Source organism: Meles meles, chromosome 4, assembly GCF_922984935.1.
Source record: "Meles meles chromosome 4, mMelMel3.1 paternal haplotype, whole genome shotgun sequence".
NCBI classification, from domain to species: domain Eukaryota; kingdom Metazoa; phylum Chordata; class Mammalia; order Carnivora; family Mustelidae; genus Meles; species Meles meles.
Genome location: NC_060069.1, coordinates 162,823,506 through 162,883,323, shown reverse-complemented (window position 1 = coordinate 162,883,323; position 59,818 = coordinate 162,823,506). Strand labels below are relative to the sequence as shown.

At 60.4% G+C, this 59,818-nt stretch overlaps 2 protein-coding genes and 2 long non-coding RNA genes across 11 annotated transcripts; 2 read left to right on the top strand and 2 right to left on the bottom strand.

Moving 5' to 3' along the window:
- The first annotated feature begins 18,982 nt into the window (after positions 1-18,982).
- Positions 18,983-32,778, top strand: DNMT3L (DNA methyltransferase 3 like). Of its 6 annotated transcripts, none has more exons than XM_046001840.1 (8): positions 18,983-19,608; positions 20,509-20,680; positions 23,029-23,113; positions 24,045-24,244; positions 26,423-26,498; positions 27,086-27,225; positions 30,606-30,698; positions 32,627-32,778. In XM_046001840.1, exons 1-8 carry the CDS (start codon positions 19,400-19,402, stop codon positions 32,651-32,653), a joined length of 1,002 nt encoding a protein of 333 aa, XP_045857796.1. In that variant the 5' UTR covers positions 18,983-19,399; the 3' UTR covers positions 32,654-32,778. The 6 variants fall into 6 exon arrangements, with proteins under 6 accessions (XP_045857796.1, XP_045857793.1, XP_045857795.1 ...); XM_046001837.1 differs by lacking the exons at positions 30,606-30,698; positions 32,627-32,778 and adding exons at positions 27,691-27,976; positions 28,013-28,143; XM_046001839.1 differs by lacking the exon at positions 32,627-32,778 and having other exon boundaries at positions 30,606-31,236.
- LOC123939856 lies at positions 20,734-24,047 on the bottom strand. Its single transcript, XR_006817991.1, has 3 exons — positions 23,500-24,047; positions 22,400-22,979; positions 20,734-22,369 (listed from the first exon to the last, which is right to left on the bottom strand). It is a non-coding gene; the product is annotated as an uncharacterized LOC123939856 (long non-coding RNA).
- On the bottom strand, positions 28,989-37,138 carry LOC123939857. The gene is made up of 3 exons (XR_006817992.1): positions 37,014-37,138; positions 29,337-29,957; positions 28,989-29,071 (listed from the first exon to the last, which is right to left on the bottom strand). It is a non-coding gene; the product is annotated as an uncharacterized LOC123939857 (long non-coding RNA).
- ICOSLG (inducible T cell costimulator ligand) lies at positions 32,794-46,666 on the top strand. Of its 3 annotated transcripts, XM_046001841.1 has the most exons (8): positions 37,890-38,021; positions 40,005-40,045; positions 40,945-41,304; positions 41,756-42,049; positions 42,903-43,037; positions 43,268-43,436; positions 44,034-44,068; positions 44,963-46,666. In XM_046001841.1, the coding sequence occupies exons 1-8, from the start codon at positions 38,008-38,010 to the stop codon at positions 44,971-44,973; spliced, it is 1,059 nt and encodes a 352-aa protein (XP_045857797.1). In that variant the 5' UTR covers positions 37,890-38,007; the 3' UTR covers positions 44,974-46,666. The 3 variants fall into 3 exon arrangements, with proteins under 3 accessions (XP_045857799.1, XP_045857798.1, XP_045857797.1); XM_046001843.1 differs by lacking the exon at positions 42,903-43,037 and having other exon boundaries at positions 32,794-38,021; XM_046001842.1 differs by lacking the exon at positions 42,903-43,037 and having other exon boundaries at positions 32,795-38,021; positions 43,265-43,436.
- Positions 46,667-59,818: the final 13,152 nt, after the last annotated feature.

The following is a 59,818-nucleotide window of genomic DNA, read 5'->3' as shown; positions in this document are numbered from 1 at the left end:
TCGTGTCAGGTCAAAGAGGGGGAAATGCTTCCTATGGGATGGGCCCAGAGATCAGGGCAGGGCAGGGCAGAGACCGGAGGGGGCCTGCTCCTCGACTACTTGGCTTGGCTCCCTCAAAGAAGCCTGGACTCGGTGACCTTCTGTGTTGCTGCAGATGGAGCCTTCAGAATGTGTGGCTCCCAGGAGGGGCTGGGCTCCCAGTGGTAAGGAGGTAGGGACCGCTTCAGGGCACTTGGGCCTCAGCTCCGGGAACAGGGCAGGAGGGGACTTCCCACCTGGGAGGGCATCCGGGGAGACTCCGTCTCCTGGTGACACTTTGCCAGGACCTTAACACCCTATCGGCCCCCAGCGAGCTGCGTGACCCTGTCTGAGCCTCCGCTGGCCCATGAAAGATGCTCAACACTACTAATTATTAGAGAAATGCGAAGGAAAGCCAAATGAGAGGCCACCTCGCACCCACCAGCATGGCTATTATCCAAACCTAGAAAGTAAGATGTTGGCGAAAATATGGAGAAATCGGAACACTCATACCTTGTTGGAGGAATGTAAATGGTGCACCCACTGAGAAAAATGGCGGCTCCCCAGTAATTTCCTTCATAAGTCAAGGTCTTCTTCTTTTTTTTAAGATTTTATTTTAAAGTAATCTCCACACCCAACGTGGGGCTCGAACCCACAAACCCAGGATCAAGAGTCACATGCTCCCCCGACTGAGTCAGCCAAGTACCTCAATATGCTGAATTCTTCTATAAGAATTACCGTACTAGCCATTCCACTCCCAGCCGTACCCCCAAAGGAACTGAAAGAAGGTGTGCAAACAAAAGCCTGTACAAAAATGCTCACAGCAGCGCTATTCAACAGTGGTTATAGGGCGGAAACGACCCAAGTGTTCATCTACGGAAGAATGGATACATCAAACGTAGTGTAGCCACACGATGGAATTGTTCAGCCGTGAAAAAGATGGGATGCAGACCCTGCTGCAGCGTGGAGAGACCTCAAAAACGTAAAAGACCGCTCATTACATGGCTCCATTTCTATGAAATTCCCGGAAGAGGCAAATCTGTAGAGACAGAAAACAGACCAGTAGTTTGCAGAGCTGGGGGAAGCGGAGAGGGGGTGACAGCGAATGAGTATGGAATGTCCATGTAGGGTGACCAAGAAGTTCTGGAAATGGACAGTGATGGTTGCACACCATGACAGTGGACTAATTACTACAGCATTTTGAACTTTCAAATGCTAAAAATGTTAAATTTTATGGTATGTTTATCTTACTATAAATAAAAATTCATTCTAAAAAGCAGGCAGATGTATTTGTGGGGATCTATCTGTTTGTTCTCTGCTCTGTTCCATTGATCTGTGTGTCTGTCCATCCACCAGTAGGGTGCAGTCTCGAATACCACAGCCATCTAATGAATTTTGAAATCCAGTAGGCCTTCTCTATCTGCTCCCGTTTTACTCTCCTTTTTCAAAATTGTCTCTATACTCTAGCTCCTTTGACTTTCCATATAAATTTTAAAATATTCTATTTATAAAAAATCTTGCTAGGATTTTGATAGGAATTACAGTGAACCTTTGTATCAATTTGAGGGAAATTAACATCTTTATTATGTTGAGTGTTGCAATCCATGAACATGGTATGTTTCTCCATTTATTTAGACCTTCACCGATTTCTGTCAGTGTTTTGTGGTTTTCAGTATGTGAGTTCTACACATGTTTTGTTAGACTTACTCCTAACAGTTAATCATTTGAGCAAGGGTAAATAGTTCTGCGATTCTACTTTTGATGTCCACGTGTTTGTGCATTGTTAGTGCATAGAAATACAAATGATTTTTTTTTTTGCACGTTCATCTTACATCCCACAGCATTGCTGAACTCCCTTTATTGGTTCTAGACGTGTTTTTGTTTTGTTATAGAATCTTTGGGATTTTCTACAAACACAGTCATGTCATCTGTAAACAGAAACAGTCTCATCTGTTCCCTCCCAGTCTATACGCCTGTTAATTTCCTTGCCTTGCCTTATTGCACTGCGTAGGACTTCCAGCACTAGGTTGAATAGAAGTGATGAGAGTGGACACCCTTGCTTTGTTCCTGATCTCAGGGGGAAAGCATCCTCTTGCATATTAAGTATAATGTTAGCTGCAGGTTTTTGGTTAAGTTTCTTTATCAATTTTCAAAGGCCTTTCTATTCCTATATTTATGAGAGTTTTTATTATGAACTTGTGTTGAATTTTGTCCAATGCTCTTTCTATCTTGATTAATACGATCAAGTGATTTTTCTTCTTTAGTCTGTTAACATGGTAGATTACAAAGATTGATTTTTGAATATTGAACTGGTCTTGCATCCCTTGAATAAACTCCACTTGGTCATGGTGTATAATTATTTTCATAAATTGTTGCATTTGATTTGCTAATATTTTCTTAAGGATTTTCATGAGATACATTGCCCTGTAGATTTTTGTTGGTTTGTTTTTGTTGTTTTTACAATCTTTGTATGGTTTTGGTATCAGAATTATATTAGCTTCATAAAATGAAGGCAAATTCCCTCCTCTTTCATTTCCTGGAAGAGATTGTGTAGAAATGATGTTAATTATTTTTTAAATGTTTGATAGAATTCCCCAGTGAAATCATCTGAGCCTGGAGAAATCTTTTTGGGGAGTTTTAAAATTAAGAATTCAATTTCCCTGGGGCCTCTGAGTGGCACAGTCTGCTAAGCATCCAACTCTTGGTTTCAGCTGAGGTCCTGATGTCAGGATCTTGAGAGCAAGTCCTGCATCGGGCTCTGAGCTCAGCAAGGAGTCTGCTAAAATTTCTTCTCCCTCTCCCTCCACCCTCTCCCCACCTCTCTCTCTCTCTCTCAAATAAATAAATAAATCTTTTAATAAAATAAAAGTAAGAATTCAATTCCCTAAATAGTCATAGGGTATTCAAATTACCTACTTTATAGGTTAATTGTGCCACTTTGTGGTTTTCAAGGAATTGATCCATTTCAACTAAATTGTCAAATTTATGTGTGTAGAGTTGTTCATAGTTTTCCCTTATTATCCTTTTGATGTCCTCAAGGTCTGTAGTGATATCCCCTGTATTAGTTTCAATATTGGTAATTTTTTTAAAAGATTTTATTTATTTATTTGATAGACAGAGATTACAAGGAGTCAGAGAGGCAGGCAGAGAGAGAGGAAGAAGCAGGCTCCTTGCTGAGCAGAGAACCTGATGTGGGGCTCGGTCCCAGGACCCTGGGATCATGACCTTAGCCAAAGGCAGGCTTTAACCCACTGAGCCACACAGGGGCCCCCAATATTGGTAATTTTTGTTTTCTCTCTTTTTGTCAGTCTTGCTAGATACGTATTGATTTTTCTTTTCTTCTTATTCTTTTTTCTTTTGAAGATTTATTTATTTAAATTGAGAGAGACAGTGAGAGAGAGAGAGAGAAAGACCCAGGACAGGGACAGAGGGAGAGGGGGAGAGAACCTCAAGCAGACTTCCAGCTGAACACAGAGCCTGGAGCCCACCTTGGGACTCAATCCCAGGACCTGGAATCATGACTTGAGCTGAAACCAAGAGTTGGATATTCAACCAGCTGTGCTAACCAGGTGCCCCAATATGTGTTGATTTCTCAAAAAATTTCTCAAAGAACCAGCTTGTTTCATTGATATTCTCTATTATTTTTGTTTTCACTTGTGTTGATTTTTGCTCTTATTTTTATTATTCCTTTCCCCATACTTTTAGGAAAATACTTTTCCTTTTCCCAAAGCCCATTTTGGGCTTATTTTGCTCTTTTTCTATATTAAATTTTATTTTATTTAAATTCAGTTACTTAGGGGGCGCCTGGGTGGCTCAGTTGGTTAAGTGATTGCCTTCAGCTCAGGTCATGACCCTGGAGTCCCGGGATCAAGTCCTGTATCAGGTTCCCTGCTTGGCAGGGAGTCTGCTTCTCCCTCTGACCCTCCCCCTTGTCATGTCTCTCTCTCTCTCAAATAAATAAATAAAATCTTTAAAAAAATAAATTCAATTAATGATCATACAGTATATTACTAGTGTCAGGGGTAGAGGTCAGTGATTCATAAGTAGCATACAACACCCAGTGCTAATTCCATCATGTGTCCTCCCTAATGCCCATCCCTCAGTTATCCCATCCCCCACCCTCTCCCCTCCAGCAACCCTCAGTTTGTTTCTTATGATTAAGAGTCTCATGGTTTGTCTCTCTCTGCTTTCATCTTGTTTTATTTTTCCCTCCCACCCTCTATGATCCTCTGTTTTGTTTCTTAAATTCCACATGAGTGAGATCATATGGTATTTGTCTTTCTCTGATTGACTTATTTCACTTAGCATAATACCCTCTAGTTCCATCCACATCACTGCAAATGGCAAGATTTCATCCTTTCTGATGGCTGTGTAATATTCCATTTTGTAGATGAACCATAACTTCTTTACCCATTCCTCAGTGGATGGACATCTGGGCTCTTTCCAGAGTTTGGCTATTGTGGACATTGCTGCTATAAATATTGGGGTGCAGGTGCCCTTTTGGATCACTACATTTGTATCTTTGGAGTAAATATCTAGTAGTGTGATTGCTGGGTCTTGGGGTATCTCTATTTTCAACATTTTGAGGAACCTCCATGCTGTGTACCAGAGTGGCTGCACGAGCTTGCGTTCTCACCAACAGTGTAGGAGGGCTCCCCTTTCTCCGCATCCTCGCCAGCATCTGTCATTTCCAGACTTGTTAATTTTAGCCATTCTGACTGGTGTGAGGTGGAATCTCATTGTGGTTTTCATTTGTACTTTCCCGATGCCAAGTGACACGGAACATTTTTTCATGTGTCTGTTGGCTGTTTGTATGTCTTCTCTGGAGAAAAGTCTGTTCACGTCTTCTGCCCATTTCTTGACTGGATTATTTGTTCTTTGGGTGTTGAGTTTGATACAAATTTTAGTATTATTTGTCCCATTTCTGTGAAAAATTGTGATGGTATTTTGATAGAGGTTGCATTGAATGTATAGATTGCTCCAGGTAGCATAGACATTTTAACAATATTTGGTCTTCCAATCCATGAGAAAGGAACTTTTTCCATTTTTTGCATCTGCCTCAGTGTTTGATGCATATTCTACAGTTTTCTGAGTACAGATCGTTTGCTTCTTTGGTAGGGTTTATTCCTAAGTATCTTAGGGGGTTTTGGTGCAATTGTAAATGGGATCAATTTCTTAATTTCCCTTTCTTCTGTCTCATTGATAGTATATAGAATTGCACCTGATTTCTGGGCATTGATTTTATATTCTGCCACTTTGCTGAATTCCTGTATGGGTTCTAGCAATTTTGGGATTGAGTCTTTGGGGTTTTCCACATAGTATCATGTCATCTGTGAAGAGCGAGAGTTTGACTTCTTGTTTGCTATTTGGATGACTTTTTTGTTGTTGTTGTTGTTGTTGTCTGATTGCTGAGGTTGGGACTTCCAGCACTGTGCTGGACAGCAGTGGTGACAGTGGGCACCCTGCCATGCTCCTGACCTTAGTGGAGATCTCTTAGTTGTTCCCCATTGAGAAGGATATCACCGTGGGCTTCTCATTCATGGCTTTGATGATATTGAGATATGTTCCTCTACCCCTACACTGTGAAGAGTTTTAAACAAGATAGGATGCTGTACTTCGTCCAGTGTTTTTTCTGAATCTATTGAGAGTATCATATGGTTCTTGTCCTTTCTTTCTTTACTTTAGTGTGTCACATTGGTTGATTTGCAGATTTTGAGCCACCCTTGCAGCCCAGGAATAAATCCCACTTGGTTTTAATGTACTGTTGGATCCTGTTGGCTAGTATCTTGGTAAGAATTTTTGCATCCACGTTCATCAGGGTTATTGGTCTGTAATTCTCCTTTTTGGTGGGGTCTTTGTCTGGTTTTGAGATCAAAGTAATGTAGGCCCCATAGAAACAGTTTGGAAGTTTTCCTTCATTTTCTATTTTTTGAAACAGCTTCAGAAGAATAGGTATTAATTCTTCTTTAAATGTTTGCTAGAATTTCCCCCTGGGAAGGCTTTGGCCCTCAACTCTTCTTTGTTGGGAGATTTCTGATGACTGTTTCAATTTCCTTTTAGGTTATGGGTTTGTTCAGGTTTTCTATTTCTTCCTGTTTCAGTTTTGGTAGTTTATATAGTTCTAGGGATCCATCCATTTCTTCCAGATTGCCTAATTTGTTGGGATATAACCACTCATCACATTTTCTTCTAATTGTATTTCTTTGGTGTTGGTTGTAATCTCTCCTCTTTCATTCATGATTTTATTAATTTGGGTCCTTTCTCTCTTTCCCTCTCTCTTTTTAATAAGTATGGCTAGGGGTTTGTCAATCTTATTAATTCTTTCCAAGAACCAGCTCCTAGTTTTGTTGATCTGTTCTACTGTTCTTTTGGTTTCCATTTCATTGATTTCTGCTCTAATCTTTATTACTCCTCTGCTCCCGGCGGTTTAGGCTTTGTTCTTTGCTATTCTTTCTCCAGCTCCTTTAGGTATACAGTTAGGTTGTGTATTTGAGACTTCTCTTGTTTCTTGAGAAAGGCTTTTATTGTTACGTACTTCCCTCTTATGACCGACTTTGCTGCACCTCAAAAGTTTTGAACAGTTGTGCTTTCTTTTTCATTTGTTTTCATGGTTTTTTCTAATTCTTCTTTAATTTTCTGGTTGACCCAGTCATTCTCTAGTAGGATGCTCTTTAACCTCTTTCTATTTGTCTTCCTTCCAAATTTCCTCTTATGATTAAGTTCAAGTTTTAAAGCATTATGGTCTGAAAATATGCAGGAAGTAATTCCAACTTTGGGTACCAGTTGAGACCTGATTTGTGACCCTCTCCTAGGTTCTTGAGGTGGGCGCATAGATTGTTGCTTAGATGTTTCCTCTTTTCCGATGTCTGCATTAGCACTAGAGCATTCTCTCAGCTCTGCTGTAGCTACAACCCACAATGCTGGGTATGTTGCTTTATTCATTGTCGCTCAACTCAGTGTGCTTCCTGAGATTTCTCTTCAACCCACGGATTATTTAGAAAAGTGATGTTTAGTTTTCCTGTGGTTGGAGACTTTTCTGTTCTCTTTCTGCTCTTATTTTCTAGTTGGACTCCAGTGTGATCAGAAGACACATGTTATATGACTTCACTTCTCTTAAGTTTGTTGGGGTTTGTTTATTGCCCGGGATGCGGTCTATCTTGGTATACAACTATGCACGCTTGAAACAAATGTGCATGGGTTGCTGTTGGGTGGGACACTCTGTAAATGTTGATGAGATGTTGGCTGTTGGCTGATGGTGATGTAGGGTCTCCCTACGTGTTTGCTGATTGTTTTGGCTGTTGCTCAGTGGGGGATGCGGACGTCTCCAGTTGCCTTGTGGATTCGTCTGCTCCTCCTTTCAGATCTATTAGGTTTGCTGTGCATTGTTTTCAGTTTCATTGTTTGTTGCATACAAGTCTAGGTTTCTGTGTCTTCTTGGTGTCAGTTTTCATTGTTCTGGACATTTGGTCATTTGCTTTGCGTTGAACTGTACTTTATTTGGTATTAAGATAGCCGTGCTTGCTTTCTTTCTTTTTTTTAAGACGTTATTTATTTATTTATTTATTTAATTGGTAGAGAAAGACAGCGAGAGAGGGAATGCAAGTAGGGGAGTAGGAGAGGGAGAAGCAAGCTTCCTGCTGAGCAGGGAGCCTGATTCGGGGCTCAATCCCCGGACCCTGGCATCATGACCTGAGTCAAAGGCAGAGGCTTAACAACTGAGTCACCCAGGCACCCGCCATGCTTTCTTTTGGTCAATGTTTGCGTGCCGCATCTTTTCCCATCCACCCTGTTACTTCGCATCTACCTATATTGTTAGAGTTGAAGTGAATTTCTTGTACACAGCCTATAGGCAGTCGTTTTTCAAAATCTACTCCGTGCAACCAGGCTTTTAACCGGTCTACTTAGAAAAAATCTACATTTAATGTAATTACTGATGTGTTATGGCTTAAATCCACCATTTAATTTTGTTCTTTTTGTTTGTTCTCTGTTTTCTTTTTCCTGCTTTCCTATGGGTTACCTAACACCTTACACAATCCTGTTGTGATTTGTCTACAGTATCTTTTTGTATAGGTTTGTGGTGGCTGCTCTGGTATGCTGTTATCTATCTTTTATCTGATATGCATATTATCTATGCTATTATGTGTGTTATCTACATAACTCATCACCATCTGCTGGCATCAACATTTCCCAGTTTGTGTGAAAGTATAGACACCTCGCCTCACGTTACATCCTTTCAGCTTCCTCATTTATAATATGATTTCCTGAAATATTTATTCTAAGTACATTTAAAACTACATCAGAGGGAGCACCTGGGTGGCTCAGTGGGTTAAAGCCTCTGCCTTCGGCTCAGGTCATGATCTCAGGGTCCTGGGATCAAGCCCCACATCAGGCTCTCTGCTCCATGAGGAGCCTGCTTCCTCCTCTCTCTCTGCCTGCCTCTCTGCCTACCTGTGATCTCTGTCTGTCACATAGATAAAATAAAAAAAAAAATCTTAAAACGACATCAGACAGCATTATAATTTTTGCTTCCACTGTCAAACATAAATCTGGAAAACTCAAGAGAAGAAAGGAAATGCATTTACCCACATTTTAACTCTTTTCATTGTTCCTTCCTTCTTGCTGATGTTTTAAAACTCCTTCTTTTTTTTTTTTAAGATTTTATTTATTTATTTATTTGACAGAGAGATCACAAGTAGGCAGAGAGGCAGGCAGAGAGACAGGGGGAGAAGCAGGCTCCCCGCTGAGCAGAGAGCCTGATGCAGGGCTTGATCCCAGGACCCTGAGATTATGATCTGAGCCGAAGGCAGAGGCTTAACCCACTGAGCCACCCAGGTGTCCCATTAGAACTCCTTCTTTAATCATTTCCTTTTGTCCTGATATTCTTTTAGGGTAGGACTGCTCGTGACAAATTCCTTTAGTTTTCTTCTATCGGAGAATTCTCGGTTCTCCCTTCGTTCCTAAAGGACATTGTCACTGGACACAGAATTCTGGGTTGGTAGTTCTCCTTTTTCAACACCTGAAAAGTGTTTCTCTCCTCCATGATTTCTGAAACTTGGTGTCCTTTGAACTGTTTCTCCTGTTATAGGTGTAATGTCGGATCCCCTCTCACTGATTTCCTTGTCCTTGTCCTTGGTTTTCAGAAGTTTTACTATGATGTGTCTCAGAGTGAATTTCTTTGGCTTTATCCTATTTGGGATTTGTTCACATTGTTGAATCTATAGCGCTTTATGACCTCTGCCAAAATTTGAGACTTTTTCAGTCATCATTTCATGTACTTTTTAGCTTCATGCTCTTTCTCGTCTCCGTTTGGGACTCTGGTGAGAAATCCTGTGGCTGTAGTCACCCAGGTCCCTCGGATTTTGTTCACTTTTATCAGTATATTATGTCTGTGTGACCCGGACTGGGAACCTCTGTTCTTTTTTTTTTTTTTTTTTTTGACAGTGCTTTAATTGATAACTCTGAGATCAAAACCCGAGCCGAGATCAGGAGTAGGATGCTTAATCGACTGAGTCACCCAAATGCCTCTGGGTACCTCTGTTCTGTCTTCGAGTTCACCGAGTCTTTCCTCTGATCCCTCCATGGAGTTCTGGTTTTTCTGTTTTTTGTTTTAATTATTTATTTAGTTGTTATTTATTTAGCTATTGTATTTTCACTGGGTTCTTCCCTTCATCTTCTCTTTCTTCGCTGAGACTTTTTCTTGCCTGGGACTTACTATTTTTCCACTTGTTTCTAATGTGTTCATAACTTCTCACGGAAGCATCCTTATAAGAGCTGCCATATAAGATCTCCAGAGAAACATAACCAACAGAATGCATATTTATTATTTAAAAATTGGCTCAGAGGATTATGGAGGCTGAGAAGTTCCAAGATCCACAGCCAGCAAGCTGGAGACCCAGCAGAGTTGATGGTGTAAGCTCCGGTCTGAAAGCCGGCAGGCCTGAGACCCAAGAAAAGCCCATGTTTCAGTCCAGCCTGAAGGCCAGAAAAGACCAATGCCCCAGTTCAGGGTGGTCAGGGAGGAGGACTCCCTTCTTGCTCACAGGAGGGCCAGCCTTTTTATGCCCTTCAGGCCGTCCACTGATTGGGTAGCTTTTTTGGTCTGTGCCTGTTGGTGTTTCTGGGTTGCTGGCTTCTTTGGTAGCAGGCCTGGGATACGAGGCAAAAATTAAAAAAAAAAAAAATCAAACCAGGGAAACAATCACCATGTTAATCCTTGGGTCCGAGGTCCCTTGGGAGGGACCTTGGGAGGGTCTTTGTTCTCTCCACCGTTCAGAGTCTTCTGATATTCATTGTGTGTATAACACCAGGGGTTGTGAGACTTGGCAGTAGGAATAGGGTGAAGACTATCCCTCTTCCCGTACGGAGGCTGCTGCTTTTCTCAGGGTTCAAATTCTCTATTTGCCACTTACTCGCCGTTTATAAACTTGTGCAAGTTAAATTCTTTGTAGAGGGTGAGACTCTATTTTTTAAATCAACTTACAATTTATGTTTGTTTCACAGGTGCAGGTCTGTGAATCATCAGTTACACAGTTCACAGCTCACCATGGCACAAGCCCTCCCCCGTGTCCCCCCCGCCCCCTCCCCTCCAGCAACCCTGTTTGTTTCCTGAGATCAAGAGTCTCTTAGGGTTTGTCTCCCTCTCTGGTTTCATCTTGTTCCATTTTTCCCTCCCTTCCCCTATGGCCCTCTGTCTTGTTTCTCAAATTCTTCATGTCAGGAGATCAAATGATAATTGTCTTTCTCTGATTTGCTTATTTCATCCAGCGTGATACCCTCCAGTTCCATCCACGTCGTCGCAAATGCAAGATTTTAGGGGTTTTGATGGCTGCATAGTATTCCATTGTGTATATGAACCGCATCTTCTTTATCCATTTATCAGTCGGTGGATATCTGGGCTCTTTCCATAGTTTGGCTGCTGTGGACATTGCTGCTATGAACATTCAGGTGTGCGTGCCCCTTCGGATCACTACCTTTGTGTCTTTAGGGTAACATTGTTATTTTAAAAGTATATATTAAATGCACACTTTCGGGTGCCTGGGTGGCTCAGTGGGTTAAAGCCTCTGCCTTCGGCTCAGGTCACGATCCCAGGGTCCTGGGATCGAGCAGCGCATCGGGCTCTCTGCTCCGTGGGGAGCCTGCTTCTCCCTCTCCCTCTGCTGCTCCCCCTGCTTGCGCACGCTCTCTCTCTCTAATAAATGAATAAAATCTTTAGAAAGAAAAAAAAGAACGAAAAAGGGAAATACACCATGTTTCTGGACTTCATTTCTTAATTGTTCTTTTAACAATTGGTTTTTTTCTTCCTTAATCTATGAGGCTCACAGAGTCCAATCCTCAGCACAGGGGCTTCCGAACTTGACCCCACTGTCCTTTGGGACGGCGTTGGCACACGCACAAAACCCTCTTGAAGGCTGCGGCGCTACGAGGACGCGCGCACGGTCATTAGCCCCCGGGAGGAGCGTGGGCGGCTGGAGCCCGGCGGCTGGGAGCGGAGCCGGCACACAGCAGGACCCGGACACACCCGAGGACCGATGACGTCACACACGCATCATTTCAACACACTCGTGTGACTGCGTGGATGGAGTCCTCGCAGCTGGTCTTGAGACGAAGGGCAAATCTTTTGCAAAAATCGTGCCCAACACTAAAAAGTATTCTGAGTAAAGACGTAAGTAGCAAAAATGAAACACAACAGGGAGATCGGGATGAATGTCTTTCTCCTCTTGGGATGGAGAGATTTTAAAGTTCGGTAGGAAAAGTGCAGCTCAGAAGAAGCCACTGGATGTGACTTAACGACGTAGGAGAGTCGCGTATACAAATAGCGCTGAACACGCAGACGCCGGCGACAAGCCCAGGAGAAAGCTGGCGGCCCATACCCGCGGATGACGCGAGAGTCTGCGTCTTTCATGTTCAAGCAGCGCTCAGATCAGTAAGGGAAGGACAGACAGTCGGGAGTGAGACCCCGCACAGCGGAGCCGGGTTCCCTCGGTCCCCCTCCCCCACCCCGCGCCCCCCCAGCACAGTGGGGTGCTGTGGGGAAGGGGCGCCACTCTGGCTCCCTGGGGCCGGTGTCCCTAGGAGGCCATGCAGAGGCAGGGAGGAGGTGACGGTCCCCCGTCCTAGCCAGGAGAGGGGGTTGTCTGGTCATGTTTGCGGGGCGCACCCGCTCACACAGCTGGCAGTGCATCTGGCCTTTTCCACTCGGTCACAGAGTGTCCTCCTCTGGGGTCCTCCGTGTCCACGGGAGCATCGGGGACCCAGCTGGGAGGCTTGGCCGCCTCGTCTCTCCCCTCTGCCTCTGTCGCTGAAGCTCTGAGCCCAGCGTTGTTTGTCCCCGCAGCCCAGGAGCCCAGGCGGGGGCCGGCAGTTCATCCCGTCTTCCGAAACCCGGTCACAGGGAGCCTCGGGGGGTCTGGCGGCCAGACGGGCCCAGGACATGCTGTGTGCCTGTCCTCTGCCTGGGAGATCATCTGGTCTCTGGGACGTCCTGCAGTAAATGTGCTTGGCTCTGTCTCCCTTAACGTGCTTCGCAAAGAGTGTTCCCTCCCAGCGCGTTTACAGACACGGCACGTGAGAGTGAGCTCGCGGAACACCAGTTTGGGAAACCAGCTCCAGACGGAGCAGAGAGAGGCAGCCTCTCTCCCAGGAGCCTGCCGTCCCGGGAGGGCGCCAAGAGTGGCGGCTGTGAGCTCCCGCTGCCCGGGCACCATCTTTCCGTCTGCTCGGCCTGACCCATCTACAGGCAGCCAGGACCCCACCTGATACCTGGAGGAAAAGGAAAGGGGCCGGAACCCCTGCCCCCAGATGGACACTCATGCCCGGTCTCTTCCCAAACGTGCCTCAGGGCAGTGGTGCGGGCGTCTGCCCTTGGTCAGCACACTCTCCAGGGGACAAGCATCTCAGCCGCGCCTGCCAGGCCCCCTCTCCCTGCTCCTTTTGCCCGAGAACCTTCTCCGGTTTCCTGGAGTGGGAGCCCCGAGTCCCTCCTGCTATTTCTGAGGCTGCTGCAGAAACACAGAAGGACAGCACAGTGGGGCTGACTCGGGGTGGGGCTGTCTCTCCCCTGTCCCGGGACACGAGCATCCAGCTTGTTCGGCCCTGGACCGGGCTGGGATTCCCTCCGGCTACACGTGACCCCCCCCCCCTCAGCTGGCCTGGGGCCCCCCTGGAGTGTGGAGGACGCCCGCCGGCCAGAAAGCACCTGAACTTCCCCGTCCTCCACCCCACCCTCCCTGCCAGGATCAAGCTGTGGGTGACCCTGTCAGGCCGGAAGAGGGTGTCGGCAGCCCCCTGAGAGTGACCCCCAGGCATGCGGGACCCTCTCCCGTGCTCTCCGTGGTCTGAGGCTGTGGGGGCTCCTGCACAGGCTGTCGACGTGTTTGACCTGTGCCCGTGCCCACCCCGTGGACGCCCTGGCCGTGGGAAGGCAGGGGGGTCGGGGGCCCGGCCGGGGTTCACCTCCACGAGGCCTGGAGGAGGCCAGGTACACCGCCGGGGCTCAGCCAGTAATGCCCATGGAGGTGGAGAAAGCCTATTTTAGGTTCTGCCCTTTGCTCCCACAAGGGACTCTCCACGTGTGTGATGTTAGGCTTCCTGGGGTTTCCACGGGCGAGAACAGGTGTCCAGAGATCCCCAGAGGCCTGGCACCCACAGCCAGCAGGAGAAGCCCGCGTATCTCATGGTCTGGTCCTGGGGATGGCATTCGGACCTGAGCTGGTCACCAAGAGGCTAGCTCCTCTGGGGTCTGTCTCCAGACCACCAGGGCACCCCCCTCTGTGACCTCCTGCAGAGCGCTGCAACTGGGTGCCAGGGACCCCCAGACTGACAGCAAGGCCCCTGCGGGGAGCATCCTGGGTACGCACCAGCGCTTGTCCCCCACCCCGTGCAGAACGTTCCGTGAGCCTCCGCCCCACACGGAGAGGAACCAGCGGCTCCTGCCCGCCCCCCCCCAGATGCTCTTCCTGCCGCATGAGCCCCACCGCAAGAACACAGTCCCTTCCGTGGGCCCAGAATGGCCCTGGCAGCCCCACAAGGAGCCCGGCATCCTCCAGACTCTAGAACAAGGCGGATGGGCCCGGAGGCTCAGCAGCGGCGCTGGGACGCAGCGTCCCTGTGATGATCTCCCTGGTGTCCTTGCTAAATGACACCCAAACGGAGCTAAACGAGAGGAGGAGAGAGCAACAGAGACGGTTCCGCTGCAAGAGATTAAAGTTAAAGTTAAAAAAATTGGGGGCACTTGGGTGGCACCGTCGGTTAGGGGTCCAACTTTCGGTGTCAGCTCAGGTCACGATCTCAGGGTTGTGGGATCGAGCCCCACGTGGGGCTCCACGCTTGCTGGGGAGTCTGCTCGGGATTCTCGCTCCCTCTCCCTCTGCACTCCTGCCCGTGCTCTCTCTCTCTCTCTAAAATAAATAAGTAAATCTTTTAAAAAATGTTAAAAATCAAAAATACACAATTTTAGAAGAAATACTTTTAACTATTTATAAGGGTATCTGAAATATCCTGTGTTCGCATAACTAATTTTTTTTTTAAAGATTTTATTTATTGATTTGACAGACAGAGATCACAGGTTGGCAGAGAGGCAGGCAGAGAGAGAGGAGGAAGCAGGCTCCCTGCTGAGCAGAGAGCCGGCTTTAACCCACTGAGCCCCCCAGGCGCCCCTAACTAATATTATTGTAATATCCACGTTACCCGAAGCAGTCTACAGACCCCGTGCCGCCCCTGGCAAAACTCCGATGGCATTTTTCACAGAGATAGAACAAACTATCCCAAAACGTGTATGGAAACACAACGGACCCCAGATGGCTAGAGCGATATTGAGGAAGAACAAAGCTGCAGACGTTGTGTTTCCTGATTTCAAACTGTATCACAGAGCCGTGATACTTAAAACAGTGCGAGAGCCTCATAAAGCAGACACGCAGATCGGCAGACACACGCAGAACAGACAGCCCGCAAGTAAACCCGTGGTGTGGGGCCAATTGATTCATGACCAAGGAGCCAAGAATATACAATGGGAAACGGACAGTCTCTCTTCTCAGTGGTGTTGGGGACACTGGAATTAAACCGGGCCACTTTCTCCCACCACGCAGAACGATCAACTCAAAAATGGGCCAAAGACTTGAACGTGAAGAACCGAAAACTCCAAGTTTGTAAATTTCCTATCTGATAAGGTGTCAATGTTCAAAACAGACCAGGGACGCATACAGAGCAACACCCGTGAAACAAGCCGTGCTCCTGAAAGCGGGCGCAGACCCGCACAGGCCTCTTTTCTCCAGAGAAGACCGACAGCGGTCCGACGGGCACATAGAAAGGAGCTCGCTACCACGAACCAGGAAATGCAAATCAAAACCACGACGAGACCACCTCGCACCTGTCAGCGTGGCCGGGACCAAAAAGACAAGGATGCGGAGAAAGGGGAGCCCTCCTCCTGCCGGCGGGAACGCAAGCTGGGCAGCCGCTCTGGAAAACAGTGCGGAGGGTCCTCGAAGAGCTGAGAATAGAGCTGCCCTGCGACCCAGCAACCGCACTTCAGCCATCGAAAGAAAACAAAAACACTGACTCAAAAAGCGACGTGCACCCCTGTGCTCACTGCGGCGTGGTGCGCGACAGCCCAGACCTGGAAACCACCTAAGTGTTGGTGGGAGGATGGAGAGAGACACACGGCGTGCGGACAGGGCCACTGGGTGCCCTAAAAAGAAGGAAATCTTGCCATTTGCAACGTGGAAGGACCTTGAGGACATTATGCCAAGTGAGATAAGTCAGACGGAAAGACAGACCCCATATGACCTCTTTTTTGTTTTATCTAAATTTATTTAAATTCAATTAACACAGAGTGTATTAATTAGTTTCAGAGGTAGAGTCTGGTGACTCATCAGCGGCAAACAACACCCAGCGCTCGTCCCCTCGCGAGCCCTCCTTCCTGCCGTCCCCAGTCACCACTCCCCGCCCCTCCCCTCCGGCGACCTTGCTTATTTCCCAGAGTTTAGCATCTCTTACGAGTTGCCTCTCTCTCGGCTCTGGTCTTAAGTCTATCTCCCCTTCGCTCCTCTTCCCCTGCGTTCCTCTGCTTTGTTTCTTGAATTCTACACAGAAGTGAAATCCTGTAATTTCCTTCCCCGAACGACCTCTCTTAGGTGTGGAATCGAAACATGCACACACACACACACACACGCACACGCACACACACGCCCTGCGCTCAGGGCCGCAGAGAACGGGCTGGTGGTGGCTGGAGGTGGAGGACGAGGGGTCAGGGGACGAGGTGGGTGGAAGTGGCCGAAAGACACACCGTGCCGGTGACAAAACAAGCAAGTCATGAGAAATAACGCACCGCAGGGATGAGAGTTGATGCCGCCGCATCGTGAAACAGCAGTAATAATTCCAGCAGGTTCTGTGCGTTTACCTTCGCAGAGAGCTCCCCGTCCCGGCTTCCCACAGACTGCACAGCGGCCCTGCTCTCCTGTGTCATAGGGCGACAGCCTGGCCGGTGGAGGTCTGTCCCTACGGACGAACGCCGCTAACACACTGTCACCCACGCTAACCCGCCACGGTGCTCTCCTGTTTCCTCCCATTTCCCTCCCGTCCTTTTCCCTCCCGAGTCCCCACGGGACATCCCAGTCGCAGGTCTCCCTGGGCTCTTCTTGGCTGTGACCGACCGCGTTGTGGACACCGTAAGCCTCTGTTGAGGACCTGGGCCGTTTGGAGAACGCCTGGGCGGGACCTTGCAGAAAGTCCCTCTACTGGAATCTTCCGCTGGTGTCCTCGCGGCCGAGAGACTGGAGCTCGTGGGCTGTCGGGAGGAAGACCCCAGAGCGCAAGCGCCCTCCTTGTCACCGAGGAAGTCAAGCCGGGTGGCCCAGCAGAGGCGGGGGTCCGTGCAGAATTACCCCCCCACCACTCTGCACTTTGCGCCAGAAAGTCACTGGGCCACACCCAAGCTGGGGGACAGGGAGTTACTGCCCCTCCCCCGGTATCACCCCAACATCTGCCCAGCCCTGTAACCACTGCGGAGTTCCCAGGAGGGTCCAAAGGTGTCCCCCTCCCAACCACAGCCCGCCACCCGCTGTCCCTGGGCCCATCCCACCCGCAGCAAAGGTCCCCCTTTTTCCTCACCCCCACTCTGGAAGCCACCCCCCAGCTACCCAAGCCAGCACAGAACTCCCTCACCACCCCCTGCCCCTCCTGCCCTCCCCTGCCAAGCCCCGCCTCCACCCCTGCCCAGAGCACTGAGCCCCTAAGCCCCGCCCCCAGCACGCCTCCCCCACCCAGCTCCCTAGCTGGCCCCCAACGCCGCCCCCTCCTCCCACACCAGAAACCTCCTCACAGAAGTGGGCTCTTAACCCCACCCATCCTGAGGGCGGTCCTCCCCCTCCCCCACTGAACCCCCAAACCCCCACCCAGTAGGAGCCCCCTCCCCCCGCATGAGCCCTTCCCCCTTCCACCCAGCACCCCCTGGCAGTGAGGGTTCCCTCGACCTCCGCCGCCCCACCCCCGCCCCCGCACGTCAGGCGTCACGTGGGAACCTGCGCACCCCCACCCCAGTGCTCTCCGGCCGGTCCACACCCCGGCCCCCAGATCTTCGACCGCAGGCGTTTTCTGGGAAGCCCCTTGTCACCGCGTCATGGCTCTGTCTCCCAAGGGGACCCCGAGTGTGGAGGCCCTGGGCCGCTCCGACCCCGAGCCGCCCCCCGAGGAGCCGTGGCAGGCCACCTGCGAAATCCGTGAGCCCTTCCTACCGCTCCCGGCCTCCTGCGCTGGGGGTGTTGTCGGGGGAGGCCACAGGAGGGGGTCTGGGGGACCCTGTGGGAGGAGAGAGCACGGGGATGTCAGAGGGACCCGCAGCCGGCGGGTGGACCGGGGCCTCCAGCCCACCGCAGGTCCCTGCCCTCCCCTTCGTGGAGAGAAGCCCACCGGGCCCTACACGGTGGCGGGGGCCCTGGGCGGGGAGGGACAGGTCACAGGGGACACGGCGAGCCTCGGGGCTTGATTGGTGCTCCCCACAGGTCTTCCTGGCCAGACGCTGGGTCAGGAGGCGCAGGCAGCACCGTGGGGGGGACCGAACTGGGTGATCAGGGGCATCCCCCGTGCTGGGAGCTAGGGTTCTCAGGCAGAGGCCCACCGGCCGTTTCCTCCCTCTGTCCGTGTCCTGTGTCCCGGCGGGGTCTCGCTGTGGTCGTCCCAGTCCTGGAGCCGGACATGGAGCAGAACAACACGGATGTCATCCTGGTGGGCTCCAGCGAGCCCTCCGCGCCGGCTTCCCCCGCGCCGGCTTCCCCCGCGCCCTGCAGAGGTGAGGGCTCATTGGAGGACGGGTCCCTCCCCGAGGATGCCAGCCCCAGGCCTGGGCCATGTCTAAGGTGCCAGGCTTTTGGAATATTCACATGCAGAGGCAGGAGAGGCGGGAGGGCACCTCCCCCCTCCCCCACCGCCCCTTGGTCCTGTGACATCAGGTCACCCTGTGACAGTTGGCCACGGTTACGTGAGAGGAAGGCAGGAAAGGGAACCGTCCCCTTCTTGTTTCCTTTTTCAGAGCTTCTTGCGTATGAAGTCAAGGTGAACCAGAGAGACATAGAAGGTGAGCCCTGGCTGGGGTAGAGGGCAAGGTCAGCCGGCTGCGGCCAGCCTTGCCCAGCGTCATGGAGAAGGCCGTGGCCGTTGTGGGGGTCCTGTTCCTCTTCCTGCACACCCCCCAGGGCCCCAAAGTTTCATTCCAGTGTCTCCCAGTACAGCCCCGGAGTTACGCAACCTTCCTCACAGTGGGGTTTTCAGTTCACTTTTCATTCCCCCAAAAAGAAACCGGGGACCCCACCTGGGGTCCTGCCTCCCCTTTTCAGCATTAGGCAACCATGAATTTCCTTTGTTTTTCTGTGGATTTGCCTATTCTGGATCCCTTGCATTTCCATATGCATTTTCTAAAGATTTAAGGGCGGGCGGGCAGGGAGGAGGGGCAGACAGAAGGAGAGAGAACCTGAAGCCCACCGGTGCCCGGCACAGAGCTGGACTCTGAGTCGTGACCCGACCCAAGCCGAAATCGAGAGTCAGTCGCTGACCCAAGGAGCCGCCCACACCCCCCATATGCATTTTAGGGTCCGTTTATCAATCTTTGCAAACAAAAGAACCCAAACCAGAAAAGCCACGGGGGACTCTGGGGGGTGGTGTGCTCCGGTGGGGGGACCCGGCGCAGTGAGCAGGCTGAGTCCCCGATCCGGGAGCAGGGCTCCTGTCCGTGCGCGGGCCCTGCCTGCTCGTGTTCGCCGTTGCTAAGCCTGTTGCTCGTTCGCCCGTGCCACGCCCCCCCGTGCGACGCCCCCCGTGCCACGTGCGCTCAGACGTCTGCATCTGCTGCGGGAGCTTCCGGGTGCACACGCGGCACCCGCTGTTTGAGGGCGGCATGTGCGCCCCGTGCAAGGTAAGCGGGGAGCCGAGGGGGGCCTTGCTGGGGGCCTCGGGGCCCGGGAGGTGCCAGCCCGGCTCTGCCCTCTCCGAGGACAAGTTTCTGGACTGTCTCTTCCTGTACGACGATGACGGGTACCAGTCCTACTGCTCTATCTGCTGCGCCGGGGAGACCCTGCTCATCTGTGAGAACCCCGACTGCACCCGGTGGGCTGGGGGCGGGGCTCAGTCCTGGGGGGAGGGGAAGGGGGTCTGGGGGGGCAGGACTCAGGGGGGGTGCCTCTGCGGGTGGGCTCAGAGGGGGGTGCTCAGCCCCGGGAGGGTGGCTCCGAGGGTGGCTCAGAGGGTGGCTCCGAGCAGGTGGCTCGGAGCGGGGCGGGGCGGGGCTCAGCCCGTGGGGGGTTGCTGGGAGGGCAGCCGGGAGCTCAGTGCGGTGGGGGGGGGGGCCTCGGCATGGGGGCGCTCAGAGCCGGCAGGAAGGCGGGACGGTGAGCCCCTGCCCAGCATCTAGGGCTCGCCCAGCCTCTGGGCGCCTCAGCCGGAGTGTGGGGGGACGTGCCCTAGACGATTTCCGTCTCCGGCCCCACTGTCCCGTTTGGGGTGGAGCCTTGCCGTGGGGCGGTGGGCGTCAGAAGGCCTGCGTCCCTGATTCTTCTCTTCGCTGTTGTCGGTGCGAAGGCCTGCGGCAGCCTCGGTCACCAGCGGGGAAGTGACGCACAGCCGCTCCCTGGGGACGGGCGGTCAGGCTCGGGGCCAGGCAGGGGCCGCCCGCGCCCCAGCTGTGGTCCTCCCTGGGCCGCTGCACTTCCTTCTCCCTCCCACCTCCAGCTGGTGTCCTCGCCCCCGGGTTGGCTGCGAGACCCCGACTTCCCACGGCCGGAGCGGCTTCTGCGGAATCCGCCAGAAAATCGCAGATCAGCCCCCACACCGCTGTCTTCTGCAGACGCGCGCTCCTGTCGCTCTGGGTCCCTGGGAGGGACTGAGCCCCGTTCCAGGGACCGCGTACCCTCACCCCTGCCCCCCCGGGAGCTCCGAAGCCAGAGCCGGCTCCCGGCTGCCTGGTGGCGAGGGACGGCCGCACCCGTGACCGTGACCGTTTGACCCTAGGTGCTACTGCTTCGAGTGTGTGGACGCGCTGGTGGGTCCCGGGACGTCGGGGCGGGTGCAGGCCACCAGCAACTGGGTGTGCTTCCTCTGCCTGCCCTTCCCCCGCAGCGGGCTCCTGCATCGCCGGCAGAAGTGGCGGGGCAGGCTGAAGGCCTTCTGTGACCGGGAGTCGGTGAGGGGCAGCGAGGGGGCAGCGAGGGGGCGGGCGGGGGGCTGGGGGAGGCCGGGGACTGGGCTTCCAGGACTGATGGCGGAGCGCGGGGACCCGACTGTCAGGTTTCTCTGTTGCCAGTCGCTCTGGGAGCCGATGACGTAACAGGCGAGAAGCAAACGCTCTTGCCTCATTTTCCTCCCCGAGGGCGTGCCCCGCAAGGCGGGGGAGCCCCGGGGTTTGGCGGGCACGCTTCCTGCAAGCCAGAGAGTGAGCATTCGCGGCACGCGGGACTGGGGCTCAGCAGAGGTGCCCCCAAGTCCGGCAAATGGGAGCAAACCCCGAGGCGGCGAGCATAGGCAGGGACAGAGCGCAGTGGGGCACAGATGGGTCACGGACACAGGGCGTGGACGCGGGACCTCTCGAGGGTGGAGGCCAGGAGCCGTGAGGGAGGCAGGAGCCGTGGGTTCATCTGAGTGAGTTGAACTACGTCTTCCGAGTCCTCGCCCTCGGTACCTGGGACAGGGCCGATGTTGGAACTGGGGTCTTTGTGGGTGCGATTTAGCTACAGGTCTCCGGGTGAGGTCATCTTGCTTGGGGAGCACCTGGAAGGCAGTGACAGGTGTCATAGGAGACAGGGATGGAGACACCCAGAGGGAAGCCAGCCACGTGACCATGGGAGAGCGGTGGGAGGGACCGTCTGCCAGCCAAGGAGCTCTTGCCGGCACAGGAACCACAGGGACGCTGGGCAGCAGGACCTGCCTTGGTGTCCCCGGGAGGGAGCCAGACCAGCCACACCCGGACTTGGGGCTTCTGGGTCTCCAGAGCAAACACAGAGGAGTGGTTTTAGGCCACAGCTTGTGTTTCGTGTTAGGGCAGCCCCAGGAAGCTAGGACGGAAGCGTGGTCGCTCTGGGGAAGCAGGCAGGGACAGCAAGCGACCCACACCCAGACCTGCCAAAACCGGGCACCCCCTCCGGCTCCCCCCGGCCTCCGGCTCCCTCTCAGCCTCAGGCTCCCCCCACCCAGCCTCCGGCTCCTTCTGGAGGTTGGGCAGAGTCTTCCCACCCAGCAAGACTCACCCCGGGGACGTGGGAAGAGGGCAGACCCCCAGCTCCGTGGCACGGGCTCTTTCTGGGTGGTGGGAAGCAGGTGGGGTGACGGGGCTGCCCACCGCCCTCCAGGATTTGCCACCGTCTCACGGGCAGGGCTGGGGTGCCAGCAGCCCGGGAGAGAGCGTGGGCCGACCCTGGGGTGCTTCCCTCCCTCCGTGGGCTCCCCTCTGTCCTGGGACCGGCTGCTGGCCCAGGACACCCTTACCCAGTTGCTCGGCCACGACGGTTCTGGGAACACCCGCACCTCCTTGCTGGTCCCCTGGCCACAGGGTGGGCCAGTCAGGCGCCAGGCACTGCCCGGGAGACCGGACAGCTCGTGCTCCGTGCCCGACGGGCCTTACGGTGCTTCCCGGAGACGGAAGCGCACGCGATCCTCATAGAACCTTCTTCCCGCCCCATCAGTGCGGTCCGTCCCCGCGCGGCAGTCACCGCGCTTGCCAGCTGCGGGAGTCCCCTCAGCAAGGAAACGAAGCTGGCGTCAGAAGCTGTCAGGCTGGGTGGGGGCAGGGAGGAAGGAGCTCCCCACCCCCACAGCTGCAGCAGGGGACCAGGACGCCCCCAGGGTCCAGCAGAACCACTGCCCTCCTCACCTGTACCTCACCTGCACCTCACCTGCACCTCCTCACCTGCACCTCCGAGCTCGCCAGCCCCCACCCCTGCCCTCCTCACGCACACCTCTGAGCTCGCCAGCCCCCACCCTCGGCTCCAGCCCCGGCAGACCCCTCCCCACATGGCTCGGGGTCACCTGCTCAGGCCTGGGCTCTGCCAGATGGCAGCTTGATGCCCTGTTCGTGGGAGACCGGGACCCCCCAAGTGCATCCTCCTGGAGGCAGGGGCTCTGGGGTGTTTGACGCACAAGTGGGCGTCCTGGAAGGGGCAGGTGGGTGTCCTCCATGAGCTCCCCTGTCCTTTGTCCTCAGCTGGGAGCTCACAGAGCTCCCCGTGGCTCGGGGACCACATGGAGAGCCCACATGGGGAAGGAGAGGAGTCGGGGAATCCCACGGTTGTACCTACTCAGGATCCCCCGAGAAACCCAGAGGAAGTGCTTCCTCTCAGGATAGACTTTCCTTCCTCCGCCATCAGGAAAAGTCCCTCGCTCCTGCCTCTTCCGCTCGAGATGAGCTGGCGGGGGTCAGGGCTGGAGATCTCATCCTGGGAGGCCACCTGGGGCGGGGCAGGGGTGTCTCCCTCGGTCGGGAAGTGCCTCTGCCGGACCAGAAAGACAACCGTCACCTGAGAATTGTGTTTTTAATAGAATTCGCTGGAGACGTATAAAACGGTGCCCGTGTGGAAGAGAGAGCCAGTCCGGGTGCTGTCCCTCTTTGGGGACATCAGGAGAGGTGAGTGTCGTGAGGCCTGGGGGGCCTGCCCCGGGGACGGGACCCGAGAATGTTCCCTGAGGGTCATGCGGCAGGCGGGTGGGCAGGTGGGTGAGGAGCCCGGGGCTCCCTCCTGGGAGACAACATGCAGGAAGCAGGCATGGGTGTGAAATGGCACGATATGGGGACGTGCGTCCAGCGGTCCTCCGAGAGGGGCTCACCAGCCGCGGCCCACGCACGGCCACCGATCACGAAGTCCCCTCCGGACCTCGCCGGGTGCCTGACCGCCCCACAGGGCTGCCCACCTCTCCCTCTCTACCCAGACCCCAGCTTGCCGGCCATGTGACGCCTTCCGGCCTTGCTGGGGGGTCCTGCCCCCGCCCCCCGGGCCCCGCTCTGACCCCCACCTGCTGGTGCCTTTGGAAATCCTCTGGATTCTTCTGGGCCCCGTAGACATAAGAGGAACCCATGAAAACACGTCTTAGTCTCTGGCCAGATGGAGTCGCGGGATTCATTCATTCCATTCCGGGCCCTGGGCTCTGGGCCTCACGCACCGTGGCCACGGCAGGCTGTGGGCACCACGTTGCGGACCAGGGGCCTGCGGCCAGAGCGGGCAGTGGCCGGCAGAAGGAGCCGGGAGTCACCACCCCGGCCCCGCTGCCCCGAGGCTGCTTCCCTTGGTCTCGCCAGTGGGATCCGTTCTGGACGCCTCTTCCCAGCCGCAGGCCGAGGGCTCCGGCCCCCACGCCCACGTGTCCCCCAGCCTGGCGGACTGACGTCAGCTGGAACACCACGGCCTGGCGGGTTTCCTAACCCAGAGCCTGACGCCACAGCCCCAGGAGGCCTGGTGGTGGACAAATCGCTTGACTTTCTCGATCCGCACGGGGGGGGGGGGGGGTTTGCTGGCTTGGTGTGTGACGTCACACACGGCGTCGTCCCCGGCGCCCCTCAGCTCGTGAGCCAGGGAGCGTTTGCTCGTGTTCTCGGATCAGCCGTTGGCCGTCACGTTCTGCGGGGGTCACGCACCGGCCCTTCCGCGCCCTCCTCGTGTCTCCCCGCGCAGAGCTCGTGAGTCTGGGCTTCCTGGAGAGTGGCTCCGCCCCGGGGGGCCTGAAGCACCTGGACGATGTCACAGAGGTCGTGAGGAAGGACGTAAGTGCTGCCGCGTGCCTCCGGGTGCCAGGACGATCGCGGGTGTGCGGGAGATCCGGGGGACCGGGGGGTCGCAGGGTTGGCGCCCCGAAGGCAGGGGAGAGAGGAGAGGCCCGTGTTGGTGGGCCCCACGCTGCCCACAGCCCACAGCAGAGCTGTGGGCCCGACGTCCCCGCCGAGGTGCGGAGATCCTGGGGGCCACTCCTGGCCCTGGGGACGGCGCGGCCCAGACAGCGGGCTCCAGCCCCGCCCGGGGTCTCAAAGAAAGTCTGGAACCCAGCAGCCCGTGGCTGGGGGCACTCTCCGAACACAGCGACGGGATGTCCTGGCTCCCTCGAAGGCTGTCTCCTGCTGGCGGGCACAGCGGCCTGGGAGGAAGTGCCTCTAGATGACTCAGGAGGCCCCGGCTCGGCCAGCAGCCCGTTGCAGCTGGCGAGAGGGGGCTGGGCAGCCTCCCCTGGTGGCCCTGGGGCAAGAGGACCTGGTCTGTGGGTCTCTGGCACAGGAGAGGGGTCTGAGAGCCACCAACCGTGGGCAGGGCGTCTGGGCCGGGAGTGCCGGCTGCTGAAGGGGGCGGCTGGCCACAAGGAGGGCCCACGTGGGGTTGTGCTCTCCCTGCCCACGGCTCTGCCCCGCCTCAGGCCCGGAGCCGGTGGCCCGAGGGGTTGGCTCTCCTCTCTGGCCGCGCCTGGGGAAGCCGGGCAGCCTCATCGCACCCTGGGCTCCCCTGCCCAAAGCTGGTGCGGTCTGCTCGTGGGGCACACCTGAGCCCCACACCCTTAAACGTCACACCCACAGGGCCTCCTCCAAGACCCTCCGTCTGCCCTCACCCCGTTCCCTTTAGACGACTCCCCGTGGGGCCTTTCGGGAGCCTGTCCCTGCGCGAGGCTTCTCCCAGACCCCAGGGCAGGGTTCTCCCTCAAGGGTCGGACAGGGCGTGAGACAGGCAGGTGACACGAGGCTGCCCCTGCCCAGGGCATCTCCTTGCCCCTCAGCTGAGCTCGCAGACACTTGCCCTCCCTGCGGTTGGGAACGAGGTGGGACACCGGTCTTCTGCGGCTTCAGCCATCGTCCCGTGACGCCTGCGGTCAGTGACGTGTGGCAACGCTTCTGATGTGGGGCTGGAAACCTGTGTTCTCTCCCCAGCCCCGGGGACACCTGTCCTGGCAAGCCCGGCTCAGGGGTGTCCCTCCGCGCCCCACACCACCCCTCCGGCCTCACTTCCTTTTCGTGGACGTCCCCAGCGGCACCTGCTGCGGGTTTCCCAGACGGCGGGCTCTGGTCCGGGCTGGAGGGTGCCGGCAGCTGTGGGGGCCTGGGGGGCCTCGCTTAGACTCGGTTTTCCTCCATGCGAAACTTGGCTGCCCCGGGTTCCGGGGCGAGCGGCTGGCCACCCTCGGCGCCTCCCCTGACGCCCTCTCCTCGGTGCAGACACCCCTGCCGTCCCTGAGTCCAGCGGCCAGACGCCCCCAGGGGCACATTGCGCGTTATTAGCCCTGGGGGGACACGGGGACCGGTGGGAGGGGACGCAGGGATTGGGGACATCCCCGGGATGTGGGCTCTTGGTTAGCAGCTCGGGGCGGTCAGAAAACCAGGCGTCAGGTGTCTGGGTCTCGTGTTAATTTCTTGCCCGTCATCAGCGGGCGTCGCTCAGGCCCGGAGAGGGGTCCTCGATGCCTGTATTTGAAGATTGTCCTTCTGTTGTCTGCCCGGGCATGAGTCGGACTGGATTTTGTCTTCTTCCGTGGGCCTGCAGGGCCAGCTGGCGGCTGCTGACGGCTGGTGGGGAAGGTGGTGGCCTGCGGTCCGCTCCCGGCCACCAGCTGTCACGTCAGGGGCGCACTCAGAATCCGCGTGAATCCCAGCCAGTCACTGTGCCGACCTTCCCGGGGTGGTTCTCAGACCCCACGTGCCCTGCGGGGAGCTGGCCTCTTCTCAGAGGACAGAGGCTGGGCTCTGCGTGTCCCCGAGGCCAGGGCCCACCGAGAACCACCACAGTGGGTCTGACCTGGTGGGCCTCACTGTTCCATCGGGGCCCTGTGGGGGCTCGACCTCATCGTAAGCCACCCAGCTGGACACACGGGGTGCCCGCTGCTGTGGGGGCACTTGGGCTCTGCGAGCCTGTGGCAGGACGGGTCTGTCCCGTGCGGCCATCGGCAGTGTGCCCGTCTCTGGCAGGTGGAAGCGTGGGGCCCGTTTGACCTCGTGTACGGTGCCACGCCCCCCGTCGGCCAGGCCTGCGACCACCCGCCAGGTAAGACACGGCCGCCCGCCCCCCGCACCGCCCTCTTGTCCCCACCCTCATGCACCTGAGCGACGGCAGCGCTCGCCGGCGGCCTGCGTTCCTACAAACAGCCGTCCCTGGGCCTCACCCGCTCGAGCAGCTGACCCCTTGGTGGGTAGGGTCTGGGGGGTTTGAGCCACGGGAAGCCACACGGCACCGGACAGCGGGGGTGGGGGACCTGTCACCCCAGAAGCTGCCCGGCCCCCGCCTGCCGTACGCCATGTCCAGGTCGCACGTGCTCTGTGTGGACGGATTCTTGGGACACAGACAAGCACTTTGCTCGCGGGCACCTCTGGCCCTGCGCTGTTTTAAGTGCCTCAGTCCCTTCCTGATGCGGGAGCACTGGTGGAGGCTAGGGGAGGCGCCCGGGGCCACACGGACCCCAGGGCCCTTGAGGCTCAGTCACTCTGGAGGGGACAGGCCTGCCACGGGGAGCACGTGGGGCCCGGCCAGGCCAGCCACACCAGAGTGGCCCTTCCCACAGTCACCCCTACCTCCCCAACCCTCAGCCGCCCCCCCGTGTCCCCTCACTGCGCTCCCCCCCCCGCACCCCGCAGCGTGGTACCTGTTCCAGTTCCACCGCGTCCTGCAGTACGCCAGGCCCGGCCCAGGCCGCCGGCAGCCCTTCTTCTGGATGTTCGTGGACAATCTGGTGCTGAGCCAAGATGACCGGCGCGTAGCCACGCGCTTCCTGGAGGTACGAGCCGCAGTCCGGGAGGGCGTCAGGCCGGGTCAGGGCGGCCTCCCTGGGGACAGCAGGGCTCATGGCCCCACCCGGAGCCTCCCCTTCTCGGGGCTCAGGAGGGCCGCTGCTCTCTCGAGGCACAGACCCCGCGGTGGCCCTGGAGGGCGTCCCGCAGCACGTGGTTCCTGCATGTCCTTCCGCACACGCCAGCGTGGGGCTCCCCTCCATGCCCAGACACACCTCCACACGCCGTGCACGCGGGCACACGCCACACACGTGCACAGAATCACACGTGCCTTCGGCCTCTGGGCACCAACAGCGTTGGGTGTTCTCTCCGCCCCCTGAATTCTGACCCTGAGAGGAGCCGTCCTGGGCTCCCTTGGCCAGGGCCCTCCCGGCACTGACCCCCTGGGACAGGACACCCTTGGGGCCTGGCGTCCCCTCTCAGGACGACCCCCCCCCCCCCCATGCTCACAGCAGAAAGCTCCTGGCCACCGGGCCCTGTGCCCTCGCCTGGCTACCTCAGGGGTGCTTTACGCAAATGCCGCAGACCTGCGGAGGCTTTCTCCTGACCCAGCCCCTCCGAGCCCCTCTGCTGCGGACCAGCCACCCTCGTTCCTGGCTTCAATGGCGTGTTTTGTGTGGCTTTACTTTGCTCGGTCGCAAAAAAGGACCGATGCAGGGCGTGTGCGGGCGTCTGTGGGACGGAACCGGGGGGCGTGCGCGCACCAAGGAATGTCATCCTCGCGGCCACAACCATCTGCCGGGTGGGGCGGTGCCACCCCCCCCCCCCCCCCCCCCCGCTGGAGACGGGCCCATGGGTTGTGCACTTTCCCTTGCGGTCCTGCTGCGCGGGGGCCTGGATCCCCCCGAGATTTTCCGGACCTTCCGCCTTGCCATCTGGCGGGTTCGGGTGTGTGAGTGACTCACTGTGCTGTCCGTCGGTCCTTGGGCTCCGTGGCCTTATCGCATCACCTTGAGAACCACAGCGGTTTCTAGCCGCCTCGGTTAGACTTTCTGGGTGTCTGGGCCGGTCCTCTGCAGAGAGCAGTCACCTTCTCGTCCGATGTCACACCTGCGGTGCCCTGCCCTCGTCTCGTGGTGCAGGCGCCTGCTGGACGCTGTCGGAGCGTGGCGTTGACGGGACACCCCGTCCAGGTCTGCCTGTCCCAGGAATGGGTCCTGCGCTCCCTGCCCAGCTGACGCTGGCTCTTAGGTCAGGGCTGATGTATTTCGCTCTGCTAAGGAAGTTTCCGGAAGTTTCCCTGACTTCCATGTTTTCGAGTAACTAGATCAGGAATAGTGTTGGATTCCGTCAAATGTTCTTCTTTAAGTCTGTGGAGGAAATCAGGTTATTTTTCTCCTTCGATCTATGCAAAGGATACGATAGGCTGGCGGGGTCCTAATGAGGAAGCAACCGCGGGCTCCCGGGGAAATCCGCTCCGCTGGGCGCCGTTCCTTTCCCGTCTCTGAACCCTGGTGACTGCTTTCCTCCCGGACGCGCCAGCAACTGGGACAGCTGCTCTGGTCCCGGTGTCCCCCGAACCCACCCTGTAGACCCAGCGGAAAAGCGGGATTCTCCGTGGGACCGTGTGGACCCGCTCTTGCGGCCGACGCGCTGCAATGGGGTGGACCTTCTGCCGAAAGCGACCTCCCGGGGCTCTCCTTCTCTGCCGAGGTCGGTTCGGAAACCTCCGTTCTCCTGGAGCGGCTCCGAGAATTACGGTTCAAAAAGTCACTTTCGCGGGAAGCAAAGTGTTCTCGTGATTCTCCTGCTTTCTTGCACGTCTGTGGTGACGTCTCCACGGCAGGAAGTCTACTGCCGCCGCATAAAAGCCCCCGGGACCAGCTTTGTGACCTGCAGTATTAATTAAATTAAAAAAAAAAAAGAAAGTGTTTTAAAATAAGTAATAGTGGGTCCCGCCAAAAAGTGCAGGTTCCAGATCTGGGCGCCAGCGATTCGCACACACAGAGGACCGTGACGTACGGACTTCGGGTCGTTTGGCGCACGCGTTTGGCAGGCCAGGAGGGGAGTGCCCCGCCTTTTCTCTACCAGCCCCCGTCCTGCCGTGCACGCGCGTTCCTGCCGGGGTGGGGGGACCTAGACGTGCCGCCCGTGGTACCGTGTCTTTTCGCCCTGGCGGGTGACCGGTGTTCTGCACATTCACGACAGCCGCGTGTTGGCTTCCAAAGGACAGAACCTTCGTCTCAGACCCCGCAGAAACAGGCGAGGCACGGAACGTGCACGTCGATGACGGTAGTCAGGGCGACACACGAGAACCAGGCGATCGGGGGCTTACGACACCCAGCCGTCTCGGCGGGGGAGCCCCGTGGAGACACCCAGGGTGGCTGACAGGCCCGGGCGGGGCGTCCTTCCCGCAGCGGAGACTTCCGCTGACTGTCCCCGGAAGGGCCGTGTTTCTAGGGACTGTGACGGGGTCTGAGGTTAAATGTTTGTTCACCTACGTGCAGTTTGGAGCGCGGCATTTCCTCGTTCTCATGTCTCTACGTCCTCCAGGAGCCCGGGCTGTGTGCGTCTGCCTCCCCTCGGGGATTCCGTCCTGGGGGGCCAGCCCCGCCCGGATCAGGAGGGGATGTGAGACGAGATTCGGAGCCCTCGGTGTCCAGAACAGAGGGGCTGACTCTGACCTGGTGGCCTGACCACGTGGTGTAGAGAACCGGGCTCCGGGGCTGCTCACGAGTCTCATTCCCCGGCCTGCCCGGGCGGGTCCCGGTGGTGGGTTCTGGGGGACAAATTGAGAAACATCTGTCCCTGCGGAACAGGCAGCCGCCGCGTGTCTCTCCCCGCCAGGTGTCTGCGTGCAGGAGGAGGCCCGTGTGTCCACAGCGATGGGCTTGGGAACGGTGTGCACGGGCCGACTCAGCCTGTGTCCTGCTGGGTGTCAGGGACCAGGGGGCGTCCTGCCTCAGTTTCTCTTTGATGCCCCCTCTCCTCTGTGGCTCCCCTTGGTGGAGGGTCCGTCTCCCTCCCACCCCCACCCCTGCTTCAGGGGCTCCAGGATCCGGGCAGCCACCTCCACTCCCGAGGCCAGCCTTCCAGAAAACTCTTTTCTCCCGGCAAAGCCTTTTATCTTCCCGAAGCAAAACAGCCTTGGCAGCAAGACCAAGGGCGTCTCTGTCCCGCAGGGGGGTCTTCCTCTGTGCTTGAGCCGCGGGGAACCTGCGCCTGCGACCCTGGGGAAACAAGGAAATGGGAAGTCCCCCCTAGAAAAGTTTCACGACATGATCTCAGCCTCTTTCCCTCATAAGGTCATAAGGGGAAACACAGTCAGGAGGGCCCGACGTGGTGCCTAGAGTGGCTGAGGCCTGCCGGCACCGTGGGGGGCAGAGGTCGTCCCCCTGATTCCCCAGCCGAAGCTCCCACCCCGCAGGCCGACCCTGTGACCATCCAGGACGTCTGTGGCCGAGCCGTCCAGGACGCCGTGCACGTGTGGAGCAACATCCCGGCTGTGAGAAGGTTCCCTGTGCGTTCCACGGCCCACGGGGGCTTGGGGGGCGCTGGCTGGGCCTTGGGGGGCGCTGGTGCGGCGTCGGTTTCTCCAAAGGAACACAGAGCCGTGCCCGGGCGGCCTCCGTGCCCAGGTCAGGGCTGGGTCTGGCGGGCCTTAGGTCCACCCTCCAGATTCAGGGCGTGATCAAGGTCGGGAGTGCCTGTTCCCACACGGGACCGCTCCCCGGCTGCTTGCACTGGGCCCGTCTAGCTTCTCCCCTCGGGGCTTTGTGGTGCTTCCCCGAGTCCTGCGAAGAAAGTCCACATTCCCAGACACACGTCACCTGGCCATGTGCGCCTCACCCACTGCCCCTTGGAGCTGTGCCCCCCCACACCCCACCCCTGAGCATGCTCACACCTGCCTGCTCACACCCATCCCCACACCACACCTGCCCACACAGCCACGCCCATCTGCTCACACCCATCCGCACCTGCCTGCTCGCCCTCGCCCACACCCCTGCGCACACTCACGCCTGCCTGCTCACACCCACTCACACACTCACACAGGCTCACCCACGATGCATTTCTGGGCTGTACTGAACAACAGTCCCCCAAACACGCCACACTCTGGGCCCCCCATGCCCCTCCCCCGCTGCCGGAACATTCTCGTCGGGACTGTTCTTTCCCACAAACGTCCAGTCTGCCTCCCAGCCCCCCGCACCCCCACACCCCTGCTCCCCCCAGCCCCACTGCTCTGGACACTTTCTGCTCCCGGGATGCCTGCCCTCACGTTCCTGACCTCAGCTGCGCTCGGTGCCCCAGAGCCCCTGAGGACACGGCCGCCCCCTCCCCCAACCCCATGCCGTGGGGCTCCTGCCCTTGTGTTGGGCCGACATTGACAGGATCCAAGCGAAGTTGTGTCTTTTCCTGAGAGCTTCTGGGCCCTTCCATCCACCCACCTCCCGATGCGGCGCGGCCCTGGCTTGTAGCGTGTGGCCGGCGCTCATGGCAGAAGCCGCCCGGCCCTGCGCTCGCCAGGCCCACGCCGGGTTCTGAGTTTAGGCGGAGCCCAGGGGAAGCCGCGTCCACACGTCCACACGTTGTCTTCCGAAGCCATGACCATCAGGCCGCCCCTCCTGCCCCGCCCGCGCGCTCAGCATCCGTAATCCTCTTCCTCCCCATGGGGGCGGCAGGCGGGGCAGGGGAGATGCCTCACGCTGGCTGCAAGCCAGGGTCGTCCCTTGGACAGGGGGGCTGCCCGGGGAAGCATCTGGGGCGGGGACTGGGACGGGCACTTGAGTTTCTGGCTCCTTGTTTGTGGCCCTAATCCCCAGAGTAAACCCAGAAGAGCTCCCCGACTGCAGTGGGGTGCCAGGGAGCCCGAGACGGGGGCGCGGGGCGGGGACAGGCTGCCGCGTCCGGAAGAAGTGGGCCCCGCCGTCCGCATCAAACCGGAGGGCGGCCGGTGTGTGCTCCCCCGCGGCCGGCCCCACACGCGGGGCCTCCAGCGCCAGCAGCCGCAGGACCCTCAAGGACCTGCTCCGTAGGGCTCTGCTCTCGGGGACAGGGGTTCCCCGGAATACTGCACGGCACAGTTTGCCCAACCTCGTCCACTGGGTCCTGCCCTTTCTTCTGTGTGGTTCCCTCTGCGGTGGCCTCTTCCCATGGGAAGGGGACCTGCCGAGCTGGGGCCAGGGTACCAGCTCCTCCCTGGGGGGGGGGCAGAGGATGCCATCTCGTCCCGTACCGCCAGGACGGCGCATCGTCTCCCGCTGGCTGGGACGGTCCGGGGAGCTGGACCAGGTCTTCTACGGCGCTTCTCCTAGAGACCTCTGGGTCGCCTAGCGCGGCGGGCACCACCAACTTCCCTTCGTGCCGCGCCCCCCCCCACCGGCCCCCACTCTGGCCCCCGGGGCCGTGGGCAGCTCGGGGTGGTCATGCGCCTCCCTCTCCCCCTGGCAGCAGGCACTCGGCCCTGGCTTCCCGTGACGAACTGTCCCTGCTGGCTCCGGACAGGCCGAGGACGAAGCCTCCAGGCCAGGGACCAGCCAAGCTGGTGAAGAATTGTTTTCTCCCCCTGAGAGAATATTTCAAGTATTTCCAACAGAACTCACTTCCTCTTTATAAGTGATTTATTTTACTATGAAGAAAAAAGACTTTTCCTAGAACCAGGCAACTTTCCTTACATTGTTTCTTTTTTCCTTTCAATTATTATTTTATTTGCTTGATTTTGGATTTTCCAAGGTTGCCACAGACGTGTCTTCCCTTTGGGTGTGGTGATGAGGGCTCAGCCCTGCGGTGCCCTTCTCCGGGGTGGGGGGTGGGGGGTGACGTTCCCAGCCCCCGACCGTTACGAAGCACGTTTGCTGCTGAAAATGTTTCTGTGTGCCGGTTGAGAAGTTAAAAATATATTTATTGTGCTGGTTATGGGTCACATTATCGTGTTTCTGTGTGTAAGGTCGGCCTCTACCGTATCCTGTGGGACGGGACGGGGGTGGAGATGAGCAGGACCCGTTGTCCTGAGCGGGTGTGGCCCGCGCTCCCCGGGCACCCTCGGCCATGCTGGCACATGACCGCCGTTGGCCGTGATCGTGAAAACCACCCAGCCTGACGATAGCCGCAGGAAATCACAGAATATCACATTTGGCAAGCAAAGGGAGCACGGACAGACGGACAGAGCAGGCCACGCAGAGGCCAGATCCGAGCGCGAGGCACGAGCCCACTGGGGCCCCTCGCACGAGAGGGACTTGCTCGCAGAAGGCGGGATCCCTGTGCACCCGGCCGGTGGCAGAGTTGGCTTCAAGTCACACATAATGAAGCCCAAAGGCGTCTTTCCCGATCAGCCTGGAATCCCCCAGGGACGCAGATTAGACGGAGTAACAGACCCCTTGTCCTGGGCGTCCGGGCAGGGACGAGGATCCCCCGGGGCCCGTGCGGGCGGTGGGAGCCGTGCCCACCGCTTGCAGAGGAAAAGTGGAGCTACGATCGTACTTCCTGAAGGTCTTTTTAAAAAATACTTTGAAGTAGAATATTTGTGGTATGTGTTCATTTTCTGTTGCGACTCGTCTGGGCCACGGGGCCCAGATGTTTGCTCCAGTGTGATTCTGGATGTTTCTGTAAAGGTGTTTCTGGATGAGTTTGATGTTTAAATTGGTGGACCCTGAATGGAGCAGACGACCTTCCATGACGTGGGGGGAGGCGGTCTGCAGGTCTGTGCCGCCCGCCCGAGTCGTACGCTGAAGTCCGAACCCCCAGGACCGTGGTGTCAAGACACGTTTGGGGAGGTGACTCCGGTTGGGACGAGTGCCCTCTTCGAAGGGGCCAGAGAGCTCCCTTGCCCCTCATGCCGCATGGGGATGCCGCGTGGGGGCACCACATGTGGGTGCACGACAGGGGTGTGGTTGTCACCGGCGCGGCCGGCCCCAGGCCTGGGACTTGCAGCCTCCGGAGCTGTGGCCGCGCGACTCCGCCGTTCGGAAGCCATCGGTGTGCACTGTCTTGTTATAGCGGCGCGGGGGCCGGAGACAGCGGGCCTCTGCTCACCCGAGAAGGCCCGACGGGAACAGGCTGACCTCTGAGCGGGGCCCTCTCCGGCAGGCAGCCTGTGGACTCCAGCGACCCCTCCTCCCCGGGTCTCGACCACCCGGCGCGCCCCCAGCATTTCGGATTTCTCGAGCCTCCGTAGTCCCACGAGCCCATCCTTGGCATCAGTTTCTGTCACCCTGCTGGTCCTGTTTCTCCAGAGAAGCCTGACTAATACCGAAGTCCTCCCTGAGTCCACATAAACCCTCTCTCATGGGTGGACAGGACAGTCCCTGGGCTTTGGGGTCCCAGGTCTAGGGGCCAGGGGCGAATTTAGCAAGATGAGTAATGAAATCGAGGCCAGGGGTGCCCGAGTGGCTCAGTCCGTGAAGCGTCGTGATCCAAGGTTCCTGGGATCGAGCCCCGCCTTGTCCGGGCTCTGCCCTCTGACAGATGGAGACCAGCACAGATAAGACCTTCCCAGACCCTGACCGCACCCCAGGAGGGGCCCAGAGCTGCTCCAACAGGCGGACACTTTGAGTTCTCAAATGCCTGGAGAGTCTCCAAGTATTTAATCCCACCCACAGACCCCAAAGGGTGTCCCTGTCCTGATCCCTGGAGCTGATGAATGTCACCTGCTGCGGCCAGAAAGGATGCAGCCGATACGGTGACATCCGATGGGAAGACCGTCCGGGATTACCCTGGGGAGGCCCTAAATGTGACCACGAAGGCCCTCGTCAGGGGAGGCGGAGGCAGACCTGACCTGGTACAGGGAAGGTCATGACCCGGAGACAGCCTGGGGCCAGCAGGAGCAGAAGACAGCAGACGCCCTGCCCAGAGACCGGGAGGAGCTGTGATCCCAGGCCTCCAGAACTCGCAGACCAGGCATTTCTGTTGCTCTGGGATGTCAAGCTCGTGGCGCCGATGTCCGGCTTCCCCAGGAAACAGGCACACCCGGCAGAGAACAGATGCGCTCTCGGGGACCAGGGACCCCGCTGGACCCCACGTCCAGGCTGTGCCGACCCCCAGGGAGCTGCTCAGGACGGCTGAGGGGGAAGCCTGGGTCTCAGCATCCAAGTGCCCGCCGCCCCCTCCCACGGCCAAGACCTTGATCCCCAGCACGAATGCCCACCCCCACCCCCACCCCCACCCCGCGCGCCCGCGGTGCCCTTGGCCGCCTAGATGCTCCTGCAGCAGATTCTCCCTCTGCAGCCTCTGGCCGCCTGGGAAACGCGGTCGCCGCGCAGGGGAAGAAAGGAAAACCTGCCAGCTTCAGGGAGCCCCGAGGGCTGCTCTGCTTTTCCATAAAACAACTGCTCGCGTCCGCTCACATGCCCCGCACGGGAGCCGCTGCCCTTTGTTCCGGCTCGGCCAACGCGAACGTGCAGGCACAGAGGAGTTAAGTGACTCCGCGAGGTCACACAGCTCCTGGGAAGCCGCGCGGGGACTGGAACCAGCATGCACCAGGCCGAGGCGCCCCTTCCCCCGAGAAGTCCCCTCAACACACAGCCCCTCCGCTGCGCCCCAGCCCTCGTTCCTGACGGGACCGGTGGCAGCGCTTGGCCTGGCGCCAGGAGAGCAGAGCGGGGGTGGGGGGTCTCCCCACCAGCCCCAGCCCCCGCAGCCCCACAGGTTACCCCTTCGCGCCCCTCTCCCACTCCCCGCTGCCCGCGGGCAGGCCCAGGCTGCGTCGTGCTTCCGGACCCACGGACTGCGCACTCTGCCTGCCTCCCCAGCGCCCCAAAGCCCCTGGCACTTGGGGTCTCCCTTCCCCAGCCCCTCCCCCGCGCCGGGGGCGGAGCGCTGCCCAGGCGTGGGCCAATCAGTGCAGCCCCCGCCCAATCAGAGGGCGCCCCGGGATTTGCGGGCGGGGCCGCCCCCGGAGGGCTGGGAGGTGGAGGTGTCCCGCGCCCGCGGATGCGCGTCTCCTGCCGATTTGGCCCGGGCGGGGTCCCCCGGACGGGCTCTGCTGCCAACGCCGCCAACCCCACCGGGCCTGCCCCGGCGACCCTCCCCCAAGCGTCCCTGCTCCATTTGTTCAAACTGCGGCCTAGGACGGCGACGGTCTTCCGGCCGGGAGCAGGCAGCGTCCCGACCCCGGCGCGAGCCGGTTCACGCCCACACCGCGCTCTCCTCGCCGCAACTTACCTTTCCTCTGGGTCCCCGCCTCCCGCCCCCTCCACGGCGATGGCCGGTGCCCCCACTGGACACGTGACCGGAGTCCCCTCCTGGCCTCCTGGCCGTGCCCTCCCCGCCTAAAGGGGAGGGAGCCCCGCTTGCCCCGTTGAAATCCCACACCCTAAGTGCCTGGCCAGCCCGGAAGGGGGGAAGCCCCGGAGTCTGCGGCCCGCGCTGCCCCGGTTTCACCTGCAGGTCCCGCCCCTCCCTGCGCGCCCGGCTCGGCGGCCCCTCGTCCCGGCCCCCGCTTCCTCTCCCGTTTGCACGGGAATGCTCACTTCCACGGAGCACGGATTGTGCTTCCGGAGCGGACCCCTCGCGCCACAGAGGCCCTGGCCCGCAGTGGGTGCGCGCTAGTCTTTGCTGCGGGGCAGGCAGGCTGTCGAGGGAGCCCCCCTTGCTCGGCCCTCGCTTACACCCTGCCTTCTCCTGCGCCGGCCTCTGCCTCCCCATCAGCCCGGGAAGCGGACCTGGAGAGGGTCCGGGGACGGGGCGAGGACGCGATGCTCTTGCCAGCTCCCCGACACCAGAGGTGGGGCGTCTGGGGTCCCAGGCCCCTCTGCAGGAAGGACACCCCCTTCCTTGCGGCCCCGCCTACCTCCCTGGCTTGTACCTGGTCTGCGCGGGACGGGGTGGAACAGTGACTCACCCGGCCGCACAGTGCAGGCCAAGGGCGCTGGGCGGGACGGGAAGGGAGCAGAGGGCCCTTTCCAGACCAGAAGAGAGGAGAGCCACGGCCTTGGAGGAGGAGACGGGAACTGGTTTCACGCAGCGGGCCCCTCAGAGGCTTTACCAGCCACACAGGCTGCAGCGTGCGGCGCAGGACCCCCGAAGGACCGGGGGCGAAGCTGGAGGCGGATCCCCCGGACCTAGCGCGGGACTAGAGAGGAGGCCCCGCCTGCCCTCCCGCCTCCCGTCCCTGCATTCACTCGTTCTTAAACGGCCGCAGGCCTCTCACTTCCCCTAAGACTCGGAGGTCCTGACTCCCGTGGGAGAGAGGGAGGGCAGGGGGGAGGACGGCGGGCACTCAGCCCAGTCCAGCCTCGGGCAGGGAGGCGCCGGCACCTGGGGCGGGGGGCGCGGACGGTCTGTGCGACACGGGGGACAGCACGTGGCCTCCCACGGCCCCTCCAGCCTGGCAAGCCTCCCGCAGAGCCCTCGGCCGTCCCCCTGCCCGCGAACGCGCACCAGCTCCCCGCCGCACCCAACTCCCCGGGACACCTTCGGCGCCCCGGTGCCCGCGCCGCGTCCCTGCGGGGAGGGCTACCTCGCGGGGCCCTTGGCCGAGCTTCCGTCCCGTTAGCCCCGCCCCCCACCTCGTGAGCCGGACGGGGCAGGGGTGGGATCAGAGGCGAGGCCGGGCGGGGCCTGGGCAGGCACCCGGCGCGGCGGCTGGCGGAGCGCTCAGAGCCTCGGAGGCGCGGGACGCGGAGGCTCAGCTGGGCTCCGGCGCCCCGAGAGCTCCCGCGGCCTGAGGATTCTCGCGCTCCGAGGTCTCCCGCGCTCCGGGGTCTCCCGCCGCCCGAGGTCTCCCGCGCTCCGGGGTCTCCCGCCGCCCGAGGTCTCCCGCGCTCCGGGGTCTCCCGCTGCCCGAGGTCTCTCCGGCTCCGAGGGCTCCCGCGACCCGAGGTCCCGCCCCCACCATGCGGCTGAGAAGGTGAGTGTGCGGGCGCCGGGGAAGGAGCCGGGGCGCCCCGGGGGGCGGGGAGCGGGCTCCTGGGGTGCTCCGATAGGACACCCGCTCACCTGGTGGCCCGGGCGGAATTCGTGGGAGGGTCGGCCCCTGGGCGCCAGGCGGCATCCGGAGCCCCTGCCTGCAGGCGGGTGGCGTCCTCCCAGGCGTAGGGCAGGTGGTGGAGGACGGCGGGCAGCGCGTGGGTGTACTTGGAGGCCGGTCCGGCGCAGGAAGGGTGAGAGCGGGGAGGAGAGCAGGCCCGCAGCCAACCAGCGGAGAAGTGTCCCCGCGGCCTGGCGCCCCCGCCCCTGGCTTGGCCACCCACAGCAGATTGCCCAGAGGCACGCCATGACCTCGAAGTGCCAGGATCACTCTCCAAAAACAGCTGGTGCCCCCTGGCTGGTGCCAAGTCCTCCCCCACACACCTAGGATCCCTGCCCCCATCAGCCGAGCCTGGGGGAGGACAGGCTCAGGCGCGCAGCCTGGGGGAGTGCAGGCTCAGGCCTGCCCATCACCCCTGGTCCCTGCTAGTGGGAAGACGCGGTCGCCAGCTTTGCTCCCAGCTTTTTGCCAGGATGCCCACTTGGGGTGGAGTCGTGGGGTCGGCAGGCTGTGTCCCCCTTCATAAGCTGGTGTGGTGGCCACACCTGGGTCCTGCCACCCAGCCTTCCCAGTTATAAATGTAGGTCCTTGAAGGTCACAGTCACCCATACCCCAGAGCCTAGGGGCTTGGCCTGGGGGCCAGGTGGAACAGCAGAGGCCTGGCAGGGCCCAAGAAGTGGTCCCGGGAGCACCCAGGGAAGGCAAACCTGTCTCCCTGGCCAGAACCCAGAGCACGGGCTCATGTTCACCCCCCAGAGAGCCCCCCCATAACCCAACGACGCCCTAGGAAAGGGGCTGGACGGGGAGGTCTGGAAGTTGTCCCTACAAGCTGGAATGGTGACCCCAACAGGCTGTGACTTCTGTAGGGTGTCGGGGAGCCCCGGGTGGCCCAGGGCAGTGCACGCCGGAACGTCTCTGCGAGGCACGGGCCTCCACGCCCACTCAGATGACAGCCGTTGGGGGCGGGGCAGGGGTGCCTTCGGGTCTAGAACTCAGGCAGCAGACTCAGGGTCCTGGGAGGCCTGCAGGACAGGGTGGCGGGGCGGAGGCATGCAGGGTGCGGAGTCTCCCAAGTCCAAGGTCTGCTTCAAGGAGTCTGGGAAGTCCCCAGAGGGATTTGCTGGCCCTTGGCCGGCGAACTGCCTGCCCGCTCCGAGGAGCCTTCAGATCTGGTTTCTGGTTTCAGAATGACCGCGTTCCTTTCCTCCCGTGGGCTCCCCGGCAGCTCAGCGGCCACTGCTGTTGGCCACGTTAGATCCTCTCTGTGTCCCAAACTTCTTTTTGGGGGATTTATTTATTTCAGAGAGAGAGAGAGAGAGAGAGAGAACGAGGGGGGGCAGAGAGAGAGGGAGAGTCCGCGAGCAGACTGTCCGTGCGCAGGGAGCCGGACCCGGAACTTGACCCTGAGTTCATGACCTGAGCCGAAACCAAGAGTTGGGCGCTTCACCCACGGAGCCACCCCGGTGCCCCTCTGTGCCCCCAAACTGAAATGTCGCTCTGCTACAAATCCCTTCAAAGTGTACTTTCCTGATTTCATGTAGTTTCTTGGAATCCATCCACAGCAAAGGCCAGGCCCGCAGCGGGCGGAGGACTGTGACCTTGGGGAGGCTCCCACCATCCCCTGAGATCACACTGTCGGCGTCGGGGAGCTGGAGGGTGGCTCAGGACTGGCGGCCCTGCCCGGGGTGGCCCTGACCGCCCCACCAGCGGAGTCGTCCCCACCACCCAGGAACCACCGGACGGACTGAGGCCATGCGTGTGGTCACGTTTCTCCCTGGGCACAACCACTCCCGCCGCGAGGAGCAGTCTGCCCTGTTTGGAAGGAGCAGGAACTCACCCGCCTTTCTGATTGTTTCTTTCCAGTCCTGGACTGCTCCTGCTGCTACTCGGTGCCCTGCAAGCCGGTAGGTCTGGAGGGGCGGGGGGGGGGCTCCCGCAGGGCGTCTCTTCCCTGCCCTCCGGCAGAGCAGGGAGGCTGTGGGTGCAGGAGTCTGCGGGGTCCTACCATGGCCCTCTTGCCCCTCTTGGGGGACCCTGCGACAAAACTGAGTCCGGGGTTCGGGTAACGAGTGGACCGAAGGCCATGACGGGGGCGCCCTGTGCAGGCCCCATAGATCTCGTGTGAGTTCGTGCTTCACGGAGGTAGAAGGCAGCTCGTTCTCCGTGTTTCAGTCCCTCTGCTCCCCGATGAGCTGGGGCCCCCTCTTTCTCCTGACCCCTTCGCCCCAGTTGGCCACCACCGCCGCCATGCAGAAAAGCAAGGAACAGGGTTCGGCACCACGTGGAAGGCGGAGGGCTCGCCGTCTTCCAGCCCCGAGGTGGCGGCGGGTGGGGGACACGATGGCTGTCCCCGCAGGCGTTGCTGTGGTCCCAACGGCAGCACCACTCTGGGAACAGCCCGTCGGCCTTCCTGATGTAGTGCGAGCGTCAAGCGAAACGGTTTCCTTATAAATGTCTGAACTAAAAAAGAAACCTTTTAATTTGAATTAATTGGAAATACCCAAGAAGTAGCCGAAACAACGCAATGCAGTTCTGGGTGCCCACCCCCCGTCCGCCCACTTCTCCCGACCTTAGCCTCTCCCGTAAGGATGGAAATCCACGTGCCTGCCAAAAATGCCTGAATTTTGAGTGTGCTTTCCCATTCCTTTGTCCGCCTGATTAATACGTTACGTTTCTGCTGAAATGAGTCAGAAGTGGGGTTTGAGTCTTGAGAACAAAAATCCTCCTCCCGTCCCCGCAGTGCAGGAACCTTGCGGGCAAGGAATCAATTACAGAAAATCAGTGTCTTCCTTTTCCTTCCCAGCGGATGCTCGAGAGCAGGAAGTCAGAGCGCTGGTGGGCAGCGACGTGGAGCTCAGCTGCGTCTTCCCCGAAAGCCCCACCTTCGATCTAGACGACCTGTACGTGTACTGGCAAATCAGCGCCGCGGGCCACCTGACGCCCGTGACCTACTACCTGTCGGGGAACAGCTCGGCGGGCCTCGAGGACAACCGCTACAGGGACAGAACCTGGCTCTCGCCGAACAGCATGAAGCACGGCGACTTCTCCCTGCGTCTCTACAACGTCACCCCCCTCGACGGACAGAAGTTCAACTGCCTGGTGTTCAGGAGATCTTTGCAGTTGCAGAAGATTCTGGACGTGGTGGTGACGCTACGCGTGGCCGGTAAGACCGTGGAGGCCGGCGGGACCCACCCCAGCCCAGCCCTACACCCCGAGCCTACGTGGACAAGGCGCGGTCCCGGGCTCGTTTCCATCCGTAAAGAGCCTCCTAACGTCTCCCGGCGGGTCTGCGTCTAAGCGGGTGTGGGGCCGAGCTGGTTGAAAACGCTTTGGCCCGCGTAGCCCGAGTTGGCCTGGTCTCACGGACGAACCCCGAATCTTCCGTCTTTGCCTGGAATTCTGCAAAGCAGCTCCAGCTGGAGGTTCTGAACGAGATTAGGAGCGAGCGCTGCAAAGCACTGGGTGGGGGCGAACTTAGGCAGGCAGTTCAGGCCGACCTAGGACCTCCGCGCGGCAGCCAGTCGGGCTGTGTCATCGGTAGTGGGGCCGGCCGTGTGCCCCTCGCTTCTGACCTTCAGCACCCGCCGCCCTCCCCTCCCCCCCTTCCCCTGCAGCGAACTACAGCGTGCCCGTGGTCCACGCCCCACACGGCCCCTCCCAGGACGCGGAGCTCATGTTCACGTGCACGTCCGCGAACGGCTACCCAAAACCAAAGGTGTACTGGATCAACAAGACCGACAACAGCGTGCTGCCCGAGGGCCTGCACAACAGCACGGTCGTCCTGAACGCACGCGGCTTGTACGACGTGGTCAGCGTCCTGCGGGTCAGCCGGACCCGCAGCGTGAACGTCGGCTGCTGCATCGAGAACGTCCTTCTGCACCAAAACCTCACGGGCCTGTGCCAGACAGGTAAGGTCCCCCGGGGTCCGCGTGCTGAGTCCAGCCTGAGCCTGGGGGCCTGCGGTGACTCGGGGCTCGGCCCCTACGAGGAGTCTTGGCTGTGGCTTCCGAAAGCTGGTTGGAAGCGGGAGCAGGTGACAGGCGGCCCTTGAAGGGCAGGAGTGGGGCTGGGCGTGCAGGGTATGTGCCCTGACTCAGTGGTCACTCTCGGGCTCAGCTTTGCTGACCCACTTTACAGATGAGCAACTGAGGCCAGGAGGCTGTGTAGGGCCGGGCAGTGATGGCGTCAGGATCGAAGCTCACGCCTGCTCCGTCTATGAGCTTGTGCCCCGTCAGAAGGCCAGAGCCACCACACTGGGACTCGGGCTGCTGGAACTGGGCCCGGTTGCTGGCTTGGGGTGTGAGGGGCTGGGGTTGGGGTGCAGGCAGGTACTGGAGGCCCCAGGCTCTCCATCTGCATGTCCCGGTCATGACGTTGAGATGACGGGGTTCCAGCGGCAGGCAGCGGGGTCCGCGGGCCCTGCGGCAGGAAAGGGATGCTGCCCCAGGACGGCCCCCTGCCCCCGGGAACCCGCAGGTCCTGGTGCAAAGCGGAGGGCAGGGCGGGCTCCTTGGGCAGGAAGCGGGGGACCCGAGACGCCGGCAGCGAAGGTGCCAACATGCACCAGCCTCCCGAGGATGGGCCTGCGCCTGCGTGGGGCACACGCCGTGACCCCGAGGACGGTGGCAGGGCCCCCGTCTTCCTTCCAGAAATCAGGGCACAGCCTTTTGATTCTGGGGTCATGGTCTCTGAGCCCAAACGGACCAGGACAAGGGCAGCACCAGACAGCCCGCCTCCGACCCGGTCATGCTCTCCCTGCAGAGCAGCGCAGGCGGCGGGTGGAGGGAAACCAGAAGTTCCCTCAGGCCGTGGTGTCAGCTCTGGTGCTGTGGGGCCACTGGGCGCCTGTACAAGCTCCTCACGCCCGCACCCAGTGGATCAGCGCTTCCGGCCCAGGTGTGGGCGCTGCACGGGCTCCCGTGGCCCCGGTGGGGGTGTGGAGGGCCTCCTGTGCCCCCAGGAGGACGGGGGGGCTCCCCTGAGGGACAGGACCCCTTCCCCCACCGGCTCAGGGTTGCAGTGTCCCCAAAACATCTCCTCCCTCAGGCCCCTCTCGCTCGGTCGGGAGGCCGGGAGGCCTTTCCTCCATACCCGTTAACTCTTGGGCTCCTTTTCTCTTCCAGCAGAAACATTCACGACCCCCGAACCCGGCAACACAGGGAGCCGCACTGATGTCCACAGGAGGGAGCACGGGACGGTGCTGAGCACCCTGGCCGTGCTGGGCGTGGTCGTGGCCGTGGCCGTGGCCACCGGCTGGGTGTGTAGGAGCCGATGTCCCCACGGGTGTCCAGCCAGGTAGGGGACCAGGGCCGGGGCTCGGGGCTGAGCGTTTCTGGGGTTGGCGTGAGCCAGCTGCCTTGTTCGAGGTGTGGGTGCAGCAGGAGGCCGTGTTCTCGCGTGGGGCGGGAGTGGCCGCTTCTGAGCGTAGAGGTCAGGATGGGGTCCGTTTCCGTGGAAACCGAGCTGCCTTCGGTCCTGAGCTCTGGCCAAAGTCAAGACAGAAGAAGGAAGTCTGGGTGTTGACCCTCTAAAACCAAGCAGCAGAACTCACAGAAAAGCCCAGAACACGAACAGGTCATATCCCAAGGGTCAACCGGGAAGGACCCTGGGGGGGCAAGGGACGTCTCCCCTGGGGGGAGAGGCCGGTGGCCATCCCCTAAGATACTGACAAAGGTGGGGACCTTCCAGATCTTTCATGGGGTGAGGGCCTGGGTCGCCGCTGGATGGACAGGTTGGTTCCAAGCTGGAGCCTTCCCTGGGGCCTCCCTAGTGTGGCCAATTCCGTCATCGCAGAAAGACTTCCCACGGCTGCGGCCCTAACCCGCTGCCGATCCGGGAGCGCTCCCCCGCCCTCTGCTGCCCACCCTGAGTGCCTCTGGTTCCTTCCCGCAGGTGCCGGGCTGCACGGCCAGAGCAGACGTTCCCTGGTGAGTGGGCAGCGAGGGAAGGGGCCCGTGGGGAGTGCGTGCGGGTCACGGGAGCGGGCGGCTTGGGGCTGCCTTTGGCATGAGCTGTACTTGATGGCCAGGGGATAGTGAGCCCCTCGGGAACTCCTCGGGAAGCTGCTTCCCACTTGCCCCCTTTGGCGTGTAATCCGTCCTTGCTGACCTTGGGTTGCGGAATTTTCCAGACACACACGCCAGCAGAGAGCCTGGGATGGTGACCGCCGGGCACGGCCCCCGAGCTCCACCCTCCCCCCACCCCGGGGGCCCTGCCCTCCCCACCCCACCCCCACGGGGCCCCCGGGAGGCCAGACTCCAAGCCCATTGTCCAAGAACAGCTGCGCGTGCGAGGCGAGCACCCCAGTCCCGGGAGCCAAGGTCGATGTGACCCCCCAAGTTTGGGGAACACACCCACCCACGAGCCTCCCCCGCACACAGGTGCCTCGGGCTGCGAGGGGCAAGGGGCCGGCGTGCACTCGACAGTCCCGGCAAGTGAGCCTCCTCTCCAAGCCCCATGAGCCCGTCCGGCCCTGTGGCCGCCCGGGGGAGGTCCGGCCCCGGCTGGGCATGAAATGCAGCGCCCCAGGGGGGCCCCGTTGGTCCCGGGAACCAGCTCCCGGTGGCGGACAGGCGGCCCGGGATGTGCTCCTGGGGCCATGCGAGCCCGTGTCCGACAGCCTGAGACCAGCAGCTCGCCAAACCCTGAGGGCTGCCTGTTCTTAGGGTGGACGGAACACACCGTCCGTGGGTTTCCAGAGTTTTCGGCCCTTTGTTTCCACCCTTCTAAGCCCCGAGAAAAGTCAGCCGTCTGCCTTCCCTCCCCCAGAAGACAGCAGGTGCCGGACCCGTGATGACCCTTCCCTTCTTTTTCTTTCTAAGACTGTGTCTGATGCGAACTCGCCGCCCGGGAGGAGGGCAGGCTGCTGTGAGATGCCACCAGGAGGGACGGCAGACGGCGGCTTGAGAAGTGACGTGAGCAGTGAGCAGGCCTGGTGGCCAAGGGGGACTGTCTGCCCCCATCGGCGCCATTAACAAGGGGGTTTCGTGGACCCGGGGCCTTTCCGGCCTGGAAGGGACACGCAGCCCCTGCCTGACCCCAGGGAGAGCGCTCCAGGGGCTGGCCCGATCCCGGATCGAGGACGAGGACCTCTCGAAAGAGTCAGCAGGACACACGTGCCCCCACGTGGGCGGGCTCCCCAGCTCTGGCACTTCGCGATAGCTCCCTCCCCCACCCACCCCTGCAGCCCGTGGGGCCCTTCTCTATATCCGACACCCACGGGGCTGGGGGCAGGGTGGCTTCTCTGAGGCCGGCGGAGGGCGTCTCGCTTAGGAGGAAGAGCGAGGGCGCGGGCTCTCCCGCCGACTGCCCTGCTGGGTGAAGGTGACTCCGGGGTGTCTGTGGGACACGGAGGCGCCAGAGTCTCCCTCCCGCCCCCCGAGACGCAGGGCTGTGTGTCTGCGCGTGTGCGTGTGTCCAGGATGCCGGTCACGGTCACGGTCACGGTCGACGCTGCAAAACCCTGACAGACTCCTGGGACTTTGTGTTGCTCTGAGATCCTCACTGCGAAGAAACCTGGTCTGGTTTGTTTGGGCCCGAAGCTGGATTTTCCTCTGAAAAATCAGTGGAATTTTTTGAGAAGACAGTCTGCTCTCGGGCAGCCCTGGCAGGAGCCGCGGCTCCAGCTGCGCGAAGGGAACGACCCAGAAACTCGCTCAGGCCGGACAGGAGTGTGCATCTGGGGGACACGGCTTCGCCAGGGGCCGTCCAGGGCCCTCAGCGGCAGCGCGACCCGCATGGAGGGGGCGTCCTCCTGGCATCGGAATGTGGCGTGAGTTCCATGCCGCCCTCCGCACCTGTCATCCCTGGCCCGCCCGGGAGGGACAAACGTCAGGCTCCTCGGAGCCCCCCGGGCCTGGGGGGGGCCCGCAGAGGTGCACGGCCCACGGTTCTGGCCATTCCCATGTCGTGGCCCTGAAAGAGTCTAGTTGCTCGTGCTTCCAGAAGCTTCCGTGAGGAGGCTGCCCGGTGACGCCGGTGTGCGCAGCCCCTGGGAAACGCAGCCTGTCGTCCGCCTGCGGTCACTCAGCACTGACGGCGTCAGGAGCCCGCAGACCCGGACCCGGACTGGGACAAACACGAGGGCCAGGCTCGGGGCGAAGCTGAGTCCAGCACTTTCCGGGAGAAACTGCCCGTGTCTGTCTCTGTACCCGGAACTGCCCTCGCGGCTCTGACACGAGCACGGCGAGACCCGTGAGCACCGGACTGCGCGCAGCATGAGAAGGGACGAGTCCCTGCAGGGCGACGGGGTCGTGGCGTCCAGAGCGAGAGCACGAGGGCGGCCGGGGTGCGGGGAGGGGACGGGGAGCCCCGGTCGCCAGCCCGGGTCGCCCTCCCTGTGGCTTGCAGCAGACCCCGCTCGCGGGGCGCCCCCCCGGGCGGGACCCGGCGTGGTCTGGGAGGAGGTACAGTGACCCCTCGCCCTTCAGCCTGGACATCACTGGACATCTGTGGGCGGGTCGGAGGCCATTGTTCTCGCGTCCGCTTCTGGAAACCTGGTTTACGAGAATACAAGATGAAAGCGGTGCCTGTGTCCGGCGGCTGCCCTCGCCGGCCTGCCTTGTCCTTCCCGCTGGCCTAGGGCCCCCCGCCCCGTCGGTGTTCACCCCGGGGGGTCGTGTCCCTCGGGGACGTTGGGCGAGGTCTGGCGGCGTGTCTGGTTGTCACACGCGGGATTGCCACTGGCCTTTAACGGGGAGAGGGACACAGAACGGCCGCACAGAGCAGCTCCCCGCCATGAGGGTCAGTGTCCGGGAGCGAGAATCCCTGCCCTCCGCAGGCCCCTGGTCCTGGGAGGCAGGGTGAATGGGGCCCCCGTCCCCTGCCACGTGGGGGATCCCGGCCCACAGCTGTCTGTGGCGTAGGACAGGGGACTCCCGGGTCCAGGCTGGGGAACGTCTCCCATCAGGCTCCTTCCCGTTCAGCCTGGGTCCTTCCCGAGCCTGGAACCGTCTCAGTGCGCTCAGCCCCTGCCCCGACACCTGGGCCTTTGGGAGTCCTGGCCTCGGGGGCCCTCCCGCCACGGCTGCTCACCTGCACGTCGCAGGGATGGGAAGACCACTGGGGAGGAGGAGCCCGGGGGAGCGCGCAGGACGGCTCGTCACGAGGGCAGGGGACAGAAGGGTCAGCAGCCTGTGTGGCCTGAGGCAGACGCTTGTCCCTGCTGTGGGGTGAGGAGGCGGAATGAGCTGCTGCCCACTGGCCCAGCTGCTCAGATGCTTTCTAGAAGCCTGGCCAGTGTGTCAGCCCCCACCCTGGGGAGGGCAGCTGCGGCTTTCCGATGCCCCCCATCCTCCCTCCCGCACCGTTCTTCCTCCCCTCGTCCCCTGTGCCCGGGTCTGGGCTGAGCACGGGGCTCCACCGTCCCCCTGGGAGAGCGTGACTCATCTCCCTGAGTCCCCCATGTGACCCCAGGGCTGCTGTGAGCCGGCCACGGGGAAGGGGGAGGGCACCTGTCCCAGCCTGTGGGGGCGGTGGTCACCGGACCGCCCCGGGGATCTGCGCTCTGAGGGCCCAGAAGGCGCAGTGTCTCGGGGAGTGCAGAAGCCACGTGTGTGGTTCAGAATGTCACCGTGAACTGACCATGGGGGCACAAGGGGACAGTGATAACGCCTGCTTCAGGGCCAGGCTGAGTCCCCGCGTCACGCTCTTTGGCAGGGCACAGCCGGAGAGGGGAGCTCAGCCCAGGCCCCGGGGGTCCCCGGTGGTGAGGGCAGGGGGAGCCCGTGAGCTCCACGAGGGTCCTGGTGGCTTGGAGGTCCCTTCTCTCCGGGTCTGGAGGCCAGAGTCCAAGGTCAAGGTGTCAGCAGGCCAGGTCCTGTGGGGGAAACTTCCAGGCCTCCTCCAGCGGCCAGGGGCTCGCAGCCCTCCCGCGCGAGCCGCACCCCTTCTCTGCTTCTCCCTGTGTGCGTCTCCCCTGCCTCCAGAGCACACCGGCCTCCAGATTCAGGGCCCACCCCGACCCAGGCCGACCTCATGTTAACTAAAATTTAGGCAGTAGGGTCACCATTCGACACACTCCAGCACCCAAGAGGAGAGGAAGAGGGAGGATGCCGGGAGGGGCTCGGGAGAGGGTGAGGAGAGGGAAGAGGGCTCCGGGCGGGGGGCCCACAGCCTGGCTGGGTCCAGACGCCCACATGGGCACACTGGCCGCACGGTGCCCCCCTCCCCCCCGGCCTGGCCCCCTGGGATGGCCTGCACGGACACGGCCATATTCACTCCATCCGAGGACGTCCTCCCACGGGCCAGGCCCGGCAGGTACGTCGCAGCCCGACCCTGCGCGGGCCAAGGTCCTGCCCTGCCGGTCCATGATTCCCCCTGCACAGTAGGGCTCGGCACCGCATCACCCTTCCCGTGGGCGCGCTCTGGGCCGGTATCTAACACTGCAACGTGCGCCTGGCCGCAGTCCGTGTCAGAGACTGCCAGGCAGGCTGACTGGGGAAGGGACAGCCCAGGCAGGCACCCCAGACCCCTGCCTTCCTCTGGGCCTGCCTGAGGGAGTGTCCCCCTCCGTGCACGGGCAGCACCCGCAAGCATGAGCTCTCAGACCTCGGCCTCCCTGCAATGAAACGGAGTCTCCGTCCCCCAGCTGGCTGGATGCTGGCCGGGCTGAGGCCGGAGGAAGTCGTGGGAGGAGGACGAGGCTGGTCGGGAGTCCTTAGAAAGAGAAGTGGCCAACCCCCGAGGTGTGACGGGGACGACAGGGCACGTGGCCGAGGCTGCCAGGGAGGTGCTGGGGGCGCGACGGGTTTCAGGCTCAGGAATAGCCAGCCCCAGGGGACTGAGATCTGGCAAATCCCCTTTCACCGCGAAAGTCGGACCCTGTCCTCCGCGGCCCCAACCCCGCAAGGCCCGGGCCTCAGCGGTTCACAGAGCCCATCCTCCACCTGGCCCAAAGGAGGTTGGCGGCCACCTTCGGCCCAGGAAGAGAAGTCGCTGATTTCACCGCAGACTCCAACATCAAGAGGACTTAGAGCCACACGTAGTGTCCCGGGGGCAGAAAATCTACTTAAGACAAATCACTTCCTAAAAATCAAGGTGGGGGATAACCTGTAGAGTCTTGAGTGGAACGGATGTCCCCGCCGTAGTGGCCAGCAAGGCCTGGCGGTCGGCACAGAGCCATGGCCCCGTCCCCTGTCGCCGGGAACTGGCCCGACCACGAGGACTGCATCAATGGCCTGATGCGGCCAGACTTGGAAGCTCCCACTGCTCGTCCCCTAAAAGCGATGCCATCCGTGGACCCCACGGACACGTCCTCCCTTGGGGCAGGCCGGGCACGAGGGCTGCTGTGCGCTCCGGGCCACGGCGTAGGTCCTCCCGATCCGCTCCGTGGCTGCTGGGGAGCCTGGCCCCCGAGTTTGCTGCAGACTTGGGGCGCTGCCCTCGGCCACACACAGGCTAGGGCTCGTTGCACAAAGTGGGTCAGCGTCTCGGGCTTTCGGCGCAGTTTCCCATTTGTCCCCGTGGGTGTGACCAAGATCCGGGCTGTCCTTGTGTTTTACCTGATGGGGTTCTCTGTTCATCTTTCCACAAAACCTCCAAATCTGAGAAAGAAAATCCCTTCCTGGGAGCCTAAGCGGCCCGTCTGGGAAGGAAGAGAGCTCATGTCATCATCCAGATTTGGTTTGTCCCCTCCCGGCCCGGGAACGGGTGGGAACGAGATGGTGGCAGGGCAGGCAGCCAGGGCTGCGTGCAGGGGTCCAGGGACCGACGCGGGGAGACCTGCACTGTGAGCTTCGAAGGACAGGAAGCCCACCCATTCGGGACCGTGTTTATCCAACATCGAACAGAGGAACAGACTCAGGGATCATCTTCCTTCTAGGAGAAAGCATCAAGCAAAGGCCAGCAGGAACGCACAGTAACGGGCACCTTGAGGCCCGGGTCAGGGAGAGGCTACCGGCTGCAGACAGGAAACCCACAGTCAGACGGGGACCCATGGTCGGGGGACCCATGTCAGAGGGGACTCACAGTCAGAGGGGACCCACATTCTGGGGTGACCCATGGTCTGAGGGGGAACCCATGCTCGGGGGACGGACCGCAGTCACGGGGACAAAGGGTCAGAGGGGGACCTATGGGCAGAGACCTCACAGTCAGGGGGACCCAAAGTCAGGGATCCCATGGTTGGGGGTGACCCACAATCAGGAGGAGACCTCTGAATAGGGGGCCGCCCTGCCCCGAGGACGGGACGGTCCTGGATTGTTTTCATCGTGAAGAATCGCGACCCGACATCAGAATTAGGGAGTCGGTCCTCAACGGAGCCGGCTGGCTTGGGGCCCTTCTTGGGGGCAGGGGACAGTGCACACCGGAGCGAGCGCTGTGTGAGCCCCCGCTTCTAGGCCTGGGTGCTGGGCTCCGGGGAGCGGCACCCCGAGCGGCCAGGGCATACAGGGCGGCTGCCGCGGGGCGTGAGTGGTGGGCACCTTCCGTGCGGGCCCCAAGTGTCCTCGACGACGGTTGGCGAGGAGCCCCACAGAGAATGGCGTTTATAGAATCCCGACCCGAGCAGAGGAAGGAGCGACACACTTTTGGTTAAAATTACCTCCCTGGACTTCCTGTGTGCCTCTGGGCCCGAGAGAGAGGAAGTGACGCTCCACAGCCCAAGAAGGCAGCTCGGAACGGGCCCCTGAGCACGCAGAACCCCCCAAAGCCTGCCCTGGCATTCCTTCCAGAACAGGGTCCCCATGGAAGCAGAAGGGCGGGGGGAGGCAAAGCTGGGGTGCAGGGCTGGAGACGGGTGCAGGGCTGGAGACGGGTCCAGGGCTGGAGACGGGTGCAGGGCTGGAGACGGGTGCAGGGCTGGAGACGGGTGCAGGGCTGGAGACGGGTGCAGGGCTGGAGACGGGTGCAGGGCTGGAGACGGGTGCCAGCCAGTCCCTTCCGCGCTGCCGAGGGCTCCCCTGGGCACCCCAGCTCCTCCGTGCAGAGCACAGGCGTCCACGGGCCTCCGCGGCAGCAGCCTCTACACTGAGCGCCCGGAGCTTCCCAGAGAGGCTGCAGGGGTCCCGCAGGGCGGCGGGTCAGGTCTGGTCCCCCGGCAGGAGTGAGCCTGGGGCCACTCAGGGTGCCGGACCCACGGCGGGGTGGGGGGTCACGATGCGCAGCCACACCCCAGGGCCGGTCCCCACCGGGCCACGGGGTCTCCCTGAGCCCCAAGGCCGCCGGCGGGTGAGCCCCGCAGCAGGTAGACCAGGGAGGCCGGGGCAGGCAGGGCAGAGTTTAGACAGGAAACCACAGGGGGCAAAAGGACACAATTAGCTAAATATACAAACCAATTTTTAAATTGTTTCCATCAAATTCCACAACCCCTGCAAATTTTTTTCTGAAAAAAAGAAAAAAAAAAGAAAAAAAAATCCGGAACAGCTGGATTCACTCCTCTAGAGGGTCACGCCCACCTCCTGCTCTCACCCCCTAAGAGAGAGCTGGGGCTTGTTCCTTCGAGACCGTGCCCCAACCCAGGGGCCTCGGGACCACTCCCGCAGGGGGCTCCTGGGGGACGGACAGGCGGGGGGACAGAGGGAGCAGGCATCGCCCCAGCTCTGTCCGGAGAGGCCAGGCTGTGCCCTGCTCCAGACCCAGCTCCAGGCGGCACCTCTCTGCAGGTGCTGACCCACCGGGCTGACCGGTCACGCTCCGTGGCTCCGGGGCCTGTGTCGTTGGCGAGCGCTGACGCCCCTGGACTCGAAAACAAGCCTCTTGCCTTTCGCCCACGTGTCTTCCTCTACGACCGCACCGTGAATGGTGAGCATTTGCATGGCGCATTGTTAGGGGTCACGGCTCAGCGGACCCCCACAACAACACAGGACGAGCCAGATGCCCCTTCCCGGCGGCAAGGACGCTGAGCAAACGCGCCGCCCGGCGCTGCTAATGGCGGAATCTTCCAGTTCCTTGTCGCGGCCTCTCCCCACTGCGCCGGAGTCCCCACGGTTCTGGCCGGGCTGCCAGTGTTCCCCCGCACCCCCGAGGGGTTCAGTGGTCGGTACGCACCCTGGGGTCACATTAGGACTTCCTGGGAGCTTTTAATCGAGTCCCATCCCAGGCCAGTCGTGTCACAGGGTCTGGAGGGAGCCCCAGACACCCGTTTTTTTTTTTTTTTTTTTCCCTTTTTATTAATTTTTTCAGCGTAACAGTATTCATTCTTTTTGCACAACAGACACCCGGTTTTAAAGCTCCCCAAGGTGAATTGTTCCAGGAGCCCCCCGGCCCGCGCCTGGGGACTGTGGCGCTCGTGACGGCTCCAGCCGGAGGAGGTCTCGCCTCCTGACGTTACTGGACCAGGCCCCAGGGGTCTGTGCCCCGAGGCAATCCCCGAGTGGGGCCCCATTCCAGCAAGGTGTCCCGGGCGAAAGCCTAAGGCAGCGTTCACCCACGGGGCCTGCATGCGCTTGAACCCGCCAGCACGCCCCCCTGCCGAGCGGTGCCCGTTCAGGCCCTGCAGCCCCCGGGCCTGGGAACAGCCGCCAGGTGTTCAGAAACCTCGCAGCGAGGCGTGAAGGGGCTGGTGGCGTGCGGGGGGCTGCGGCGGGCTGGCACTGCAGAAACGGGCCTGCACGCCGGGGCTGGGCCCTACCTGGGAAAGCCACTTCGCCGCCACACACCACTCCCTGGTCTCTGAGCCTCGAACCCTCCCCAAATGATTCATCCAGATCTTCGTGTTTCCCGCCCAAATGCCCCAGCTGCTGAGATGCTGTTTAGCTGGAGAAACCTTGGTGCGAATCGGCCAAGAGTATTTTCTCTAAATAACGATGCTCTCCACGGGCCCTGTGGTTTATTTGCAAAACCCAGGAACGAATCGTCAGTGTCTTTTTTTTTTAATGTTGAATGGCTGCTTTCCACAGGACCACCCCCAGCCCGAGGGGCCGCTGGGACCGCAGCAGGGGCCTCCGCAGCCTCCCCCCGGGAAGCCCCCGGAGATCGTGTTGTTTGCTCAAGAAATAGCCCTCAGCTCCAGGACACATCGCTTCTGTGGCTTGATTTACAGTAGCTCCTTTTGATAAGGGGAATTTCCATCAGTTGGTTAAAAATGTTTTTAACGGCCTCTATTTTTAACACTTTCAGCTGAGGCCCCCTTTGCCTCTATAAGTCCAAGATCCAAGGGCTTTCTCTTCTCCGGAAATGGTCTTGTTATAGCAGTCGTGGTACAAGATATGTGCTGGCTTTCTGGTCATGCATCCATCCCCCCATCCATCCAACCACCCATCCATGCATCCATCCATCCACCCAACCACCCACCCATCTACCCATCCATCCACCTACCCATCCATCCATCCATCCACCTACACATCCATCCATCCATCCATCCATTTCCCCATCCATCCACCTACCCATCCATCCATCCATCCACCTACACATCCATCCACCCATCCATCCATTTCCCCATCCATCCATCCATCCATCCATCCATCCATCCATCCATCCCCCCATCCATCCAACCACCCACCCATCCATCCATCCAACCAAGCATCCATCCATCCATCCATCCATCCATCCCCCCATCCATCCAACCACCCACCCATCCATCCATCCAACCAACCATCCATCCATCCATCTATCCATCCATCCATCCCATCCATCCAACCACCCATCCATCCACCCAACCAACCATCCATCCATCCATCCATCCATCCCCCCAACCAACCATCCATCCATCCATCCATCCCCCCATCCATCCATCCACCCATCCATCCATCCATCCATCCATCCATCCATCCATCCCCCCAACCAACCATCCATCCATCCATCCATCCCCCCATCCATCCATCCACCCATCCATCCATCTATCCATCCATCCCCCATCCATCCATCCCCCATCCATCCATCCATCCACCCACCCATCCATCCAACCTTCCATCCTTCCATCCATCCACCTACCCATCCATCCATCCATCCATCCAACCACCCACCCATCCATTCATCCAACCAACCATCCATACATCCATCCATCCATCCCATCCATCCAACCACCCATCCAACCAACCATCCGTCCATCCATCCATCCACCCAACCATCCATCCATCCATCCACCCACCCATTATTTACTCACTCGACATCCACCCCCGCCCACCCACCCTCAAGGTCCACATGTCGTCCGCGCGCTGAGTCAGGGCAGGATCTCTTCTGGGCGCTGGGGACGTGGCTGGGCTACAGAGCGGTCATGTGAACAAGAGAGTGTCAGGGTGCTCAGGCTCTGGAAGAGAGCAGAGAGGGTGACAGGGCAGAAGGGGCCTTTCTCTGTGTTCTCTAGAGGGTTCTGGGGACGTGCTGTGTGTGCGGACCTACTCCCCGTATCCCCGCGTCCCTGCAGGCAGTGAGGAGCCATGACCTGCTGGAGCCGTGACACGGGCTCAGCCGTCATCCCTCTCTCAGGGGCGGACCCAAGCCAGCACCTGCTGACGGAGACACAAGGAGGAAACCAGGAACGTTCCTCCCACAGCGGGGACGGAGGCCCGTGGACGGGGGCACGAACGTCAGGGGCTGTGCTTGCAGTGGTGAGCAGGGACTCAGGGCCCCGCAGACCCGCCCCTCAAGAAGGACGACGGCTCAGCCTCCCTTGAAGTTGGTGGGTTTATCTTGAAGAGTCAGCACACACGGTCTGTGGCGAAGGCGAGCCCACCCTGAGAAAACGCACCCATTCCAGAGATGCCGTGAATGCCCCGGTTCCAGCGGCCAGAAGCCTCTGCCCACTGGCCTGGGGGGCTCTTCCTGCCCCCAGGGCCAGGGTCATCCGGCCACTGGGCTGGGCGTGTCACAAGTGCCTGACGGCTGCGTGGGGTTCCCACAGCACGACCTGTCCGCACAGGCTCCGGGTCCCTGCGCTGTTCTGACTCCGGTGGGGGCGGGACACGGGCTGGCGGGCCCGTCCGGAAGGGCGCTGCCTGGGTGAGCAGGCTGGGAGCGGCCCGCCCTCCCCTGACAGCCACACTGTCCGCGGCGGGCAAGGCCCCAGACCTCAGGCTCCCAGCATGCAAGGGCCTGCCCGCTGCGAGCTGGGGCTCGTAGCTGTTGGCAGGGGAGGGGACAGAGCCCCAGCACAGACTCCGGGCCCCTGTCCATTTTCCCTCGGACGGTGGAGGAAGGAGGGAGCCCTGAGCTTCTCATGTTGGACAGGAACTGGGTGAATCAGTTCCCAGACAACGTCTAGTGTTCCCTGACTTGGCTAACGCCCTGTGCTTCAGCCACAGAAAGACCTAGAACTGACCCATCAGTGCCCTTGGCTTCCAGAGGTCCCAGGGGCCTGTTAGATAGTTACATGCAAGAGCTGGGATGCAGCTCTGTGGTCCTGACCCCCCACAGGGCCCATCTCCGTGGTCTTGACCTCCAGGGGGACCAACTCTGTAGTCCCGACCCACCCCCCACGGGGCCCTTCTCTGTGGTCTCGACCCCCATGGGGCCACGCTCTGCAGTAACAGAGCAAGCGATACGTCATATTCTGACCTGAAAACATGCAAACAATCGGGATTCAGAATGACGCGCCCAGGATAGTCCCCTAAGAACTGCTTGGCCTGTGGACCCGGGTTTGCCCCCTGTGAGCAGGTGGGTGGGACGGGCAGGGAGACACACATGCCGTGTCATTCTCCTATGACGGCGACATTCTCCAGGTCAGCGTCCTGAGGCTGAACCCGCATCCCAGCCCCCCCGGACCCCCTCGCGGCTGTGTTGGGAGCCCCCTCCCGGCTCACAGGGCTCCCGTGACCAGGCAGATGAGACTGCCTCGGTCTGTGCGGCAGGTCCGGGCCCACTGCCCGCTCACCTCTCCCATGGGCTCGGGCTGTCCCCGGCCTTCCAAGGAGCTTGTTCTCACCACAAGTGTCCCCTCCCCGGTCCTACCTCCCCTCCCTCCCTGCACCCACCTTGCTCACACGTGCCTCAGGCCCCCCTTCAGAGCCGGTCTCCCGTACAAAGCCGTCCTCGTGGTCCCGGTGGTGACGACGTGACAGGATCCCCTCGCCTCCGCAGGAAGCAGGGAATGACAGCGCGGGCCACACCTAGGCCTGGGGCCCCTCACGGGGTCTGGGTGCTGTGAGGGGCCGGGTTGGGGCAGCACAGCCCTGTGTGGCTAATTCCGAGCCCGTGAGTCCAGCGGGGAGGAAGGACACGGAGGGACAGGTGGGTGCAGACGCAGAGGGCGGGCCCGGGCACCGACCGGGGGCTGAAGAGAGCACAGTGGGTTCGGGCGCCGGAGAGGTGCCAGACAGGATCGGTCCCAGAGACGGCAGGGGGCATCTGCGACATCAGTGGGCCAAACGCAGCCCGGGGAACACGGTGCAGGCTCTGTCCACGGCAGGGTGCTCCCCAGGGGCCACGGACTTTGGGGCCCTGTCCCTCTGTCCTGGGCACCATGGGAGCCAGCCCCCGCGCACGACGTCCCAGGGCCACCCCGCCCCAGCAGGGACCACCCGGCAAGTCTCCAGACTTGGCCGAGCTGTGGGAACTCGCGCGTGGACCCAGCTACGCCCCTGGATGAGAACTGTCCCGGCCGCGTGCCCCGAGGGTCTGAGGTAGGCAGCCAGGCCGGGCCAGCAGTGACGACGGTCACGCTGTGCCCCTGACGGCGCCGGGACCGCGCTGAGCACGCCGGCCAGAGCGAGCACGAAGGCCTGGGCCGCACAGGCAGGGCCGGGAGCAGACCTCGCTACCTTCGGAAAACCCCTCCAGAAAAGTCTAGTGAACACCGGTGTGCGAGCCGTCGCGGGAGGAAATGGAGCGTCCACGCTCTGGCAGCCGTCCGCAAAGGGCCGTGGCCCGGAACCCCCTGCACAGCCTTCGGGGGCAGGGCCAGGCCCGGGGCCGACCTGCTGGGCTTGGGCGGGCAGCGTGAGAGCCTCTGCCCCGCACTCCGCCTCGAGTGGCCCTCGCGGGTCGCGGGTGTGGCCGGTCGGCGGCCCCCCAGCATCGCTGGCAACAGCCTTTGTGCTGGCCGCAGCGGTGAGGAGGGCCAGGAGCCGGGTGTGCGGGGGAATGCGGGCCGCGGAGGGGCCGGGCTCAGGGGTTCCCCGGCCGCGACTTCCCTATGTGGCCACTCGGAGGCCCCAGGGGTGCAGGGCCCCCCGACCCTGGAGTGGAGGCCCTGCCCCTGACCTCACGGGTGGGCTGCTGCCTTAGGGGAGCCAGCCCCGGGCCCCCCAGATGGCACCCTGAGGCCCCAGAGTGTGTCTCCTCGGGGGCGGGGGGCGCAGATCTGGGGGCCTCACCAGACCCGATCGGGCCAGCCCTCGGGGCTCCTTTGCCCCTGGTTTCAGAGCTGGTTGTGCCTCACGGGATCAGAGCCGTTTGCCCGCGAGCACTTGGACTCACTTTCTCAAATGGTGAGTAGGCAGCTAGAGCAGGGGCGGGGTCGGCAGCTGAGAGGCTGATTTTACATCCAGAAGTTTCTATTTCACAATCCAGACATCACACACATTGCAAGACAGTCTCCCCCGCGAGGTGAAGTCCTGTCTCCTGCTGAGAGCACACGCACGCCCCTTAGAGATCTCCTGCGACTCAGTTTAGGCTCCAGCAGAGTGAGAAAGCAGGAATCCGGGGGAGTGGGGGAAGGGAGACTCTCCCGGGTTTGGGGGCGCACGGTGGGGTGCCTCCCCCCCACAGGTCTGGGCTCTCGCTCTCACGGTGGAGGGGGCCCACAGCTCCTCCCCAGCAGCTTGGCCAGCCCCGGCCCCTTCCGGTCTCTGCACGCGCTGCCCATTCCCTCTAGGTTCCTGCCCGCACCTTCTTTTTCTCCTACAAACACACCTGTTGTTGGACTTTATCGACATCCCTAATTCAGGCTGGTCTTATACCAAGATCCTTAAGTCACTTACATCGGCAAACCCCACCTCCATTCATCGGGCCGGGGCTGGAGGGGGGGCGCATCTCTTGGGGCCACTGCTCAGCCCCCCAGTCTATGAACAAAAATTCCCCATTTTGCTCTCAAGTATGCATAATCTGCCGTGAATGCAGGTGCCCACCGGCGAGGAGAGGCTAGAATCAGAAGCCCTGCCCTGCTCCTACAGGACATCGTCTCTGAGTCTCTGTTGCTCATTCCCAGCTCCCTTACACTCGGTTCCTGGAGATGATTCCAGGCCCCTGGGATGACAGATGTCACTGTTACGGCTGCAGACACAGGACCTGGGCCTGGGGACTGGGTAAGCTCTGTTTTGTACCCAGAGCCTGCGGGGTCCTAGGTATGTGTCCAAAGAACCCGCAGGCCTGGGGCTGAGTCAGAGCCTGGGATTTGGGAGCCTGTGTTGGGGGTGGGGGTGTGGCAGGGATGAAACCTTTGGAAAGACCCACCCCAGGCATCGCTTTCTCTCCCAGCCTTCACTTCCTCCTCCCTGCATCTCTCCCCTCGACACGTAAGCTGGCAGGCATCATTCCCACCCCAAAAGTCCAAACCACCACCACGAAACTCCAATCTCCTGCCCCCCTCTCCTCCCCTCCCCTCCCCTCGTGCCTTCATCTCACGGGGCGTCAGCCAGCCTCAGGGCCTTTGCATCTGCTGCTTCCTCTCCCAGTGTGCTCCCACGGGCGTCCGTAGGCAGACTCTCCACACTCTGCTCGGTCTCTGCCCGGAGAGCCACCACCTCCACTCTCGTCCCTTCCCCACAGGGTCCTGGTCATGCTGTACTGCTCTTGCGTGGGACTCTGTCCTTCCCTCCCAGGTCCCCAGCGCCCGGACCTGCTCCTGTCCTGGAGCTGTCACCGCCAGCAGCCCAGTGCTCAGCAAGCAACGCCTGGTGATGGATGAGGGACGAGCCCTGGCTCCTCTGGCCTGGGAGAAGTGGCTCCCCTTCCTCCCACCCAGGTCCAGGTCAAGTGCAGCAGCCGTCCCCTCACACACACACCCTCCTGGGCTTGCTTGCCTTGGATTGAGCGGTGTCTGGGTCCCCCCTGCCTCATCACTGGGGATGGAGAGCCGGCAGGGTCTGGGGAGGCAGGGGTGTCTGCAGGGAACGAAGTTGGGTGGGGAGAGCTGGGTGGAGTGGACCAGGCACCTGGGCAGGCAGCGGGGTGCGAGGCGCTCAGCCTGGTTCTGCCGCAGCATCCACTCCGTGGGACGCAGGAGCGGAGCCCACCGTCTACAGGCTGCTCTGCAGTTAGCTCGGCGTGTGCCGGCTCCTGGGGCGGGACACCGGGCCATGGTAGGGCCAACTGGAGGGAATCAGGTACAGCCCGAAGCCGACAGCTCTAGGGGCACAGCAGGAAGAGGTCGTGGCCTTCTCCCCGGAGACCCACTCAACAGGAGGACAGCCGTTGTACCATGGAGCGTCTATTCGCACAAATTGAGAGTCAGGGGCCAGAAGGCGCTGGGAAGAGGTGCTGTTATGAACTCCCAGGAAGAGAGAGGAAAGGTTGGGAAGAGGAGGGGAGTGTAAGAAAAAAGAAAGAAAGAAAAGAAAGGCACGTAAAAAGACCAGGAAAAACATAAGGCAGTATCGGCAAAGAAATGTAGTCACAGTGCACCACCAGCCAAGAGACACTTCTGGGGTGAGCGTGGGTCGGGGGGCTCTGACAGAAACCTGGCCGGTGTCGTCCGTTGCTGGATAGTGTCCCTAGTGACCGTGGACAGAGGTAGACTGGAACCTCTGAGGAAATTCTAGGGATTTTTAGGAGACCAAGGCGCGTTTCTCTTCCCCAAACACTCGCAGGGAACTCAGAAAGCCCCAAGATTGGGGCCACCCGGATTTATTTTCCAGAGAAGAACA

What these genes read in the sequence shown, in the direction of transcription:
- ICOSLG (XM_046001841.1), top strand. An exon ending in CACGGGCCTGTGCCAGACAG is followed by an intron (nt 42,050 to 42,902) that starts GTAAGGTCCCCC and finishes CTCTCCCTGCAG; the next exon opens with AGCAGCGCAGGCGGCGGGTG. An exon ending in CCCCACGGGTGTCCAGCCAG is followed by an intron (nt 43,437 to 44,033) that starts GTAGGGGACCAG and finishes TCCTTCCCGCAG; the next exon opens with GTGCCGGGCTGCACGGCCAG.
- DNMT3L (XM_046001835.1), top strand. Translation starts at nt 19,400, where the DNA reads ATGTGCGCCCCGTGCAAGGTAAGCGGGGAGCCGAGGGGGGCCTTGCTG. An exon ending in CCTTCTGTGACCGGGAGTCG is followed by an intron (nt 20,681 to 23,028) that starts GTGAGGGGCAGC and finishes TGTTTTTAATAG; the next exon opens with AATTCGCTGGAGACGTATAA. An exon ending in CTTTGGGGACATCAGGAGAG is followed by an intron (nt 23,114 to 24,044) that starts GTGAGTGTCGTG and finishes GGCGCCCCTCAG; the next exon opens with CTCGTGAGCCAGGGAGCGTT.